At 39.1% G+C, this 72,089-nt stretch overlaps 1 protein-coding gene across 1 annotated transcript; it reads left to right on the forward strand.

The window, feature by feature from the left end:
* Positions 1–40,040: 40,040 nt before the first annotated feature.
* LOC142521161 (ubiquitin-fold modifier-conjugating enzyme 1) lies at positions 40,041–43,709 on the forward strand. The gene is made up of 3 exons (XM_075624388.1): positions 40,041–40,508; positions 41,183–41,244; positions 43,378–43,709. The coding sequence occupies exons 1-3, from the start codon at positions 40,176–40,178 to the stop codon at positions 43,511–43,513; spliced, it is 531 nt and encodes a 176-aa protein (XP_075480503.1). The 5' UTR covers positions 40,041–40,175; the 3' UTR covers positions 43,514–43,709.
* The last annotated feature ends 28,380 nt before the right edge of the window (positions 43,710–72,089 follow it).

Genomic DNA, 72,089 nt, shown 5'->3' on the forward strand with positions numbered 1-72,089 from the left:
ACAATAAGATCATTCCATTCAAAGCTTGTTTTTACTCTGCCAAAATTTTAGCTCACTCTTACTTGATTTGTTCGTAGCAGTCAAGGCTACAATTTGAGCTCACTAGCACTTTGTAATAATCGTTAAATTCGATAGTGTTAAGATCAGTTACTCACTGAGAACATTTTGTAATACTAAGAGTTTCAGCTTTTGGCAGTGATAAGTCCAAACTGAAGTGGGTCAGTACAAATCTTGTATTCGATCAAAGTCTTTTAGTGGAAATCCTATCCTTGAGATAGAAGGGGTGACATAGGAGTAATTGAAATCTCCGAACATCCAGAAACAAACATTGTGTATTTTATTTTTGTATTCTATCTTTCAGTCAGTTACTTTCCGCAACTACTTTAGTTTAACTGATTGTCATTGACCAGCAAGATTCCGAGAATCAGTTTGTCACCAAAATGAACTCAAAATTCGAAAAGATCAGTTTTAATTGTGAGTGTTTATTCAACCCCCCCCTTCTTAACTCTCTTGATACGTTAATCGATCCTATCAAGTGGTATCAGAGCGGTTGAATCTTGTTTTTGAATACTTTTGATCTATAAACTTGCTAGCATGACTTCATTCAACAAAATTCCTATGTTCTCCAGAGAAGAATTTGACGATTGGAAAATCAGAATGCAGGCTCATTTAGCTGCACAAGATGATGACATGTGGTATGTAATAACTGATGGACCCATGAAGATTCTAAAAACAAATACAGCAGTTGCCATAACAGAAGGGGCACCACAAAGAATAGAAAAGCCCAGAGATGAATGGACAACTGAAGACAAAAGAAAAGCAAATCTTGATAATGTGGCTAAAGACATTCTGTACAAAACGCTGGACAAAGTAACCTTCAGCAAAATAAAGATGTGTAAGACAGCCAAAGAAATTTTGGAGAAGCTGATCCAGCTGTATGAAGAAAATGATCAAACTAAAGAAAATAAACTTTCTGTTGCTGTTCAAAAGTTTGATAACATCAAAATGAAAGCAGGAGAATCAATGCACGAGTATGATGAAAGAGTAAGCAGTATCATCAATGAGTTAAATGCACTTGGAAAAGTGTATACCAACAAAGAGATTGCACTGAAGGTAATGAGAGGTCTTCCCAAGGAATGGGATGTCAAGACCATGGAAATGATGGAGTCCAAAGATCTGAACCAGATTGAACTTCATGATCTGTTTGCTGATTTAAAGGCTTATGAATTTGAGCTGCAGACCAGAGAAGGAGAACCATCTACCCCTGCAGCCACAACTGCTTTAGCTGCTGTCAGAACAGAACCAATCAGTTCAGTCGAGAAATCTGCTGATCAGTTGAGCAGTGATGCTATGTCATTGTTCATCAAAAAATTTGGATGGTTCATGAGAAAGAATCAAGGAAACTTCCAGAAGCCATACCAAAGAAACAGCTCCAAGGATGAATCAAAGGTCTGCTACAACTGTGGCAAATCAGGTCACTTTATTGCTGATTGTCCTAAACCCAAGAAGGACAGTCAAGGCTCAACTGATAGAAGAAAGAAATCGTATGAGCACAAAAGAAGACCCAAGGAAGATAAGAAGTCCTTCAGAAAGAAACATGAGGTACTCTTAGTTGAAGAAAACAAATCTAAATGGGCATAAACTGACAGTGAGGAGTCAGAACCAGAAAGCTCATGCAGCTCCAGTGATGATGAGGAAGTCAAGTGCTTGATGGCAATGATGCAGAAGAAGAATCATCTAGTCAACAGGTATTTGATTTCAGCTCAACTGATTTCACACGAGAAGAACTCATTCTAACATTACATGACATGGTAAATGAGTATCAAAAGATTGCATCATCATTTGAAAAACTCAAAGCGAAGCAAACTGATCCCACAGACAATAAAACCAAAACTGATGAATCAGTTGATGGGTTGAGTCTAAAAAGAAAAATTGCTGAGCTAAAAGCAGAAAGAGACAAAAATCAGTCATTAATCCAGAAGTTGATTCTTGAAAACTCAAAACAGACTGAGCTCATTCAGTCTTGGAACAAGTCATCTATCGCACTGAATGAGATGCAGAATTCACAAAAATCAGTTTCTGATAAAACTGGTTTAGGGTTCAACACTCAAGGAGAAATATATCCAAATGATACTCAACCAAAGCTAAAAATAGACAAAGGGAAATACATTCACTTTGTCAAATCAGCAGTGAGACAAGAACAAATTGAGCCCAGTAAACTGATTGAGCAACCTACTGAGAATATGAACAAGGCTAGAAGATATGGGATTGGTTATAGTCAAAAATTCTCAACTGATTCACAAAGTCAGTCATCAAAGAGGTTCACAAGAACTATTCGAATAGCTATTTCAATTACTATAACTGCAAGCCAGTTCAGAAGAGATATAGACTGAACAATCAGTTGAATAAAGCTAAAACACATATTGTACCATCTGTACACTACACACCAAGCACACAAAAGCCGAGAAAAACCATTTGGAATACAGCTACTGGAAAGTCTGTTAGACTAATCCAAGTGTGGGTTCCTAAGGGACTAATCAGTTCAGGACCCAAATATATATGGGTACCAAGTTATATTATGTGTGTGATTGCAGGTAACAGGTACAAACAAGAACTTAATATGGTATTTGGACACTGGATGTTCGCGACATATGACAGGAGATGCAAGTGTGTTATCTCAACTGATCAAATACAGTGGTCCAAACATCAGTTTCGGGGACAATTCCAAAGGTAGAACTGTGGGTAAGGGTAAGCTTATCCTAGTAACTTTACTTTTAAAGATGTTCTATTAGTAGAAAACCTGAAGTATAACTTGATTAGCATCAGTCAGTTATGCGACAGTGGATTCTCAGTACAATTTGACAAAAGTTCATGTTCAGTCAAAACTTCAACTGATAAAATCATACTAACTGGCAAACGTTGTGGAAACACATATAAAGTCAGTTGGAATGATCAAACTTATGCACCAGTTTGTTTTATTGCTTCCCAATCATCAAAAAACTGGTTGTGGCATAAGAGACTAAGTCATTTAAACTTTAAATCCATCGCCTATCTGAGTAAACATGAACTTGTAACTGGTCTGCCCAAAATAGACTTTTCAAAAGAAAAACTTTGCTCAGCATGTCAGTATGGTAAACAAGTACGATCCTCTTTTAAAAACAAGGGCTGTAAATCTTCATCCCGATGCTTAGAACTGTTGCACATGGATCTCTTTAGTCCTATACAAGTCATGAGCTTAGGGGGAATGAAATACACCTTGGTAGTCGTAGATGATTTTTCAAGATTTACTTGGGTTATTTTTCTCAAATCTAAAGACCATACTGCTTCACAACTAATAAAGCTCTTCAAAAGACTTTTAAATGAAAAATCAGTTGGAATTGATCGAATCAGATCTGATCGAGGAACTGAGTTCATCAATCAAAGTCTCTCAAATTTCCTAGAAAATGCTGGAATTAAGCATGAGCTCTCAGCAGCCAGAACTCCTCAGCAAAATGGTGTAGCTCAGAGGATAAATCGGACCCTTAAAGAAGCTGCTAGAACGATGCTTGCTGATTCTGGTATTTCTCAAAGATTTTGGGCAGAGACAGTAAACACTGTGTGTTACACTCAGAACAGATCAATGATTAATAAGAATCATATGAAAACACCATATGAGATCTGGCATGGAAGAAAAAGTATAATTACTTACTTCAAAATATTCGGCTGCAGATGTTTTATACTTGATAATGGTAAAAATTATTTAAAAGCTTTTGATGCTAAATCTGCAGAATGAATATTTCTTGGATACTCATCAGTTAGTATAGCTTATAGAGTCTTCAACAAGAAAACCCTAAATGTTGAAGAATCTGCTCATGTTGATTTCGATGAAACTGAACTAACTGATAAGCCAACTGATCAAGTTGAGCTAGTTGATCGATTTACAGATATCAGTTTGGAAGATGATGACAAAAATGAAAGTCATGGCAATCAAAACATACCTCAAACACCTGAACCAGAAGTACTGGACCAATCAGATGTGCAGGAAGTCGTTGCTGTTGATCAGTTGATAGAGCATAATGATAACATTCAAATACCAGTTGACGAAGCACCAACTGAGACTGAAAACTGTGTTCAGTTACCAACTGAAGAAATTGCTGATACAACAAATACTGAGTACAGATGGAGAAAATCATATCCACCTGAACTGGTAATAGGAAATCCATCTGATCCAGTAAGAACTCGCAATCAAATGCTAAATTTATTTATCTATTCAGCTTTTGTTTCACAACTAGAACCGAAGAAAACTGATGAAGCTCTTGCTGATTGTGGGGACCCGGACGCTAATCATAATCTTAATCATAATTTGGGACAATTTAATCACTAATAATAAACATGGTCTAAATTTTTTTTTTAAATACAATATGAAATGCGGAACGTAATGGAATTCAATCTAATATACATATCAGTATAAAGGTACAAGTCTTGTACTACATACAATCATTCAACTAAGGTTTAACATCTAAATGTCAAGTGTGTAAACCCTATCTTTAGTCAAGTCCGTAGTCTCCACTCTAATCACGATCTCTCTCTTCATCTCCTCGACCCTGAACCTGTCCCACCTGTTTTCATGCACACATACAAACACGACAACAGCCGGATAACTCCGGTGAGATAAATATCCCAGTATAAACAATGTAAACATGCAGTCATATAAAAGCATATATAAAAGCATGAAACACATATCAATAACATGTATGAAATCTGAACAACATGTATCAATACAAACTCTAAATCACACTATGTGACTCCTAGACTCTGACTCGACTCATCCTAATCTAGGGATCCCGATCTGAATAAGAACGCAACGTTCTCCCATCTACTTTACCCCAGCTAGATGGTGGTACGTTCTTAGTCCCAGACTTTGGCTGTCTATATCGAAGATCTGCAATAGGAGTCGGTCTTCTCCTCAGTCTATCGATATATATCCAAAAGTCCAGTGACTTGGCGGTTCTGCCATGGCGGTTCTACCAAAGACTAGGCGGGTCTGCCCAACTCTGACTCATGCTTTGCTATAATCAATAGAATAAGCATATCAATATAAAGTATTGCAAATATGAAATGCAATAATCATTCAGTATGTGATTTTGGGAAACTCAAGTCAAATTTAACTCGAGTTGTGCAATCCCGAATCAACATTTATTTATACATTTCTTTCTGTCTATCTGACTCTGTCGAAGTCTCGGATTCACAGCCTGTCAATATCAATCTGGCAATGACAATATCGAAGGAATACAATATCAATACCTTCCTCAATCAATACTGGATATAATCAGAACTCAATCAAATTCTGTTTCAACCGCATAACTGCACAATCTTAATATACCCAGCCATACAAATCGATACATATCAATTCCTGCAACTTATGGTCAATAACGATACACATCTGATATCATATCTCAACTCAATCAACTCTGAAATTCATAACAATTCTATAATCAGTATGTTTTTCAATCTGTCTTTGATTTTACGATGTCTAACATGTCAGAAACACCATATATGAATCATATCCGATTCCTTCAACATCATAATTTCCAAACATATCAAAACGTAACAAAACTTACGTCCAATTGTAGCCTGCGTCGATAGAAACACAGTACCAAAGTCGAATAGAAATTTGAACGTACCGATTTTGCGTAGCTTTCAATTCTAATTTACGAACTTAGCTTTTCCCTTAAGCTTCCTCTCGGTCCTCTCTCTCTGAACTGTGAAGAAAATGAACACATTCTATATATATCAATGCATGTGAAGGCTAGGTGGCTCATTCTTTGCCTTGCACGTCTCGCGCATATGCGCGACGGTCATCGGCGCATATGCGCGAGACCTACTGGTCTCGGCGTTTGGCTTCGCAACAGTTGGCGCATATGCACGACGCATCTCCGCGCATATGCGCCCAACTCTCTGGACTCGGCATTCTTGAATAACACCTGCTCGCGCATATGCGCCCAACTCTCTGGACTCGGCATTCTTGAATAACACCTGCTCGCGCATATGCGCGTCATGTCTCGCGCATATGCACGAGACTTACTGTCTCGGCAATGATTCCAAGTACTTGCCTCGCGCATATGCGCGTCCCTTCTCGCACATATACGCGAGGTGTTCTGTCCTTGCGAATGGTCTTTCGCGCATATGCGCGCCTTTCTCCGCGCATGTGCGTGATGCCTACTGGTTTTCAACCTTTGGTCATACTATCCCACGTCCTCTTCAATATCATGTCATCCTCAATTCATACTTCAATTTCCCTTTCGGATATCCCGGTCTGATCCATTTTGTCTATGATTACGTTACAATTACTCAATGAATCATTTTAGATTACAACGTCTCAAATCTCGGGCATTACACTGATCCTAACTGGGTAAATGCAATGCAAGAAGAGCTAAATCAGTTCACTTATAAAAAAGTCTGGAACTTAGTTCCAAGACCAATTTCAAAAACTATTATAGGTACAAAATGGGTATACAGAAATAAACTGAACAAGGATGTAAAAAGTGCATTCCTAAATGGCCAGTTGCAAGAGGAAGTATATCTTGAACAACCTCCAGGTTTTGTAAATCACAACTTTCCTGATCATGTATATCATTTGAACAAAGCCTTATATGGTCTTAAGCAAGCTCCCAGAGCTTGGTACGAAACTCTCTCAAAATTTCTAACTGATAATGATTTTTCTGTTGGATCAGTTGATAAGACCTTGTTCAAATTTGCTAAGAATAATCACATTTTATTAGTTCAAATTTATGTTGATGATATCATATTTGGGTCAACTAACCCCAAATTATGCGAGAAATTTGCTAAGTTGATGCAGGAAAAGTTCGAAATGAGCATGATGGGTGAACTGACATTCTTTCTTGGACTACAAGTGAAGCAACTGGAGACTGGTATATTTATCTGTCAGACTAAATATACAAAGGAGCTGCTGAAGAAATTTTGCATGGAATCATGTTCAGCTGCAAATACTCTCATGAGCTCATCAGTAAAATTGGACACTGATCAAGGGGGAATATCAGTTGAGGCGACATTATATCGAGGTTTAATAGGTTCATTGTTGTACCTAACTGCCAGTCGTCCTGATATTGTATTTGCTGTCTGAATGTGTGCTAGATTTCAAGCAAATCCTAAGCAATCACATTTCTCAGCTGCTAAAAGAATTTTGAGATATCTTAAGGGTACACAAAATGTTAGATTATGGTATTCTAAAGACTCTACTTTCAATTTAGTTGGATATTCAGATGCAGATTATGCAGGATGTAAGCTTGATTGTAAAAGTACAAGTGGATCTTATCAGTTTCTAGGAGACAGACTGATCTCTTGGTTCAGCAAAAAGCAGACATCCATAGCTACCTCAACAACTGAAGCAGAATATCTTGCTGCTGGTAGTTGTTGTGCACAACTGATCTGGATCCAGCAACAACTGAGAGACTATGGAGTAATTACAAATGAATCACCCATATTCTGTGACAATACGAGCACAATTGCCATCACCTATAATCCAGTTCTTCACTCAAGGACCAAGCATATAGATGTCAGGCACCACTTCATTAGAGATCATGCTTTGAAGAAGGACATTAGACTGGAGTATATTTCAACTGAGCAACAAGCAGCTGACATCTTCACCAAACCATTACCTGAGACTAAGTTTTCTCACTTTCGCAATATTCTTGGTTAAATTGACTTGTCTTAAAATTATTATTGATGCTGTTTTACTAATAAAATTATTTGCAGAAAATAAGAATCATAGCATTGCTTGTAACAGAACATTGTCATCAACCAGACAGATGATATTAAATGTTGAAGAAACCAAAGAGTCTCAAGTCAACCGAAGAATTTTTCTCATTTACCCAGGCTTCTTATTTATCAGTTGTTCATTATCAACTGATATCAGTTTGTCATTTATTACTTATTGCTTAACTCATTTCAGTTCATAGTAAAATTATATAAGTTAGTTTTTCACCAGTTCATCTGTTTAAGTTCGCAATTCATACATAACAACTGATGAAATTTATCATTTGCAGGAAAGAGAAAAAAAAAATTAAGCTTATATAAATACTTCATTCAACCATAAACGTTTGCACGGATTACATAATCATATTTTTCCTCTACATCAATTATCCACATTTTCAACCAAGTAGATAAAGGAGAGGTAGATGTCTTGACAAAGCTATGAGAAACAGCTATGCGATTGAGGATTTTCAGTTCCTTTCGAAGCATTAGCTGATAGATATGACCATCCTTAAAGATGTCCACCCACACAGCTATGTTCAAGTGCTCCCGCACCTTTCTCAACTCTGCCATCAGCTCGGGAGTGGTAGCCTCGCCAGTATTATACAGGAACTCAAGCTTCTATAACTTTTCCCAGTAGTGAAGACTCTCATAGAAGACTTCATCTTCTATCACAACCTTCCTAGTCTACAGAGCAAACGGCAAAGCACTCGAGCTACTCGTATCTGCCATTCTTTTTGTCTTGAATATTTTCACCAATATGACTGAAACTAACCGTGTTACTTCTATTTATAGCCGAATATCATGGAAGCTGAAGGTCCGTCAACGTTTCAGCAAACGATAATCTTTCTGACCTTTAAATTTATATTATATCGTCACTTTAATTATTCTATGCACTGATTAAGGGGGAATAATGGTTTCAAGAGGTTAACTGAGAAGACAAATGTTAGTAAATTCTCAACTGAAAGGACACAGTCTTACAACTGATCGTTCAGTTGGGTATTTCACTAATCTTCTCATATAAGTTAACTAATTAACCATAATATATTCCAAATCAAGTGACGTGACTGTCTGCTATCTAATGATGAATCTCATTTTGAAAACGTGGAAGCATTTGAACCGTTTAAATTGTACACACGCTTACAGCACACGTACACACATTTTTATTGAAAATTTTGAATGGACTGACACGTGTCCAGAATTTGAACAGTCACGAACAAATGTACTATGCCCGCTTCAATTCAATTTTTTTTACGAATACAATCAGTTCCTAAGAGCACACTAATTCCAGAGCTTATCTTTTACGAATTTCATATCTTTTTATCTTTCGAAATGGCAAATCAAATCCCAGCTCACGTGTTGAACGCTATGGCCATTGATTTTGACTCAGTTTTATCAGTTCAAGAAGAAAAAGTTAAGAACGTCTTTCTGAAGATTGAATCTGCTGGTCTCAGGATGTTTTTCGGACAATCTTCGTAGGAGATATACCCCAAGGAAGTAAATGAATTCTATCTGAAGGGGTTTGTCACTACTGATGGAAGTATCTCTGTAACTGTCAATAATCAGCTGTTGATCCTATCTGAAGAGGCCTTCGGAGAAATTTTCTCTTTGCCAACTGATGGGTACGTCAGCTTCTCTGAAGTCAAAACATCTGACATTGAGGAAATGCAATCTTTGCTGTCTGATGATAGGCGGAAAAACAAAGTTTCCGATCCAAAGAAAGAGCTAAAATCAGAAATTCAATTATTAGCAGACATTGTGGCGAAGGGCATATTAGCTAAGGCTGGCTCTTATGCTACCCTTACTCTTGAAAAATTCCAAGTGATGACCATCATCATGGGAGAAAAGAAAGCTAACTGGAGGCATATTATTTTCAATATTCTGAGGACTATGCTTCAATCTACCAAACAATCAAGAGGCTTTGCTATTCCAATCAGTTATCTTCTGAAACTAAAGGGATTGGTAGCTGACAATGCTGGAAAATCATCAAAGTTCAAAGTATTCACTGCCAAGAACATCTTGCCTCCAAAGACCAAACTGGACATTTCTCCCAAACAGTTTTTGAAAACCAAACAGGAGGTTGGGACGCAACCATCTGCTCCAACACCAACCAAGAAGACCAAAACTTTGGCCCAACTGAAGACTGCAAAACGAAAACTGATTATTAGTGAATCAGATTTGGAGAAAACTCCTTCTCCTAAGCTTGTCAAGAGACCGAGGACGCAAAGAACTAAACCAATAACAGCGGTGGAATTCATTCCAACTGAGAAATTGACTCAATCACCTGCCCAAAAGCCTATTCAGGCTATCCATTTGCAAGCTGTTTCACCTGATATTCAGTTACTGAAGAAAAGGCACCCGCTAAAGTAAGAGCTCCCTTGACTCATGTAAATCGCCCTACCATTCTGCCTCCGGCCAGATCTAAAGGCGTTATATTGAGGGAACAAGTGGACACCACTCACTCTGGTTTGGATATTCCTCACATTCTCACTACTGAAAAAGGAAAGGGCAAGCTAGTTGAAGAGCCAAGACCATCTAATGCCATCCAAACTCACATTGACCTGGTTTGGGAACAGGTAAATGCATTTGCCACATAAAAACTAAAATCTTTTGATAGTTGGAAGAGTTTTAGGACTGAGATTTTTGCCAAAGAGCTGAAGCACAAATCCCAACTGAAAAAGTTTATTAAACTTGAAGCGATTGTGTTGAATATAGTCAAAGCTGCTACTATTGCCCAGGCATTGGAGAGGCAGAAATATTTCTTTGATCAAATTCGAGCCAAAAAGCTGACTAGAATGGTTGAAAAGCTGAAATCCAACTACAATCCCATAGGTCCAACTGCCTATCATGATAGAGCTGTGTTCACCCAACTGGACTCAGATCTTAGTGGCCTACAAAGAGAAATCAGATTTTGGGAACAGGATCAGGAATTGGTTCTTCCTTAAAAATCATCCTGTTCAAAAACAGAAGAAGATACATTCTCCTCCCAGCAGAAAAAGCCATCTCCACAACCGGTTGCTGAAGAACCACAATCATTTGCTGATAAACAATTGTATTCCGAGGCTGAATTAACTTTTGCCAATATTGATGAAATCATTCAGACAGTAGCCCTGGAAGCTCAGCTAGAAGCAAAACATTCTGAATCAGTTGCTCCTTCAACTGAGAAACCAGAACAAGAGGTTCAAATATCATCTGAAGAACCAGTTGAGCCTCTTGTTGCTGAAAAATTAATTCAGCAACAAATATCTGCTGAAACTGAAGAACAATCTGAAGTGCCCATCCAAACTTCAAAAAAAAACTAACTGAATCGGAGGAAACTCAATTAATCATTGAAAATTTTCCACCTGAAGAGCAAGCCCCAGATTTGGAGCAAGAACAACAAGAAGCACAAATTTTTACAACTCAGACGGCAGAAAAAGTCATTGCATCAGAAGTTCCTGATCTTACAACTGCTGAAACTGAAGTCCAGAACATGATTTTAGTAATTTCTGATCAAGCTTCTAAAGATCAAACACAGGGAACATCTAATCAGTCACCTCCTCTTCAATCCACAGAAATGGATCTTGTCCTTGAAGAAATCCAGAATATGCAGCACAATATGCAGCAGATGATTACTGAAATCAAGAAAATTCAATCCACACAATTCTCTCATACTGTCAAATTGGATTCTTCAATTGAATCTGACTCAGCAAAACTGAAAGCCATTCAAACAAGCATGGATTCTCTTACCCGAACTGTGCTTGAGATGAAGAATAACAGAGGTCTAGCTCAAAGTATCTATACAACTCAGGATATAATCAGTCAACGAGTTGAGCGATTGGAAACTTCTGTTTCTAATAAAATGGAATTGCTACAGACTTGTTTACAAACTGCTGTCTCAAGTATCTCCTCAGATGTCAAAATTCTTTCCACTGACGTTCGAAGATTATCTGAGAAGATGGATTTGTTTGACAAAAAGGAAGAAAAAATCAAAGATCAAAGAGCATCTTGAGAAACAAAGCAATTAATCAGATTATTAGATTCAGCTGTTATTAAATCAAGACCTCTTTCAGTTCAAAAAATTCAATCTCTCTCTTATTTTATCTACAATGAGCTCAGACGTTCAGTTATTATCTACTTAGTTTTGTCAAACACCATAAAGGGGGAAATTGTTGGAAACTAAATTCCGGCGTTTGACAAAATATGAACCAACTGAAAATACGAACCAACTGATCGAGTAAACTGAACTCAGCAACTGGACTTAACAAATGAAATCAGCTGACCTAATAAAGAAAACTGATCAGTTGGAAACCGATCAGTTGATACATTCAACCGTAACTAAACATGTCTCGGGAAAGAACATTCAATCGACAAAGAGGCACAAAAGACTGCAACTGAATATGAAACGCCGCACTTCAATCAATACAGCTTAGAACAATGCATTTCGGCTAAAGTAGTTAAGACGCCGCATTACTATAACTGAAGGAATAATGAAGTGGCAATCAACGGATACAAATATTCAAATATATCTCAAGTTATCGTTGGAAGGGAAGCTTATAAATATGATAGAAGAACAGCTGAAGCACAATAAGATAATTCCTTTCAAAGCTTGCTGTTACTCTGCCAAAATCTTAGCTCACTCTTACTTGATTTATTCGTAGCAGTCAAGGCTACAATTTGAGCTCACTAACACTTTGTAATAATCGTTAAATTCGATAGTGCTAAGATCAATTACGCACTGAGAACATTTTATGATACTAAGAGTTTCAGCTTTTGGCAGTGATAAGTCCAAACTGAAGTGGGTCAGTACAAATCTTGTATTCGATCAAAGTCTTTTAGTGGAAATCCTATCCAAGGGTGACGTAGGAGTAATTGAAATCTCCGAACATCCAGAAACAAACTTTGTGTATTTTATTTTTGTATTCTATATTTCAGTCAGTCACTTTCCGCAACTACTTTAGTTTAACTGATTGTCATTGACCAACAAGATTCCGAGAATCAGTTTGTCACCAAACTGAACTCAAAATTCGAAAAGATCAGTTTTAATTGTGAGTGTTTATTCAACCCCCCCTTCTAAACAATCTTGATACGTTAATCGATCCTATCATACGGCCCTGAGCTCGTTCATGGCTGGCCTCCCCAAAATGATGTTACATGATGATGGGGAATCAACCGCAGTGAAAGTGTTCATCACTGTCTTTTTGAGTTCCCGAGATCCTAAAGTCAGTGGCATTACAATCTCCCCCTCCGGATAAACAACATGTCCGGCAAAGCCGAAAAGTTCAGTCTCCACGGTCTTCAGTTTATACCCCTGCAAATCCATTTGTATAAAGGCCTCCTTAAAAATAACATTAACAGAACTGCCCGAGTCTACGAAGACCCTTATAATATCATAGTTTGCCACCTGGGCTTGAATGACCAAGGCATCATTGTGGGGCAGATTGACATCCTTCAGATCCTTCGGGCCAAAACTAATCACTGCCTCCTTTCTCCCCACCGCCTCTACCTCCATGCAATCCCTCCTACTCCATGATTTCCTTGTCCGGTTGGAGTCACCATCAGTAGATCCTCAGGAAATCATTTTAATTACCCCCATGGTAGGAGGTGAAGATCTCTTTCTCTCGGGTTCCAGCTCTCTCTTTCTATCGGGGTCACTCTTCGAGACACTCCTTGCACTTCCCCTGGCACTTGGTCCTGGCTGCCGAGATGTCCAAGGTGGCAATCTCGGCCTCTTGTTGGATTGATTATGCCCTTGCACAGTGGGTGGGACATAATCTCTCTTCAGCATCTTGCAATCTTCGGTGTTGAGATAACATACCTCGTGTAAGGTACAATACCCCCTCTTATCCTCCCTGCTACATTCTTGAACATCCCTATCCCGGGTACTCTTCAAGGGCACATGATGGGAGAAATGCCCCTGATTACCCCTCCTCGGCCCCCTTTCCTCGGGTGTAGCTACCCGGTCTCCCTTCTCTCTCCTCACCGCCTTCCTCTTCTCCTTCTGCGCCTCCTCCATGTTAATATACTTCTCTGCCCGAGACAACAAATCCTCAAAGTCCCCGGGTGCCTTCTTGGTTATTGATTAGAAAAGTTCCCCCTCCCGCAGGCCCTGAGTAAATGCTAAAATTTTCTCTGGATGTAAGCCCCCTGAGTAAACGCTAAAAATTTCTCCGGATTATAAAAGTTCCCCCCTCCCGCGGGCCTCCAAGGCGACTCTGTTGAATCTCCGGATGTAAGCCCTAAAACTTTCTTCCGGGCTCTGCTTCACCTAAAAAAAACTAAAGGCAGTCTTTTTATATTTCTTACTACTACTGAAGTGATAGAGGAACACCTTCTGGAACTCCTCAAAAGAGTGTATACTCTGAGGGGCCAATCCTTCGAACCACCTCTAGGCCGAGTCAATCAGAGTGGTTAGGAATACCTTGCACTTAATTTTATCAGCATAACAGTGCAGCATGGCCATATTCTCAAACCGATTCAGATGCTCCTCTGGGTCAGTACTGCCATCATAATCTTTGATCTTAGCATACTTGAAATACCCGAGAAGAGGTTCATGGACAATAGAATCATCAAAGGGGCATCCTCTACTGATCGCACTACTTCTTCCACCAACATGTTCTTCTAGCACCCTCACCTTTTGCCTCAGCTCCTCCAACTCCTCAGCCACCGTAAGAGACTTAGAACCTGCACTAGACTCCCTCTCCTCCACCCTCACTTCCTCTTCCTCCCCCACTTCCTGCTCTTGCTCATGCTCCTGCTCTCTTCCCGGCGGGGTAATGCGATTAGAGTGGTCTCTCTGGGCCATAGCTTTTTTGACTGCCTCAGATACAATCCTAGCCATCTCTTCATGAGGCAGAGTAATGACATTTGGTGGAAGACCACCTTGTCCGGAGGTAAACGCATCATCTCCAGGAGCCTGGTAAGTATCCTGATTAGTTCTTCTTGTAGGAGCCATATCAACGCCTTAGTCTTAATTTCCCACAGACGGCGTTAATGATGCTATCCGTATGAATCGGGTTAGATATAAGTGGGCGATCCACCGGATATTGAGGATGATTTGTGTTTAGGAAAATGAGTGAAGATAATGGCTTCGACTGTAACCTGTAAAAAAAATAGAGGAACTCGTGAATGGGCATCGGAGGGGTGTCCGGCGTAGTCACTCTGATGCTTAAGTCAGCAAGTTGAAGATGAAGAAAACAAGCGATATATGCCAGAATATATGTGTATGCTTGAGAGTTTAAAAATCCAGAATCTGTAAATGATAAATGTAACTTCTATTTATAGTAGTAAATCTCTTCATTACCTTGTTTTTAGTGCCACATGCTAAGTATGGTAAGACAAATGCCCATACTTTCTGATGACTTTTCTCACACGCCAAACCCATGTTGTTCTGACAGATAAGATTGCCCATATCAATCACACTCGAGTGTGGTCAAATTCTCAAGGTAGTCCGGGTAGGAAGTTCCCAAGAGCATGTATGAGAGCCCGGGCTCTTGCTTGCTCGAAAAGAGAATATATGCCCGGATGACGAGGATAGTTTCCGGCAGATTGGATCTGATTTGGCCTATCCAATTAGTTTCTTGGGTCATTCTTGACCCGGGTCCTTATAGGGCTATCATCCCCGTAATTTACACATGTTAGCAGAGTTTATGAGATAGATGTTGTTGACAGTGTTGTCAACACGAGCACAAAACATAGAAACAAAAGAGAGTTTTATACCAACTGGAACCCAAGAAACAACTCAAACTTAACAGGGTGACAAGTTAAAGCAACAAGACCAAAACAAAAGAAGAAACAAATCAGGCTTGTCCATCAGTCTCCTTAGGATCCTCTGCAGCTTCTGCATCATCTTCATCAGATTTATCTTTATTTGCACCAGTTGTTGTTTTTGTTATTCCCCCTTTGTGTCCAGAATGTACTGCAACTTCCAGGAGCAATCTGTATTCAGCTATTTGACCTTTATAGTGCGCAAGAAACTGCTTAGCATTCTGAATTTGCTTCAATCCAAAGTCGATTTGTGCCTGCAAAACAGAAGTAGATACAAGAAGGTAATCCTGTGGTGTTGTAGTGGAGGAGGAGGCGATGTTTCCAGCATCAGCGGCAACACCAGTTGTAGAACAAGAAAGGTCTAATTTCCGATTTCCCTTGAAATATGATGGGGAAATTTTCAGAAACTCCCCGACGTTCATCAATTGTTCATCATCTTCCTTGATAAAACCTTGCGACTCTAGGATTCCTTAGATGAGAGAAGGGAACGGGAGTCGAGTTGACTTCAGCCCTCCTTCAGCAAATTGAAGGACAGTTCTAAACAACAACTGCCCAAAGTCGAAGGGGCGACCTGCACCAGTATCAAATAGAACAAAGGCCTACGACCTAGTTACCACCGTGGTCTTGGAAGAGGGAGTCCAATTTCGAATGACTTGTTTTTGCAGTATAGAATAGAAGGACGACAGATTTGCAGTAGACAATCATTGGGGTCGAACATGAAATTTGGTGATGATACCATTAGTTAGTGCGGCAGTGATATCATCAATATCAGCAGGAGGAAGGTCCTCTGCAACAGACGGAGTCCGTTGGTATTCGTTAATAATTTAGGGGCAGAACTGGTAAATAGCATCTCTCACAAACACATGTCCGTACCGGACAAAATTTGAATCTCCGACAGCAGCAGTGAGGTTGCAGTAAAATTCACGCAAGGGCCTCTTTGGATAGGGCATGACACAGGTCACCGTTGCGAGCAATCCTCGAGTTAGACGATTCTCCTCGAATTCTCTAGCCATCTCTTTAACGGGCTCATCATCAAACTCATGTACTGTTTCTTCTTTGTTTTTGGCTTCTTTTAGGCTATTTATGAAGTCAGCCAGGGGCTGTTCATCCTCAGAAGAAAAATCAACCTCTTGTGGTTGATCTGGAATGTTCTCAAGTAGTGCTGCAGAAGTAGAAGTGGATGGCTTCAGAGCAACAGCAGGTCGCGGGCGTGCAACCAGCTCAAATTCCTCATCGTTAGAATCATCTCCCGAAGAGGAATTGGGATCGAGGACATTTGTGAGGAAGGAGGAGACCCGTGGTTTCTTTGCTGGAGAAAATTCAGAGCCATAACCTGCTTGCCATTTGGAATGGATCCGCATGGGTTGAGGGCGAAATGCCCTCCGATAAGCCTCGTAATCTGGAGGAATGTCAATCTCAACTGGATTTCCCGGCTCACCAGGAGCAATTGTTTCCCGTGGGACAACCTCCGTAGCAGCAACGATCATCTGTAGTGGTTTCTCAATGGGGGGCATTGATGGTGATGTTGCGTGTGGTGTTGTCACAGCGGATGGAACACCACGGCTAGCAGCCATTGCACTGCGGATACCAATGGGTTGGATCGATGATCGGCCATGTAAGGTCTAGGAAATTTGATCTACGTAACCCGACTGACTGCATGCAATCTAGGGTTTTAATTAAAATATGTATTTAATGATTTTTATGCCTTCAATGCATGATTATTGCATGACTAGAGTTTATTTCAAGATTATTTTTAAGTTTCATGCATTAGGATTTTAAGTTGTATTTCGCGCTCGAACGAGTAACGAAGATCGGGGATAATCAGGAAAATATTTTTTTTATTGAATGATCATCTTTAATTATTTTATATCAGGGGTTTTTATGTATGATTTTTGAAAATGGGCTATGGTTGAATATTTTTACCCGTCGGGTTATATTTTTAACCGGTATGCAAATTTTAACGATTCAGAGGATTTTTTGAGGGTTCGAGCAATATTTTCAAAAACGTACCAAAACGAAATATTTTTCAAGAGTGTTATTGGGCTTGATGGGTTTGTTTTAATGCTTAGTGAGCTCAAAACCCTTTTAAATTTTAATTAAGGCCCATTAGTACATGTTTTATTAACCTAAACTACACTTAATCAAACCCTAACCATACTTAACACCCTTGGCCGCCCCCTCCCCTCATTCAGAAGCCTCCATACCTCCCTTTTATCAGCATCCTCCCTCGGTTTTGCAGCAGCAAGGTTCGACCTTCATATTTTCTCAAGAAAGCTTCCTCCCCACCTCTCCGGTTCTCATCCCGCGCGTAGTTCTTCAATTTTTTAATCATATAATTGTTAAGGCACACATGTATCTTTTATTTCTCTTCATTCACGACAATATTACGCTGAATTATATGTTAATTCATGAGAATATATTTATATATCTTGAGGTTTCGTTTATTCAAGGTTTTTGACATGTAAGTACATTGTTGGTCTTCATACTCCCGTTTTTCCTTGTGTTTGTGTAAGGGGCTGCCGAATAATGACCCTAGGAGGTTGAAAACATCAAGGTTTTAGGTAACTAAGGAATGGAGCCGAGGGTTGGTTGAGCCATGGTGAGGGCCGATCGAACCTAAGTTGTTTTGGGATGGTTGTGGCATGATCGAGAGTTTGGGGATGGCAGCCGTGCATGGCTCGATCCCAGCCATGAAGCGGACCCTCTTGGGTCCATGACAGGGCTAAGAGAGGGGTGGGAGTGACGGGTTGTGGTCCATAAGCTGTTCGAAGGGCTAGGTTGAAAGGCGGCTCGTTTGGTTGATGTTAGGACTTTTGGGTGTTTCACGTGAAGCTGAGTACAGGGGGATGTAGGCTTAGATGAGTGGTTCAGAGAACGAGTCCTATTCTCGGTCTTGGTCCTAAGGTACACTGGTTCTGGGCTGTTCCGGCTTCGAGTAGGCTAGAGTCGAAGGTTAGTGGCTCGGTGCTCTAAGGTTTGTAGGTGTCAACACGGTGGAATTTTCCAGCAGCTTCCAGGCATGATTCGGAAGTCCTAAGGGGTCTGAAAAGAGTGGTTTATGGGCTGGTGGTGTAGGTTTAAGTCATATTTCAAGTTGGGAAAGGTTTGGTTGAAATTCGGGTTGATTCATGTTAAAAAAGGGACCCCGATCTAAGTTTTAAAACGAATCATTTAAGTTTGGAGCGGGCTTGAGTTTACATCTATGAAATACTGAGAATTACATTTTGAGGTGTTTGGTTGGCTTCAAGTCGAAATTTTGAGGTCCAGGGGTAAAACGGTCATTTTGGGTTTTCAGGGGTAAAATGGTCATTTTGCTCCCGAGTTGAGTTTTTAGTCCTAGCAGCGCCCTGAGCACAATTTGACATATTATATCTAAATGTTTATGTATCACGAACATGATTTTATTAAATTATGAAAAAATACGTTGCATGCTTGATTTTAAGAAAAATTTACGTATATGCATGATTTTATTAAGTGATGAATACGATGACACGTTTTGAAGGATGAGAGTTGGTTGTGACTAATACAATTATATGAGATATTATGAGCTGAGGCCAAGGCTCATTGGACGGGTAATGCTGCCGCTGATGTCCCCGCCGCCGGGTACTGCTGTGATATTAGATGGATCCATCGAATAGAGCTGATAAGATATAGTTGATATGAAAGTCACAACTAATCAAACTGAATTCAATTAAAGAAAATGTATACGTATATGAGATTATGATGAGACATGTTATGATTTTATACGACATGTTTACGTCATGCTTTTAAGTTCAAGAAATGTATGTTGCTTACAATATTTTTCAATGTTGCATGTTATATATATGTAGTCGATATAACATTACTGGTGTGTTGAGTCTTTAGACTCACTAGGTGTGAATGATGCAGGTGAGCATGCTGATAAGGAGGCTGGAGGTGCCTAAGTCTGAGTCAGCAGGGCTGGATGTGCACAAATGAACCCGAGGACCACATTTTCTGCACATCATGTTTTTTTAGTTAGAAGTAGACATGATCATTTTTATATGCTTTGTTTTGACATGTTGATGATTACCAATATTTTTACTTGATTTATTGTTTACCTACATCTAGGATGGACGAGTTGACGATAATTTTTAAACTGCAATATTTTATCTGTTATATGATTACGATTATTTTTAAAATGCGTATTTTTCAGTAGTATTGCATGCATGCTTAATTTTAAGAATTTCGAAAAAATTAAGGTTGTAAAAAGAAATTGTAGCATTTTTATGTAGTAGATGTTTCAGTTAGTATCAGAGCAAAGGTCCTGTATAGGGTTGTACCACCGTCAGCTTCTGCATCTCAATCTTCAAGCCTCAAGTCTGTAAGCTTTTATGTTTTAAATATTTTAATGTTATTACCTGCATGATTGCATGATATACGTTTTACAGCAATTTACAGGACATGTTTAGCTGCTTTCATGATTAAATATTTTAAAAAACTAGATTAAATTTCATGATGGGTTACGTTTAGAATTTGGACTGTATTCAGATATTATGCCTCCCAGACGTGCTCTCCATACCGACCGACATGATGATACTCTAGGAGGTTATAGAGGCCTTCCCCCTCCACCACCACCGCCATTGGATGTAGCTACTCGAGTTCTCGAGGGCATGGCTAGACTTCTGGAGCAGGCACATCAGGTACCTTGACCTCAGACAGACATATATGAGCAGTTTAGACGGATCAACCCGAAGGACTTCGGGGGCACCACTGATCCATTCTTGGCAAAGGGTTGGATTCGATCCGTGGAGCTACATTTTCAGTACCTGGATATGAGGAATAGCGACCGGGTCAGATGCGCCACGTTTATGCTGAGAGATGGCGCGTCCCTTTGGTGGGGGGGAGCCATGCATGGGGTAGACTTGGCTACCCTTACTTGAGATTAGTATAAAGAGATTTTCTACAAAAAGTATTTCTCAACTGATATCAAGGGCCGCCTGACGAGGGAGTATATGAGTCTTCGCCAGGGGGACTCGACTGTGGCAGAGTTTATACGGAAGTTTGACAGCAATGTCACTTTGTGCCCCTTATTGCCAGGGGCGCCTAAGCCAGAGGACATGCAGCCTTGCAAAAAATGCAACATGTTCCACTTTGGCAAGTGCATGTGGGGGACCTTCAAGTGTTTCATTTGCGAGCATGAGAGTCACAAGGCGGCAAACTGCCCTAGGAAAAAAGGCCCTACTATTGACAGAGCATATGTGATTTATGCCGAGGATGCTGAGGTGGAGTCAGATTCTACGCTGATCACCAGTAACCCTTATATTTAAGATTTAAAATTATCGCTTGATTCCATGGGCTATATGTTTGTTATGAGAATTAATTTATGGGATTGATAACATAGAGTAAATTAGGGTGCATGCTCTACCTAGTAAGATTTAAGGATCGAATTGCATGATTGGAGAATTTTAAAGACCTAATTGTAATAACCGATAAAATTCGAGAATTTCAGGGGGTCAAGTTTGCAAATTCAAAAAAAATTGTAGGGCCAAATGTTATTTTCGAAAACTTTAAGGGCCAAATTGCAATTACCAAGATTTTTCTAGGATTTTTGGATAATTGCTGGTAGAATACTTCTTAAGTTTCAACACGAACAGATTTGATGGTATGTTTTTATCGCAGGAAGGATATATAATTCATGTGTAGCCACGCATGCATTGCTAGATTCCGGAGCTACACATTCATTTGTATCCGAGACGTTCATCCAGCGATTAGGAATCATACCTGTGGCGATGGATTCAAGATTCAGAGTATCGATTCCATACAGGATCAGATGTTCACTTCTCAGATAGTGAGGGGATTGGAGATTCGGTTACATAGGAATGCGGTACAGGCAGACTTAATTGTGTTACCGTTGCCCGAGTTCGACATCCTTTTGGGCTTGGACTTGCTTTCTTCTAATGGAGCTGTCATATATTTTAGACAGAGGTCGGTATCCATCAGACCGCCCAGCGGTAAGCCGTTTGTGTTTGAGGCATCCAGACATCAGCAGATGCCGCACATCATTTCTTGCATCTGTTCGAGGAAACTCATAAGGAAAGGCTGCCAGGCGTTTTAGGCCAGTATTGTGACAGTGTCAGAGCCAGACAGTCAGAGGCTAGAAGAGGTTGAAGTAGTCAGAGATTTCCCCAGTATTGTACGCACATGCTGAGAGACTTCCAAAAATTGGAGAATCTCTCAAAGTTTAAAGATTTCGTGAATATATCAGCCAGCTAGTTTTCATTCCTAACAAATTCCAGTCGAATTATGCTTTTTTCAAAAAAATCTCTAATAAAGTGATGTCTTATGTCTATGTATTTTGTTTGAGAGTGTTGAACAGGATTCTTAGAAATATTTATAGCACTGGAGTTGTCACAATATACCATCATGATATCATGGTGAAAACCATAATCCTCAATTATTTGATTCATCCAAACAAGTCGTGAGCAACTACTTGCAGCTGCTATATACTCATACTCACCGGTGAATAGGGACACACAATTTTACTTAAAACTGTACCAAGACACAAGGTTATTCCCTAGGTAAAAACAACCACCCAATGTGCTCTTCCTATCAACTAGGTCTCCGGCCTAGTCAGCATCATAAAAACCTACCAAATTTGTGTTTTTTCTTGTGTGTACCACAATCCTAACTCTAGTGTACCTGCAATATATCAAAGAATGCATTTCACAGCGTTTAGATATGATATTTTTGGATTTTCTTGGTACTTAGCACACAAACAGGCACTAAAAATATTATCGGGGCGTGTACCTATTAAGTACAAAAGACTACCGATGATGATGCGGTACATGGTGTTGTCAACACCATCGGCAACATCATCTTTAGACAGTTTTTCACTTGACCCCATGAGAGTTTTCATATGCTTAAAATTATCATTTGAGAACTTTTTAACCAGATTCTTTGCATACTTGGATTGACATAGAAATATATCATCATGAAATTGTTTAACTTGCAATCCAAGGGAGAAATTCAACTCTCCTACCATGCTCATTTCAAATTGTGATGACATGCACTCAAAAAAGTTATCAACAAGTTTTGTGATGAAGTGCCGAAGATAATATCATCTACATAAATTGGCAAATCAAAATATCATGCTTCAATTTTTGAATAAAGAGGGTTTTATCAATCTCACGTCGTTTAAAGCCCAAGTTGATCAAATAATCATCCAACCTACCATACCATGCTCGTGGATCCTGTTTCAGTCCATATAGAGCCTTCTTTAGTTTGTAGACATGGTCCATGTGATGTGGATCTTCAAATCCTTTCAGTTGGCTTACATAGACTTCCTCATTTAAAATTTCATTTAAGAAGGCACTTTTTATGTTCATTTGATACAATTTGATTTGCATATGGCATACTATGACAAGCAACAGTCGGACTGACTCAATTCGGGCTACAAGCGTGAATGTTTCATCAAAATCCTCCCCCTCAACCTTGTTCCGAACAATGTTACCGGATTCATCTATTTTATTTTCGAAAATCCATTTCGTTCCAATAACATTAGTATTCAATGGTCTAGGAACCAAATTCCATACATCATTGTGCACAAATTATCCAAGTTCTTTATGCATTGCATTGGCCCAGAATTCGTCTTTTAGTGTATCATTAATGTTTTTGGGTTCAATGTCAGACACGAAACATGAGTAACTTACCTGAGAAAATGTGGAGCTCATACAGACAGTCCAATCATTTTGCGGTAGTAAACTTTTTCTTTCTTCCTTGTTTGCACGTCATCATGTACTTCACAAATGATTTGAGATGATGTGTGATTTTTCTGAATCTTACTGAGAAATTATTTTCCTTCATTATTAACCTCATCATCATGGTCCTCATCTTCTAGTGTTTCTGTACGGTTCAGTGGTGGTGTTACCTCACTGGTCTCCACACTAGACTCAACACAATTTCTTGTCATTGATTCACCTACATCCAGCAGTCCTTCAGTATCATCCTCCTTGGTTTTTCCTGTTAGGTCTAAAAAATCATCAAATAAAACATTAATCGATTCAATAGTTGTCCTAGTTCTCAAATTAAACACATGATTGGCCCGATTATTCATTGAGTATCCAAGAAATAGGCTTTTATCACTTTTTGAATCAAATTTTGCAAGATGATCTCGATCATTTAAAACGTAACAAATACAACCAAAGGTATGAAAATATTTAAGGTTTGGTTTCTTTCCATTGATGATTTCATCGGATGTTATGGTAGATCAACTCCTTAAAAATATAGGGTTGAAAATGTGACATGCCGTATTTAAAGCTTCGGCCCAAAAACGTTTTGGCACATTCTTGGAACATAGCATGACCCGAGCTATTTCTTGGAGGGTTTGATTTTTCTCTTCAGCTATGCCGTTTTGTTGAGGGGTCTTCGGAGCTGAAAATTTATGACTGATACCTTTCTTATCACACAAAGACGTAAAGAGAGAATTTTCGAACTCCTTACCATGATCAGTTCTTATTTTGACCACCCTTACATCATAAAAATTTGTTATCCTAGCATTCAATTTCTTAAAAGCATCAAATGTATCAAATTTTTCTCTTAGGAAACTTACCCAAGTAAAACACAAAAAAGCATCAACACAAACAAACAAATATTTCTTACCACCCAAGGTCTCAACATCCATTGGACCCATTAGATCCATGTGCAAGAGTTCAAGACACCATGTTGTCCCAAATTGTTGCAACACTAGTGCACAACACGGGTTTGTTTATATTTCTGACACACTCCACAGACATATGCATTACATACACTTAAATTGGGCATACCTCTCACACCATCAAACTTACATAGATTCTTCAAGGTCTTGAAGCTCATGTGTCCCAATTTTTGATGCCATATGTAGAGCCCAAAATCAGTACACGTAAAACCCATGCATTTATTTAATTGTTAAATTATTTATTTAAGTTTAAAAATGATTTATAGCGATGCATGACCTATTTAAATTGCATTATTTTAATTATTTATGTTTATGTCATGCACGTTAAATGTTTTCTTGAGTTTCATGTTTCAAGCGATTATTCGATGCGAGATCGAGGAAAAGAGACCGGCGACAATTTTGGCGATTTTAAAAAATGTGGCACTTTATTTTAAGTTAAGGTTGGGGCATTTTGATTAATTTAGTGAGTTTTTAGCATTTTAAAGACTAAATTATTTATTTATTTATTTAAGATTTTAAAACCTTTAAAGTTTAACACTTGTGTATTTTATTTTAAATTTAGGGAGGTTAGTAATTTAAGGGGGGATTGGTATTTTAATTACTATGTAATTGCTCATCAATTATTAAATTAAGCTAATTATCCCCTAATTACCTTTATTTTAATTAAGGAACACACGCACACACATTCAGGGATTCTCTTCATTAGCAGTTCCACTCACTTTATTGACCAAGAAGAATGCTAAATTCGTATGGAGTGATTAATGTCGGAAGAGCTTTGACACTTTGAAGCAAGCTCTAATTTCAGTTTTCGTTGCTTGACCGAATCTGTGCAAGCCAGCCTTCCGATGAGCAGTTGCAAAAATGGAAACTGAAGGATGAAGTCAAGGGTAGTATACTCTACACAGTGTCTGATGGTATTGTGAGGTACAGAGGAAGGATGTGGGTGCCTAGTGTCGATTCGATCAGAGAGGATATTCTGACAGAGGCACATGCATCTCCGTACTCCATCCATCCCGGAGGTACCAAGATGTACAAGGATTTGCAGATTCTTTATTGTTGGCCAGGTATGAAGCGGGACATCCGCCGATTTGTGTCTGAATGCCTCACTTGTCAGCAGGTGAAAGAAGAGCATCAGAGGCCAGCAAGGATACTTAAGCCACTCCCTATCCCCGAGTGGAAATGGGAGAATATCACCATGGACTTCGTTGTCGGGTTGCCGAGGTTAGTCAGAGGATCCAATGCTATTTGGGTTATAGTGGATCAACTCACTAAGTTGGCACACTTCTTGCCAGTGAAGACGACTTTCTCCATGACGCAGTATGCGGAGCTCTATATCAGGGAGATATTTCGATTGCACGGGATCCTAGTTTCTATTGTGTCCGACAGGGACCCGAGATTTACATCGTCCTTCTGGAATAATTTGCACGCAGCCATGGGGACGAAGTTGCTATTCAGTACATCTTTCCACCCTCAGACAGATGGCCAGTCTGAGCGAGTGATTCAGATTGTGGAGGATTTATTGCGAGCCTGTATAATTGATTTCCATGGGACTTGAGAATCTAAGCTACCTCTAGTGGAGTTCACCTACAAAAACAATTTCCAATCATCTATTGGTATGGCTCCCTACGAGGCATTGCATGGGAGGAAGTGCAGATCGCCGATTCATTGGGATGAAGTCGGTGAGAGATCAGAACTTGGTCAGAGATGGTTCAACAGACTGCAAAGGTGGTGGTCAAGATCCGAGATAGGATGAAGACCGCCCAGAGTCATCAAAAGAGCTATGCTGACAAGAGGAGGAGGGATCTAGAGTTTGTCGTAGATGATCACGTTTTCGTGAAGATATCACCCATGAAGGGTGTTATGAGATTTGGGAAGAGAGGCAAGCTTAGTCCGAGGTTTATTGGACCGTTTGAGATTCTTGACAGAGTTGGGACACTAGCTTATCGTGTAGCCTTACCGCCGAATTTAGCTGGAGTACACAATGTGCTCCACGTCTCGATGTTAAGGAAGTACCTAGCAAATCCTACCCATGTTTTTAGCTATGAGCCGTTGTAGCTTGCTCCAGATCTGTCGTATGAGGGAAGACCTATTCAAATCCTAGACAGACAAGAACAGAGACTTTGGAACAAAGTAACCAAGTTGGTCAAAGTCCAGTGGCTGAATCAATACGTGGAGGAGGCCACTTGGGAGACCGAAGCAGATATGAGAAGCCGCTACCCGGAGTTGTTTGGTTTCGAGGAAGAAATTTATATAAGTGGGGGAGGAACTGTAGAGCCCAAAATCAGTACACGTAAAACCCATGCATTTATTCAATTCTTAAATTATTTATTTAAGTTTAAAAATGATTTATAGCGATGCATGACCTATTTAAATTGCATTATTTTAACTATTTATATTTATGTGATGCACGTTAAATATTTTCTTGAGTTTCATGTTTCAGGCGATTATTCGATTCGGGATCGAGAAAAAGAGACCGGCGACGATTTTGGCGATTTTTAAAAATGTGGCACTTTATTTTAAGTTAAGGTTGGGGCATTTTGATTAATTTAGTGAGTTTTTAGCATTTTAAAGACTAAATTATTTATTTAGTGATTTTAAGATTTTAAAACCTTTAAAGTTTAACACTTGTGTATTTTATTTTAAATTTACGGAGGTTAGTAATTTAAGAGGGGGATTGATATTTTAATTACTATGTAATTGCTCATAAATTATTAAATTAAGCTAATTAGCCCCTAATTACCTTCATTTTAATTAAGGCACACACGCACACACTTTTCACACACCAATAGCCGATCACTCACACACACACAATCACAATTCAGATTTTTATTTTCTTTGAGAGCAAGAAAAACCTAGGGTTCTAAGAACTAGAGCAGCCGCCCCTCTCCTTGGATTTTTCCAGCAAATTTCGTTGGTTTTCTTCAAGGAATTTAGTGCCACGTTCATCCCGGATCGTCTCTCGCATCACTCCCGCCTCGGTATCGCTGTTTCGGTATTTCAAATCATCAAAATACATGTATATTCTTTCGTTTCTGCATTGATCTTGTCATAGTAATAGCTTTGATGTTTATTGTATGAAAATCATGTGTATGTTATGTAGAAGTTTGAGCAAATATGGTTGGATCACTTTTGAAACTGTTTTTTGGATCTCAAAACTCGAATTTGCTGTCTTTTTAATTACTGCGACTTTTCGATCGATTTTCTGAAAAAACTTTCAACATATGAAACGTAGAACATTTTGATACCTTCGATTTGATATAAAATTCGAGATATTTGGATAAGAATTGAGTGAGTTATGATTGTTTTTGTGGGACTTCTCAAACTGCATTTTTCGAAAAATACGTCCTTGATGTGTTCTTGAAGTTTTATTGTTGCAGGCTTTGTTTAGGATTGACGGGTGATCGCTGCTGCGTTTAGGTATATCGAGAATGATGTTGGGATGATTGTTGGTGTTTCGTTTCGTGTCATTAGGCACTTGGTCGAATTAGAAGTCGTAGGAATGGTTTTAGCGCCAAGTGTCGTGTTAACGGATTTGTTGCGTTGCTTATGATGCGTCTCTTTGGAGACTTTGGGACGTTTCGTGTAGTCGAGTCAGTGCCAAAATGTCCTAGGATGAGTCTCGAGGCGTTGTTCACTGTCTGTGTAATCGAATTTGGGGAAAATAAGCTTCTAAGTCGCGGAGTCCAGTACACTCGGCGCCCGAGCGGTAATGTTTTACCGCCCGAGCGCCACTCTTTCTGTCCGAGTGTAGGTTTCCATAAGATCTGGCGCTTGAGCGGTAATATGTTACCGCCCGAGCGCGGGCCCAGCTGGAAGAACGTTTGGTTTCCACTTATTTTCAAGTTCAAATAGTGATTTCATGTCTTTTATTGTTGGGAAATGTTCACACATTATTTTAGATATTGTTCGGGGTTCGATGTCATGGGTTAGTACGATGATTTAACGATGTCAAGTACCGAGTGATCTAGATTGTCATAAGCTATTTATGTACTTCGGTGGTGAGCGCGATTACCTACCTCTATGTTATGAAAGTTAAGTGCTTGCAATGTGTTAGTATGTACAGCAGTGGCCCCAAGCGAGATCCAACGAATCCCTCAACGCCAAGTAAGTATGTTCGACGTGCAAAAGAAAATATTTTTTTTAAGTTTTTGAGGTATGCTAAATGTCTTGTGACCAAATTATATATGGGTTTGGAAGTCGATGAACGTGGCCGAGGGCCTCTCCACCCCGGTAAAGCATGATCGGATTTAGATCAGGATTGGAAAGCGGTAAAGCATGACCAAGGACCAATCCACCCGTTAAAGCATGAACGGGGATCTCATGTATGTGGTAGTGGACTTTCCCTGCCAGCCCAGTACTGTGGTTTAGTCTGATCAGGCGTGTTTATGTATGGGTCACTTGCTTTGAAACATATCTCTACGCAAAATGATGAAGTTCATGTATGTTATAGTATGTATGTCGAAAGCATGTTTCGGAAAAGTTTCACGTTATGGCACGTCTATGTTATGTATGTAAGTTCAAGCTTTTACACGCATGTTCAAGTTTCAAGTATGTACGCTCTATTTTAAAGATTGTATGTGATTTTACTACGCAATACTTGTTATGCCCAGTTATACATGTTGAGTCTTTAGACTCACTAGACTTGATCGATGCAGGTGAGGATAACTTTGAGGAGACGAGGGGTGCGGACCAGTGAGCTGGCTTGGACTGAGTGGGAGGCTAAACCCGAGGACCGCCCATGTTTTTAATTTTATGCAATGATCAAACTACTCTGATTTCATGTTCTGAGTTACGGTGTTTTAAACTAGTGTTTTTAGCAAACTTTATTCGTGATCTTTTTATTTCAATTATTTTTGGATGAAAGGTTTATTTTAAATAAAAATTTGAGAGTTTATTTATTATGTAAGAAAAATTTTATTTTTCCGCAAATTTTAAAGTCGTTAAAAAGTACGGTACGTTACACCATAAGTCCAAATCTCTCACATTGGCACTTCGGCAATCATCACATTCTCCCAATTGACAACAATTGTCAGCAGCCCGAGTGCCTGACATTACACAGACATTGACGTCATTAAAAACTTCACTATTATTTTTGTTGAACCAAACATGTAAATCATCATCACAAAGTTGACTTATACTTACTATGTTCGAATTAAGTCTTTCAACGTGTAGAAAATTATGAAGTCGGGAAGCCCGTCAACATTCAGGGTTCCTTGCCTACAATTCTTCCTTTGGCACCACCACCACAGATTACACGCCCACTTTTTACTTCAACATAATTCGTGATGTGTTCTTTGGATCCGGTCATGTGGCGTGAGCAGCCACTTTTAAAGTACCACGTTCTTGCAATGTTAGTTTTTAAAGAAATATAAATGACATTGCATCGAATAACAGTTTTGGGTACTTATATTTTCTCCGTGGAAGAATTTTGACTGTGGTGTTGTACAACACCTTGTGTAACACCCGATTTTATTGTCCATTCGGGTAATCATCACTTGGTTTATATCAAAAGGGTTTGATGTGCCAAGGATTATGGCATTAGTGGCAGATAAATTGTCGTTTTTTTGCTTTGGTTTAGAAGTTGACACTAGCTTCTTGGATTGTGACATATTCACTGGATGATCAACTTTCAAATGAGACGAGGAAACTCTGATTTGTTTCGAATTTTGTTCGAGACTAGCTTTGAGATTGACATAATCTTCAAAGGAGGGTTAACCATTAAAGGGATTGAATTGTCTTCACTTCTCTTTACAAACACAGTTGATTTTGATCCGGAAGTGGAAGATTCACCATGTTCATATATTCTTTCAATATATCCAAGACCAGTTCTACTATCATTTCCCATTGTTAGCATTGAGTCAAGTTTTGATGAACTTGAGTTGAATTTTGCAAGATTTTTTGAGGACTTCTCAAGATCATCCTTGAATTTGCACAGTTCAAAATCCTTTCTACTCAATAAGATTTCGAGTCAAGACAAACTGCTTTTTAACTCAACATTTTCTTTTGAAAGAATCGAATTTGTCTCGTTTTTTTTTAAGACAGTCATCATACAGTTCTTCATACATCATCGGGACAGTCTCTATGGTAAGCTCTTCTTGATCAAATTCCTGGATTTCGTCAAAGTCTGAGTTCTTGAGAGGTTTTGCATTGAAGCATAGTGACTTAGAGATGGTGTTGTTGTCCGGTGTTGCAACACTAGTGGCAACACCAAGCGGATTGACCTACAGTTTGCATGTATTATTCAAAATGACAGATAATGATGTAAAATCATCTCCTTTACTGGATTTAAGCTCTTCATCAGAATCTTCATCACTCAAGGAAACAACCATGCTTTTACTTCTGTGAAGTCGAATGCCACACTCATTTGCATAGTGGCAAAATCCGAAACACTCTCTACATTGGATTGTACTGAGTCCAATCTTTTAGTTTCTGGTTGAGCCATCACTTCATTTCTTGGTTTAAAATACCATTGAGCAGGTGTATGCAGTTTATTTCTGTCAGAAAGGCCAAAAGAAGGTTTCAGTGGTTGCATAATTTTCTTCTCGTCTCTCATTCTCTTCAAGTAATCACCAAACATCTTAGTAATCAAGAAGATTGACTCCTCACCGAGTTCAGCTGAATTAGATTGTTGAAGGAGTCATCAGAAGCTTGCAATGCAATGGTCTTCCCTTTATCTCTTCTCTTTATGTCGAGATTTATCTCAAAATTCCTTAGAAAGCTTATCAAATGTCCCATACTTCTTTAGCAAATGTGCAATTGGTAATAAGGCTGAACGTGTTGACATCGACCGATGTAAAGATGACATTGAGTGCCTTAGAGTTGAAATTTGAGGTCTGAAACTCATCATTAGTCCATGCATTCTCAGGCTTGATCGGCTGTCACCATCTACATCGAAAATTCTAGGTGGTGACCAACCATCTAGAACCTGTTGTCAAGCTCTTTTCTCGATGGAATTTATGTTCATCCTCATCTTGACTTTCCAAAACGCATAATTCGATCCATCCAAGACCGGTGGTCTAAAGGCAGTACTTGAAGCCAATGCGTTCATTGTGCTATAGTTGAATTTCCTGTAAAACAACAATAAACCAGAATCAATCACTTAGTATATCAAGCGTTGGCTCTGATACAACTTGAAAGGGCTATTGATCATGAACGTACAAGAAATAAATTATTATGTGTGTATCAGAAGTTAGTATTGTGCTCGGGTATTGTCAACACCGACTCACAACATGAAACAAAAATTAATTATTGAACATACAAATATAATTTATATAAATAGAAACCAGATTTAAATTATGTACGCCTCATGGCAAAAATTCACTAGGAAAATATGTAAATCATCTACACAAAACAATACTAGTGAAAATAACAAAACCAAATTCCTTGACACTCCAAGGAATTAAAATACATCAAAATAAACCAAAATAAAAACTAGATGCATAAACTGAAGTTGCTTAAAACAAATAACAGAATAACACTCTTAGATCAAAACTCTATTTCAGTGTTGTTCTTCACGGTCTTGAACATCAATCAGCAACACGGCATAAACGTGAATCAATAACTTAAATTCTTCAACATAAAAATCTTCAACTCTAAACTTCGGGTAGTTCAGAGCAAAATTTCAGCAGTTGCGTTAAAATCCCTCGAAGTCGTCATTGTTCTTCTCATAATATTCCGTATATATAGATCTTCATATTTTGATCTAATTATTTTTCTATAAGAGCAAAATCCTACAAACATGGAAATAAGAGTTTATTAAGAATAAGACTCGATTCAAATCTAAGATATTATATCTTAGAGATAAATAGCAAAAACAAATCATAAGAGATAAATACAAAGATTAGATTAGGTCAACCAAGTCTAGGAATAAATCTCATTATTAGATCAAGTTAAATTAGTTTAGAAATGCAAAACTCTTAATTTTTTCAATTTAAATAAAGGACAATGATTAATTAAGAAAAAAAATATTCCTTTCATCTTCAAGCCAAAATTGATAGCAACATTAAATTTAACATCCATTTCCAAGCCAAAAGATTAGCATACCAATATTATCTAAAGAATGAGTAGGTCTCTTGTGAGACGGTCTCACGAATCTTTATCTATGAGACGAGTCAATCCTACCGATATTAACAATAAAAAATAATACTCTTAACAATAGAGAACATGCAACTATGGTTTTTGTAAATAGTCATCCAACATTTTAGGTTTATATGTTCTTTCTTACATTTCATCGAGCATGTCGAGAGCAATTTTATGAGCAACTATGAAAAGAAAAATTGGAGGATTAAAACATAAATTTATGCAATAATACGATAAGTATACATCTTAGAGAGAAAACTAGAATGCAAAATTATTAGTTTATAAATTAAAAGAAACCATATTTAAAAGATTAAATATCGACGATCTCTGTCCCCGTTTTGGATTTTCTCCGCGAGATCACGAATTCGTGGAAAAAATAGTCATCCAAGACATTTTTTTATAGGACCCACTGTGGGGCCCTTAACTCCTAATCGTTATTACAACTCAATCTGATTAGGGTTAATTAATTACAGCGGAAAACGAGTTTAAATTTTCTTTACAATGAGCCCAAAACATGTCAACTGTAATTATAATACTAAAAATAGTATATAATATAGTCTCGTCTCAACATGTCACAATATAAAACAAGCCCACACATAATCCAGATCAAACTACAAACTAACAACTCATATCTTTGGGACATACCCCGGTATACAGATACATATACATATATATTGGGAAACAAAGCATTAAACCTCAACTCAACAGTGACTTCCTCCAGAAGTACCCTATCCGGCCTCCTGATATCCTGGGGTACCTACCATTGTCCACACACAAAGACAACAACAGCCCCCCATTGGGGGTGAGTAAAGCACCGTATGGAACAACCATCGTATATAGAACAGATATCTAAACAATGATATATGATATGCAATTCATGTATGTCGTGGAGGTATCGGGACAAATGCCCATCCACTGAGCATATGTCAGAATCAAACGAATCGCTATCAAATCAATGCTCGAGCTGGCACACCGGCCTCAATCAGGGATACTCGTATGATAGCGTCGACAAAGCGTCATCAAATCCCAAATCTCAATCAATCGTCGGGGCCACAAATGACTATGCTTTAAGGGTCATGTAATACCAAACATAGCATTGTGTTCACAAACCCCAGAATCCAATCAAATCATATCAGGGTATCCAAGGATCATAGCTCAACGTGCATGTCATGTATCGATATATGCATCAACCGATGTGTGTTAACAAAATATTTATTTTATACATCGATATTCCAATCACAATGTCATGTATGCCACATCAGGTCATCACATAAGGCATATAGACACATCTTCTCAATCAAATCAATAAAACATATATCATATGATACAGATACCTGTCTTATGTTATCCGATCGCAACATACATCAATTCTTCGTTCCAGTTGATATAGCTTGAAGATATCAGTATAATAATCTATCTACATCAATAACATATTCATTCCAATCAATAACATCATTCAAAATCATCAATATAAGTTTCAAATATATTTTGAAACTTTGAAAATTCATATCAAATCGAAATCATAACATAATTCAATTCCAACTTCGAATATGAGTTTCTTGTCGGTTATTCTACCACATATAGGAATCTCGACTTCAATTACATGCTATTCCAGCACTTTCATATTTAGAGCTGCTGAAACTAGAAGAAATTTGCCTCATAAGGAAGTTCTCAACACAAAGATTACGAATATATAATTTGTTTCGCGTTTGGATAACGTTTCGAAGTGATTTCGGACGATAGAAATCGATTTCCTTTCTCTTTCTCGAAGTTACTGAATAAGAAATGAAGAAGGAAAGAAAGAAAAAAAATTATTCTTATCTACACCGCATTCGCACCCGGGCGGTAGAATTCTCGCGCCCGCCCGAGCGCGAGACATTCTGTCCCCGAGTATCACTTGCACCGCGCTCAGGCGGTAGAATTCTCGCGCCCGAGCGCGAGATGTTCTGCCCCCGAGTGCTATTTGTGCTGCGCTCGGGCGGTAAAATATCGCGCTCGAGCGCCAACAGTTCTGTCCGAGCACTAATTTATTCTACACTGGCGCTCGGGCGGTCATTTTCTACCGCTCGGGCGCCATATGTTCTGTACAAAATATTGGTCTTGTATTGTATCGGCGTCCGGTTTCTCCACTCAAGCTCTTACAACTTCAATTCTGTTAATTAATTAATATCTATTACGATATTTCATTATCAACATTTATTTTCTCAATTTCATTATCATGATATACATAATCACATAAAAAGTCATGAATTATCGATAATCACCATAGGATTTACGACGATAATACGATACACGGTCCTTACATTTCTCCCCCACTTAAAAGATTTCGTCCTTGAAATCTCAAATGTCTTTATATACATAACATTGTCAAACATATATATGTCACCAGTTATAGTGTATATCAAAACTAAAATCAGTAAACGGATCAGTATACATTGAATACACTGGAACAGATGGAATAGAATCAAATAAATGCGGATATGCATCTCGCATTTTGCTTTCTAACTCCCACGTTGATTCTTCCACACCATGCCGTGTCCATTGTACTCGAACTAAAGGAATCGATTTATTACGTAATATCTTCTCCTTTCGATCCATAATACTAACAGGTTGTTCGACATAGGAAAGAGAAGGATCAAGTTCAACATCATCAGGTGCAAGTACATGTGATGGATCTGGTCCATACTTTCTCAACATAGAAACATGAAATACATCGTGAATGGCAGATAGAGCTGGTGGCAATGCTAACCGATAAGCAAGATCCCCAACTCGATCAAGGATCTCGTATGGACCAACATATCGAGGCGATAACTTACCTCGCATGCCAAATCGAACAGTGCCTCTAAAGGGAGATATTTTCAAAAACACTTTGTCACCTTTCTGGAATTCCAAGGGTCGTCTTCGTTTATTCGCATAACTCGTTTGACGATCCTGAGCAGCTTTCATCCGCTGTCGAATCAACTGAACCTTATCATTCATTTCCTGTATCATTTCAGGTCCAGTCATTTGTCTCTCACCAATTTCATCCCAGAATAACGGTGATCTACATCATCTCCCATATAGAGCTTCAAACGGTGCCATACCAATACTCGTTTGAAAGCTATTATTGTAAGAAAATTCAACCAATGGTAAGGCATCTTGTCATCCCATTCTGAAATCCATCACAATAGCACGTAACATATCTTCTAACGTTTGAATTGTACGCTCAGTCTGGCCATTAGTTTGAGGATGATAAGCAGTACTCATGGCCAAAAGCGTACCCATAGCTTCTTGGAAACTACCCTAGAATTTAGAAGCAAATCTGGGATCACGATCAGATACAATCGAATTGGAACACCGTGCAGTCTCACAATATTCTCGATGTATAAACGGGCCATTATTTTATAAAGATAAGTTCGCTCATACGGAATGAAATGTGCAGATTTCGAAAGCCGGTCAATAATAACCAAAATAGCATCACAGCCCTTGGGCGAACGAGGTAAATGAGTCACAAAATCCATAGCAATATGTTCCCAATTCCATTTCGAGATTTCGAGTAATCCTCCAGGTTTCATTCTCTCGACTTTCACTTGCTGACAGACAAGACATTTCGAAATAAATTCAGCGATGTCCTTCTTCATACTTCTCCAACAGAATTGAGGTGTTAATGTCAAATACATCTTTCGACCTCCAAGGTGAATACTGTATTTGCTACAATGTGCTTCTCGAAGAAGGGCAGATTTCAAGTCAGAATTATCAGGAACTACCAACCGACCATTAAGTTGTAAAGAACCATCATAAGAAATCTGAAATCCAGACTGATGTCCTGCAGATACAAGTTCTTTCGACTTTTGAATCTGAGCATCACTTCGTTGGGCCTTTCGTATTTTCGATATCAAATTCGGCTCAATTTGCAATGCTTAGACAGTGACAGAATTCCAATTCGAGTGAAAAGTCAAACCAGAAGTACATATATCCTCATGTACTTTGGCGACACAAACAAAAGCTAAAACAGAATCATGCATCTTACGACTAAGGGCATCCGCAGTAACATTCACCGATCCAGAGTGATACTGAATCTCACAATCAAAGTCCTTCAGGAGATCCATCCATCTGCGTTGCCTCATATTCAAATCAGATTGAGAAAAGAGATACTTCAGACTCTTATGATCTGAATAGATAACAAACTTTTCTCCGTACAAGTAATGGCGCCAAATCTTTAGTGCAAACACAATGGCGACCAATTCAAGATCATGAACAGGATAACGAGTTTCATGAGATTTCAATTGACGAGACGCATAAGCGACCACTTTGCCATGTTGCATCAGGACACAGCCCAAGCCTTTACCAGACGCATCTGTACACACTACAAATCCTCCGATACCTGAGGGAATAGTAAGCACAGGTGTTGTGGTCAATCTCGTCTTCAATTCAAGGAAACTAGCTTCACATTCATCTGACCAAATGAATCGCTGATTCTTCTGTGTCAGTTGAGTAATAGGTTTAGCTATCTTTGAAAACCCTTCAATAAAGCGACGATAATATCCAGCTAAACCCATGAAGCTACGGATTTCAGGAACATTCGTAGCTCTCGCCCAATTCAATACAGCTTCGACCTTAGCAGGATCAACAGATATGCCATGTCTCGAAATGACGTGGCCTAAAAATACTACTTTGTCCATCCAGAATTCACATTTGGACAATTTAGCATATAAATGACTAGTACGAAGAGTTTGAAGTACCAGTCTCGAATGTTCAGCATGCTCCTTTTTCGATTTCGAATATACAAGAATATCATCAATAAAGACGATAACGAATCGATCAAGATAATATCGAAAGACACGATTCATTAAATCCATAAAAACAATAGGAGCATTCGTGAGACCGAAAGGCATAACCAAGAACTCATAATGGCCATACCTCGTACGAAAAGCAGTTTTAGGCACATCTTCATCTCAAACTCGTACTTGGTGATATCTAGAACGAAGATCAATCTTAGAGTAAACAGAAGTACCCTGAAGCTGATCAAATAAATCACCAATACGAGGAAGTGGGTACTTATTTTTCACAGTAGCCCGATTCAATTGCCTATAATCGATATACATTCGCATAGTACCATCTTTCTTTCGAACAAATAAAACTGGAGCTCCCCAAGGTGACACACTCGGTCGAATATATCCCTTATCAAGAAGATCCTGTAATTGTTCATTCAATTCTTTCAATTCCAATGGTGCCATGCGATAAGGAGCTTTAGAATAAGGCGCAGTTACCGGTACAAGTTTAATACTAAACTCAACTTCTCGATGAGGAGGAAAATCAGGAATCTCATCGGGAAATACATCCGGGAATTCTTTCGCAACAGGAATATCAGATAAAGAAAGCTCCTTCTTCGAAACATCAATAGCGTAGACAAGATAACCCTCATCCCCGCTAGTCAAAAGTCGAGACATTTCCAAGGAAGATACCAATGAAATTTTGGCTTGGGAACCCTTGCCATAAAAGTTCCACTTGGGTCCATCAATAGGTCTAAATCGAACTACTCCATGAAAACAATCAACAGTAGCTCGATTTGTCGTCAAGATATCCATGCCAACAATACAATCAAAGTCGTGCATTGGGAGGACAATCAAATTTAGGAATATCACATTATCCTCATATATCAATACACAATTATGCACAACTTGCTCAGACAAAATAATCTTCCCCGTCGGCGTGGCTATCGACAAGGTATCATACAACGGGGTACACATAATATCATGCGATGCAACAAATGCATGAGAAATGAATGAGTGGGATGCTCCTGTATCAAATAAAACACGTGGAGGATAATCGCAAAGCATGCAAATACCTGCAATCACACCACCAGGAGCTTCTTTCCCCTGATCCTCGGTCATAGCATACACTCGAACTTGAGGAGGGACTTGAGCAGTCTGACCACTCGGTCCTCGATATCGTGGAACACTCGACTGCTGGAAAGAGGGAACAGGAACGGCAAGTCTCATCATACTGGGACCACCTCTAAATCCTGGCTGGGGTTGAGAAGAAGTCGTACCCCTGTTCGGACATACTCGAGAGAAATGACCTTCCTGTCCACATTGATAACAAGTACCAAACATACCTCGACACTGCTCGATAGTATGTTTTCCTCCACAATGACTACAATAAGGAGCAATCACGGGATTCCATCTCTGGGATCCACTAGAACTCGAAGAAGACGAAGAAGCAGAACCAGTCTTCTTGAATGTTTTACCTCTTGGACGCAATGAAGGCTGCTGAGCTGACATTGGAGGTGGAGGAGTATACTGTGGACCTCCTCGCCTAAGTCCAGCCTCTGCTGCCTTGGCTCGTTCAACTGCCTCTGCGTAGCTGGTAGACAAACCACAAACAACAAAAGTATATAAATCAGGATGCAATCCATTCACAAACCTGTTATATTTTGTTTTTGCATTCGCAGCTACGTGAGGTGCATACTTCAACAGAGTCGAAAACTTCGAAGCATACTCTGCAACAGTCATCGTTCCCTGCTGCAGACTGTTAAATTCATTCTCTTGGGCAGTATAATAAGGAGGAGGGGAATACTGCTCCAAAAACTGGGCCTTGAATATATCTCATGTGACTTCAATCCCGGCCTCTTTCAGTCCAATCTCAGCGGATTCCCACTAAGATTTTGCTCGGTCTTTCAATTGATAAAGAGCAAGTTTCAGTCTCCGAGCCTTAGAATATTCAACAATATTAAATAAGTGCTCAATATCCTTCAACCAGGCCTCTGCTCTTTCAGCACTCTCAGTGCCAAAGAACCTTGGTGGTTTCAGATCCTGGAATCGAGCCATCACTACATCTATGGACAATCCTTCAAACTGTCCAACTATCCTCTCAGTACTGCTATATCAAATCGAAATCATAACATAATTCAATTCCGACTTCGAATATGAGTTTCTTGTCGGTTATTCGACCACATATAGGAATCTCGACTTCAATTACATGTTATTCCAGCACTTTCATATTTAGAGCTGCTGAAACTAGAAGAAATTTACCTCAAAAGGAAGTTCTCAACGCAAAGATTCCGAATATATAATTTGTTTCGCATTTGGATAACGTTTCGAAGTGATTTCGGACGATAGAAATCGATTTCCTTTCTCTTTCTCGAAGTTACTGAATAAGAAATGAAGAAGGAAAGAAAGAAGAAAACTTATTCTTATCTCCACCGCATTCGCGCTCGGGCGGTAGAATTCTCGCGCCCAAGCGCGAGACATTCTGTCCCCGAGTATCACTTGCACCGCACTCGGGCGGTAGAATTCTCGCGCCCGAGCGCGAGATGTTCTGCTTCCGAGTGCTATTTGTGCTGCGCTCGAGCGGTAAAATATCGCGCTCGAGCGCCAATAGTTCTGTCCGAGCACTAATTTATTCTACACTGGCACTCGGGCGGTCATTTTCTACCGCTCGGGCGCCATACGTTCTGTACAAAATATTGGTCTTGTATTGTATCGACGTCCGGTTTCTCCACTCAAGCTCTTACAACTTCAATTCTGTTAATTAATCAATATCTATTACGATATTTCATTATCAACATTTATTTTCTCACTTTCATTATCATGATATACATAATCACATAACAAATTCATGAATTATCGATAATCACCATAGGATTTACGATAATACGATACACGGTCCTTACACCCACCGTCCAATCTAAAAAATTAGCTCTAAGACCTAACCAAAAATCCATTTAATATGTCCAAATCCGTCTCATATGAGTTGTGGTAACGAGTAAAACCCGAACCCATGGACATGTTAGCCATAGGCTGTCCAATTGCCTCCTACTAGCTGAATTCACCCAACTTTTCACATATCACAACTCAAGAGCGAACCAGCCTTGGTATATCAACTATCAAGGCTGCATTCGTAAAACAAACGCAATTCTTCCAAGCTTCGACCTTGGGGGGAAATGGAGGGATGGGACCCAACAACGAAATCGACACTGACTCAGATCCCTCTACTCTCCGTTAAAGCGGGCCCACGCGACGGCGGCGCTTGGACGCAGCGGCTGAAGGAGGAGTACAAGGCGCTCATTGCGTACACCTCGATGAACAAATCCAAAGACAACGATTGGTTCCGGATCTCCGCCGCCAATCCCGAAGGAACACGTTGGACGGGGAAATGTTGGTACATCCACAATCTTCTAAAATATGAGTTCGACTTGCAGTTCGATATTCCCGTCACGTATCCTGCTACCGCGCCTGAACTCGAATTGCCTCAGCTCGATGGAAAAACGCAGAAGGTTTTTGTTTTTATTATTTTCCGGAATTCAATTTCGTTCTTTGATTGATTCCTAGAGTTTGTTTTGCACAGAATTAGAACTTAATTCCATGTAAATCGCATGATGATGATATATTACAATTCCTTCATGCTCAATTCTGTTTTGAGTCCCTGTTTCTTGATTTTTGTTTTATGATTTTTTCTTGTTCTAACAAGCAATTCTTGAATATCTGACTCAAGTTTTATTGTTTACTGTTGATTATGGACTTTATTTCATCATCAATATGCAAGTAATAAAAAATTAAATGCATCAGATAGCAGGGAGTAAATATCCCAAATTAGTTGCAGAAATACTTGTACAGTCACTCCAGAAGATGGACATGTTATATCACAGTATCATTCATGTTGGCTTTACTAGTAATCGTTTCGTGGTATCTATCTATCTATGAAAAGGTTCCTCACCTTATAGACCGGGCTCTTCTACTGCGCTTGTTTCTTATCATATTTTTTTTCTCATCGTCTTTTTCTCCTATTATGAATTATGGATAATGTAGTGCAATATCCAGGTTTAGTTTTTTTTTCTTTTCGGTTGATCTTCCTGTTTTGGTTTTTGACTTTTTGTTAACCATTTTCTTTCCAAAATAAAAGCTGTGATAGTTGAAACTCTGATTTCGTTTTCTTGTGTGTATTATGTAGATGTATAGAGGAGGGAAAATATGTCTTACAGTGCATTTCAAGCCGCTTTGGGCCAAAAATTGGTAATTCGACTCAGTTTCTCTGTTTTTCTTTATTTGTGTTTGGGTTTATTTAATTTATGGAAATTTATTTTTATTAAATTGGGTAGCTTTGTGGATGATGATTTTGTTTGAGAGGTCATGGTTACTTTATACAGCATTAGATTCTAACTAGTTTGTTTTTTCTTGGAAATTCTGTTGATCCGCCAGGGTTGTGTTTCTTATGGTAATTTAGATGTTTTGTGCAGCCCTTTTATTAGAAAAGAAATGCTGAAATTGGTGACTGCCAAAAATGTTTATAGAGAGTAGAACTTGAAATGGAATGATATGTGGTAGTTAATATGCGATTGGGGCATAGGGAAGTGATTACGCAATGTCTCAACTCTTTTGTAATTTTCTTCTGCTTATTTACGTTCACCATTATAAAAATGTTCAATAATGTCATCGTAATATTTGGCACTGGCATTAGTTACCACGAAATTTAATTGAGTGGTGAACCAGGTGTATCTGGTTCATGATCCGGTCACACGCCGTAGTTGTGGTTGGTTTTTTCTTGGTATGGTGGTAAATTGGAGGTTTGGCGTCTCATTATCTGTTGCTTTGATAGCCAAATTAATTATTGGGTTTAATAATAGGTTGTTAGGTTCCTTCTTGAGGATGATTGGGAACAGGAACTACTTTTTTTATTTATAAGAAACTATTTTATTAATATTAAATAGTAAAAGTTTACAAAGCGTAGCGGACGAGCGATCCACGATCCACGACGAGAAATCTAAACTAGGATCAAATCAAGAACAAATAAAGCACCAATCCCTAACAAGATCTGTTAATAGTAAATGCTGAAACGATGGTATGGTTAGCATCAGGAACTACTTTTGAAAGCTAGGGCAAGTTAAGTTGGGACAGATTTGTTCCTTCTGGGCCCTAAATTTTGAAGTTCTAATCCTGAAAAATAGGATCCGTCCAGCTATCAGTAATATTTGTAGCCCCTAGAACTGATTTGTAACAACATAAATTCAAAATTGAAAATGTTCTACTTCGTCATTAACTGGAATCACAACCAAATGGCTGTATGAAAGCATTGATTTCAATCGTTTAACCTAGCTCCTCGACAATTTAAAATCGATGTTGGTTCTAGGGACATACACTTCTTTACCTCCTCAGTCTCTGTTGCAACCACCAATTATATAACAATAAATTAAGAAACAGATCAAGTTTAATGTAAGGGAAAATCTGACTACCCTAACAACCTTGCCCAGTCACATGTTATTCCCCTCCCCAACATGTGTTGAGTGTTCCCTTCCTATTTCTTCTAGAATAAACATGTTTTATCATTAGCTTTTTGATTTTGTTTCTCAATCTCGACCTCTGTTCTCTTAGCCCATAACAAATACCCTCATAACCTAGAACACTCTTGTCCTCAAGACTGAATTTAGGAAACTGGGTTGACACAACAGTAGCTTCCTCCCATGTGACTTCTTCAACTGAACAACCTTACCATCGGACCAACAATTTTAGAATTTCCTCCTTACGCTGCAACTTGAACCTTTTAGCTATGTTTTGGATAGGTTTATACTCACTGGATGATTCATCTTCAAGTTCCTTGGGTAACTTCTATTCCCATAGTGAACCATAGTTATTTATGGTGCAAGGCGGTAAAGCGCTAGGGTACCTTGGAGATGAGACGCATGACAAAGTGCACGCTTTATCGAAGTAAAGCGCATTTAATATAAATTTTAAAATTCAATATATATAAAGTGATTTATACTATAATATTACATAAATTAAATATTTTTCACAAAGATAGCAAATATTATAAATAAAAATTAATTACTGACTGAAATTCTTAGTTTTCTTTGCTTTACTTCATTGCAAGTTGGGTATTTATATCTGTTATGGGAAAAAACATAATTAATTTTATTTGTTGACAATGTCGTGGCTGGCTTTCACTTAGTAAGTTCTATTTGGCCATGCCCACTTTGGTTCTCATTCACCCTTGAGTTTGGTGCTTTGAAGGTGGATTTTGTGCTAATTTTTTTTATGTATTATAGCTGAAAGCTATAGGAATCAGCCATTTAAAAGTCCATCGTCGATTAAAAGCACCGAATAATTATCTCTCGAGTTGCGAATCTAACTCCATTTCTTGTGTTTTGGTAGTCCTAGGTTTGGCATAGCACATGCACTTTGTCTGGGTCTTGCTCCCTGGTTGGCTGCAGAAATTCCAATTCTTGTCGATTCTGGAATGATCAAGCACAAAGACGATGCAGCATCATCATCCAACGAAACTTCGTGACCAATGCGATATAATAACACCAAGATTTTATAATATTTTGCTTATAATAGAAATTTAATCTAGGCTACATTGTGTAAGCATTTGTAAACAAATGTCTTAGTTGCATGCTTCCGGTCGGGGGATCATTGTTTACCCAGTTTCAGTAGCCAGTTTAACTAATATTTCAACCATTTAACTTACTTTTGTTTTTGATTTACCCTACATATTTTACTAATATTTCAACCATTTAACATACTTTTTTATGGCTCAATTTTTTTTAAAAAATAATGATCGTTTGCACTATTTTAACGATCTAGCAAGTCAGTTTCTTTTTCTTTTTTTTTTTTTTTATGGATCATTTTCCAACTAGTTACTTGCACCATATCCTATGAAATTTACTTCTCCTTTTCCCAATTTTTTGGTTGAAATGAAATTTTTTCTGGCCTTGTTATTTTTCATTTACCCCTAGCATTTAAGCACCTCTTTATTGGAAGAGTCTCACTAATCATGTTAAAAAAAATTACACTGATCATCAAAAATAGATTTAATCACATTGAAATGTACACAAAAACTTGTGTGAAATCGTCTCACGGATCAATTTTGTGAGACGGGTCTCCGAGTCGACTCGACCTATGAAAATTATTATTTTTTATGTTCAAAGTTTTATCAATTATGTCATGAAGAAATATTGAATAATATATGTTGATTTAAGTGGAAATTATTATATTTTATGTTAAAAGTATATCGTGTAATATATGTTGATTCAAATGACAAATATTACTATTAATGTGAAAAATATTATTTTTTATTGCAGATATGGACCGAGTTGACCTGTATAAATTCATGAGATTGTGGGAAACCTACTCAAAATAATAATAGTCCCACTATTAAAATAAATATTAAAATTCAGAAATCAGTCTTTTATTCATAATACTGAATATTCATTGTCTGATACAAAGTCAAATAATAATATTTTACATCGGAAATGTAAAACCTATCAGAATAACGTCTTAACAAATGCAGTGGAAAACATAAAATAAAACTGAAAATACATTCTTCTTCCCCAGCCCCAGAATTGAGTCTGCTCTTCCTCTTCTAGCAATTCTTCCTCGTCTTATCTGATATGGGTTTGGTGGGTGAGTGATATAGTTGTCACTCAGTAAGCGGGGGCGGGAATAACTCCCAGTTTTCGAAACAATTTTCAACAGAAACAGTAATACAAATAATATACAGAAACTCTTATTTTCAGAATAGGAATCAGTATTCAGAAATCAGTTTCAGAACAGGAATCAGAAATTTAAGAAGTAAGCACTGGGCACGTTTGTGAATTTCATGGCTAAACTGATATCAGTCCCCTATATGTTCTCTCCTCTAAGGGGTGAGGCCAGTAATCAGTAATCAAAATTCAGTAATGTTCAGAATACATATTCGTACCATTAGTTCACTAGGTTTCAGTGCTTCTTCTTTTCAGAGATCAGAAATACATAAAACATGAATTAACAAACTGATTTCAAGATATTTATACATAAGCCAACTTACCGTAATTTGCTATAAAGTTTCGGTTGAAGTCTGGAATCTGCTTGTTCTTACTACTGGTTTCTACTACTAGAAAATTCGCACTCTCTTAGCTCGAAAATTCAAGTGATAATCTCAAGATTTGTGTAACACCAATTCAGAGGTTTGAGGATGTTATTTATAGGTAAAATTCTGACTGTTAGCCTTGCACTTAATGGCCATAATCTGACATTAACAGCCTTTATTCAATGTTAAATTCTTCAGTTACAAGTCATAAGTTGAATCAGTAACTGTCTGCTGGAATCTCATTCTTCTGCTGCTGGATTTTACCTGTTGTCTGCTGCTGGATTCTAATCTGCTGGAAAAATACCAGCTTCTGAAATATTAAAATCTGCTGGAAATTTTGCATTGCTGCTGAAATGCTGGAAATTCGGGTTCTCACATCCCTCCCTCCTTATGAAAAGTTCCGTCCTCGAAACTTGGCTATACATGATCCTCAAAGAGATAAGGGTATTGTCCTCGCATCTTTTCTTCCAACTCCCAAGTAGCTTCTCTTTCGGTGTGATTGGACCATTGTATTTTGACATATGGAATAATTTGTCGCCTCAGTACTTGGTCTTTGTTATCCACAATCCGAATCGGAATTTCTTCATACTTTAGTTCTTCGTTTAAATTGCTTTCGACCAACAGGGGTCCAGCTTCAAGAATATGACTCGGATCGGAAATATATTTCCTCAGCTGTGAAACGTGGAATACATTGTGAATTCTTGACATGTCGGGTGGAAGTGCTAATTTATAAGCAAGTGTTCCCACTTTCTCAAGAATTTCAAAGGGTCCGACGTTTCTAGGATTCAATTTCCCAGCCTTATTGAATCGGATTACACCTTTCATGGGTGACACTTTCACATATGCTTTTTCTCCAACTTCGAATTCCACGGGTCTTCTTTTCAAGTCAGCCCAGCTTTTCTGTCGATCTTGTGCAGCTTTTAATCTCTCCTTGATCAAAGCGACTTTATCCACTGTTTTTGGATCATTTCGGGTCCAACAATGGCTTTTTCCCTACCTCATCCCAATACAGTGGTGATCGATACTTTCGTCCATACAGAGCTTCGTATGGTGCCATTCAAGTACTGCTGTGGTAACTATTATTGTACGCGAACTCAATTAAGGGCAGATGTTCGCTCCAATTACCACTGAAGTCTAGAGCACATGCTCTCAGCATATCTTTTAGAATTTGTATTGTCCTCTCAGTTTGACCATCAGTTTGAGGGTGATACGCCGTACTAAGAGTAACTTTTGTCCCCATAGCTTGTTGAAAGCTCTTCCAAAATCGGGATGTAAACCTTGGATCTCTGTCTGATAGTATGCTAGCTGGAACTCCATATAGTCGTACGATCTCATTCATGTACAATGTGGCTAACTTGTCCAAATTATAGTTCATGCGGACAGGTAAGAAATGCGCAGATTTCGTGAGTCTATCTACGATTACTCAGATGCCATCATGACCTTGTCTCGACTTGGGTAAACCAACTACAAAATCCATGGAAATATGTTCTCATTTCCATTCTGGGATTTCTAATGGTTGAAGAAGTCCACTAGGTCTTTAGTGTTCTGCTTTGATTTGTTGGCACACGTGACACTTAGAAACAAACATTGCCACGTCCTTCTTCATCCCACTCCACCAGAAATTTTTCTTCAAATCTCTGCACATCTTGGTACTGCCTGGATGAACTGAAAATTTCAACTTATGTGCTTCAGACATTACTTCTTGTCGAAGGTTATCGATGTCTGGAACCCACAATCATCCTTTCATCCACAAGATTCCTTTATTATCCGTCTCAAAATCTGGTGATCTTCCTTCTTTAGCTTGCTCTTTTAGTTTCACCAAAGCAGAATCTCTTTCTTGACTTATTTTGATTGTCTCTCGAAGGCATGGCTGTGCTGAAAGTGACGCCAGAGTCACCTTACTCGTATTCTTTCGACTTAAAGCATCTGCTACCTTGTTGCCTTTGCCTGGGTGGTAGCTTATCGTTAATTCGTAATCTTTCAAGATTTCAATCCACCGTCTCTGCCTCATGTTTAACTCTTTCTGAGTGAACAAGTACTTGAGGCTTTGATGATCAGTGAATATTTCACATCTAACACCATATAAATAGTGTCTCCAAGTCTTTAGTGCAAATACCACTGCTGCTAGCTCGAGGTTATGTGTTGGGTAATTCTGTTCATACGTTTTCAACTGCCTCGACGCGTATGCAATCACCATTCCCTCTTGCATGAGTACATATCCTAAACCTCCTTTAGATGCATCACTGTAGACGGTGAAGTCTTTGCCTTCCATAGGTAATACCAACACTGGCGTGGAGGTAAGCTTCTTCTTCAAAGTCTCGAAGCTTAAATCACATTCTTCATTCCATTGAAATTTAGAGTTCTTCTGTGTGAGTTTGGTGAGAGGTATGGCTATTGAAGAAAATCCTTCAACAAATTTTCGGTAATAGCCCGCTAATCCCAAGAAGCTTTGAATTTCGGTCACATTCTTTGGTCTAGTCCAATCTGAGATTGCCTCTACTTTCTTATGGTCCACAAATATTCCTGCTGCTGATATTATGTGTCCCAAAAATGTGACGCTCTCTAGCCAGAATTCTCATTTTTTGAACTTGGCGTACAATTCTTTTTCTCTCAGCGTCTGGAGGGTGAGACGAAGGTGGTCTTTGTGGTCTTCCTCAATTGATGAATATACTAGAATATCGTCGATGAATACCACGACAAACTTGTCAAGAAATGGCTTGAACACCCTGTTCATGAGATCCATGAATACTGCCAAAGTGTTTGTTAACCCGAACGGCATTACCATGAACTCATAGTGTCCATACCTTGTTCTGAAGGCTGGCTTCGGAATATCGTCTGTCTTGACCTTCAGTTGGTGGTAGCCTGACCTTAAGTCGAGCTTGGAAAAGACTGTAGCTCCCTTGAGTTGATCAAACATGTCATCTATCCTTGGAAGCGGATACTTATTCTTGATTGTGATCTTATTCAGTTCCGTGTAATCAATACACAATCTCATGCTTCCGTCCTACTTCTTTACAAATAGGACAGGAGCTCCCCACGGAGATGCACTTGGTCGGATTTTCTTCTTATCCAACAATTCTTGAATTTGCTCTTTGAGTTCTTTCAACTCTGTCGAAGCCATTCAATATGTTGCTTTAGAGATTGGTGTAGAATTGGACACTAAATTAATCTCAAATTCCACTTCGCGGTCGGGAATTTCGCCAGGGAGTTCTTCAAAAAAGACATCTGGAAACTCTTGTACTACCGGAATCTCTTCTAGTGCAAGAGTGGTTTCTTCCTTTACCTTGCTTAAAATAGCTAGGTAAACTTCGTCTCCACTCTTCATGGCTTTCCAAGTTTGAGAAGCAGAAAGAATGGTCTTTCGTTATTTTTTCTTACCATGAAATAAAAGTTTCTATTGGTGTGGAGCTTGGATGGTTACCGTCTTTCCATGACAATCTACTAAAGCATGATTCTTGGCTAACCAATCGATTCCAAGAATTACATCGAATTCCGCCATGTTTAGTTGGATTAGGTTTGCTTTGAAACTCTGATTTTCTATTAGTACACTAATATCTCGATATAGAGTGCGAGTTTGTAAAATTCAATTTGCAGGAGTTGCTACTCTATATGGTTCTTCTAAGTTATCAGGCTTAGCTCCTAACTTCTTGGCAAATCTCTTAGACATGAATGAATGCGTAGCACCACAATCAAATAACACATAAGCAGGTATATTATTGATTAGAGTGGTACCGGCTACGACATCGTTTGAGTATCAGCCTCTTCTTGAGTGATAGCATAGATCCGAGCATTTGGCTTGTTCTCCTTAGGCTTGTTTGGAGTTGTTCTTCCTGCTGGACCATTCATTGGATCTGGAAAAAGGCATTGAGCAATGCGATGACCCATCTTTCCACAACGGAAACAAGCTCCAGAATTCTTACGGCATTCACCAGTGTGAGTGAATCGACAATTTTGACACTTGACTCCTTCTTCTCTGCTTGATTGGGAAGAAGTGGTTCCTTTGGCTGGAGTACTGGGGAATTGATTGCTTGAGAACCTAGGCTTCTTGAATTTTTGGCCCTGTTGGTACTGGCTTGACTGAGGACATTTGAGTTTGTTCTCACCTTCACGCCTCTTGATGTCATTCTCAGCCTTGGTGGCGGCTCCCATCAATTCATCAAAACTATTGGGCTCGATAACGGAAAGGGAAAATTGAATACGGCTGTTCAATCCCTTCTTGAAGCGATGCATCTTCAAGGCCTCGTCTCCCATGATGGTTGGGGAGTAAGTTCCCAATGAGTGGAACTTAGATGAATACTCTACCACTGTCATGTTTGGTTCTTGAACCAAGCTTCAAATTCTGACAGCTTCTGCACTCGAATTGCTGTCGGGAAATATTGCTTCAGAAATGTCTCTCGGAACCTTTGCCACGTGATAGGTCCCGTCCCTAACATAGCTGGTGAGACTCTTTCCCACCATTTGGCTGCTCTATTCACAAGAAAATGTGTAATCACATCTACCTTGATCCCTTGTGGAACCTCAAGTAGTCGAAGATGATTCTCCACCTCCTTCATCCAATTCTGTCCAACCTCAGGATCGGAGCTTCCATCGAAGTTAGGGACTTGCTCTTCAGAGGGACTCATAATGCTGCTTAGTCCCATTCCGAGAAATCCATAATGATAGATAGCATATGAAGTGATAGGGGAATTTAATTTACAAATAAAATATTCTCATCCTATCTTGATGACCAGGAATCAAGAATGAGTTTTCAACTGCTAGGCAGCCATAGCATTGAAGAATTGGAAGTTCATATCAAAGGAATTCTAGGAAAAGAACCAGATCGATTGGTTCTTGGGCTAGGTTTCTTGAGGAACATAAACCTTGGAAATGTCTAGAATATGAAATGGAGTTTATGATTGAGGATAAGATGTGGAAAATTCAATGATCACAATCCCATTCTTGGGCTAGAGTTTCTTGAGGAACATAAACCTTGGAAATGTCTAGAATATGGAATGAAGTTTATGACTGAGGATAAAATATGGAAAATTCAATGACCACAAGCCCATTCTCAATATACATTCCAATAGGAATGTTATATAAAAAATATAAGGCATAATATTTTGATGCTTATATTGATTCAGGAGCTGAAATCTGTACAACAAAAAGAGGTGTTTTTCCAAATGATTTCGAAGAATATTTACCTAAGATTGCTGGAAGAGATTTCTCTAAAAGGATTTTAATCTTATGTAAAGGGATTAAAATGACAGAAATTGTGATTGGAGGTGATGGACAAACACCTTCGTATAAGGTGAAAACACCGCCAATTTATTTTCATTATATATGAGGTGACATTCTGTTTGGAAAATAATTTCCTACAAATGTTTAAGTACTACACGCAAGAAAATGAGACTAGACGCTAGTGTTCACAATACCTTGTGATCACAAAATCATAGTCATAGGACTAAGAGAGACATTTTACAGAAAATTTCCAATTCAGTTTTGCGGCAAGCGTGGTGATGAAGGAAAACTTCTGAACCCAAAAATGAAGAATTCTAGACGGTTTGGAGAAACAATGCTCCAATTAATAGCATATAAGCAGCTCCACCCAGAACAAATAGAATGTCTTAAGATAGCTCTACACCAGAATGAGGTAGAGTTTGGATCAAAGGTAATATTAGAAGATTTCAAGAAGAAGGTCAAAGAAAATTACAATGAGGATCCTTTGGCATGGTGGGATAAAAATCAACTCAAAGCCTGCCTTAAACTCAAGGAAGGTAAAGAGTATGAATTTGTCCGATGCAAGCCTATCTTAATGAATACAATTGATCAAAAGGATATGCAGGTTATAATCAAGGAACATCTGGACCTTGGTTTAATCAAAGCATGAATTTCACCATACATCAGTCCATGATTTCTTAAAAAGAAGCAAACCCAGACTAGTTATTAATTATCAAGAAATTAATAAGATTCTGGAGTTTGATGGGTATTTCATACCTAGTAGAGAACATCTAATTAGTTGCATACGCAATTTGATTGTAAGTCTGGTTTTTATCAGATTCGGATGGAGGAGGAAAGCAAGAAATTCGTAGCTTTCTCTACACCACAAGGACACTATATTTGGGAAGTATTGCCAATGAGATTGACTAATTCACCCTAGATATTACAAAGAAAAAGGATAATCTATTTAAAAATTATTTCAAATTAATGTTTGTCTATATTTGTGGTGACCCGGACGCTAACTCGTTCTTTTCAATCATCATTGGGATTAAATGGATTAATTAAATAAACTGGGTCGCAAATTTTTTTTAATGTTGAACACTTTATAAACAAGTGTACAATTTCTACAACAAGTTAGGTCCCATTATATTCCAATTACAAGATCAAGTTCAATATTTACACATGATCAAAAGTACAAGTCTTGTACAAAATAAAATCATAACAAACTATTGTTTATCAACTACATGACATGTGTTGAACAACAGCTTTACTTCTAAGCCCGGATCACCACTCTAATCTCGATCTATCAAGCTCTTCTCGACCCTGATGCTGTCCCACCTGTTGTCATGCACACATACAAACACAACAACAGCCGGATAAATCCGGTGAGAAATATATTTCCCAGTATAAACAACGTATACATGCATTTCATACAAACATATACAGAAGCATATAACATTTGTAAAACAACAAATATCATAATCTAATAAAACATAAAGCGATATCAAGCTTTACATCAAACTCTTAAACTCTTAGTCTTGACTCGACTCTTATCTAGGGATCCCGATTTGAATAAGAACGTAACAAGTCTCCTACCTACTCTTCCCAGCTAGGCGGTGGTACATTCTTATTCCCAGACTTTGGCCCTCTATATCGAATCTCTACAATAGGAGTCGATCTTCTCCTAAGCACATCGATATAAACCAAAAGTCCAGTGACTTGGCAGCTCTGCCAAAGACTCATAACACATGCTTTGCTATAACTCAATAGACTAAGCATATTAATCTCAAGAATTGCCAACACATCAAGCAATAACAATATAGTACGTGGTTTTGGGAAACTCAAGCTATCTCCTACTCGAGTTATCTCTCCCGGTTTAACATTGATTTATACCTTTATTTTCGAAGTTCTTGGTTGATAATATCAATCTGGCTTTGTTCGTTCTTTGAAGCCTTCAATACCAAATCTGGAATGACATTTCGAGAGGCATAATATCAACTTTAAATTCAAAACAAGACTCGATTGATCAATACTCAATCTAGTTACGTTTCGACGGCATAACGGCGTAATCTCGAGATACCGGCAATACAAACAACAAACGGCCAATCTCAACAACTCATAATCAATCAACAAACACAATTCCAATACCAAATCTGTACAACCCCATTCGAATATAACCGAAAAATGATAAAAATTACATAGGTTGTCCGTTCTTCAATCCGATGTCGGTTATACGATTACCACAATGTTAGGAACACATAATATAAATCAAGTTATGATTCCCCCAGCATTAAATTTTCGAACAATGCTGAAAAGTCATCAAACTTACATTTTTTTGAAGCCCTTGACGAAAGGAGCACGGTACTAAACTCGGATTGAAAATCAGATGGCCGGATATCGCACAATCAAATTTCTAAAATGAACAACTTGAGAATTCTCCCATGGAAGTTCCTCGGTTCTTGTTGTGGATAATGAGGGAAAATGAAGAAACTTACATGTTGATATGCATGTATATACATGTGGCTCATCCTTTCTTCAGCACGTCTCGCGCATATGCTCGTCCATCACCGGCGCATATGCACGAGACCTACTGTCTCGGCACACAGAAAGTCTTCTGCTCGCGTATATGCGTGCCTAGTCTTGCGCATATGCACGAGACCTACTATCTCAGCGCTTGGCCAATCCATCTGCTCGCGCATATGCGCGAGACTTATTGTCTCGGCAATAATGACATTCACCAGCTCGGGCATATGCGCGCCCCGTCTCACGCATATGCGCGAGGTTTTCTACCTCGGCCTTGGTTGCTCGCGCATATGCGTGAGGCCTTCTGTCCTCACACATGAATCATATGTTTTCCCCACGTCGTCCTCGGCTTTTCCTTCTATAATCACGTCAATTCGTCAATTAATTAATCTCGGGTTATAATGATCAAATCTCAGGCCTTACAATTCTCCCCTTCTGAGACACGATTTCGTCCCCGAAATCACAGGCAATCAAAGCATATAGGATAAGAACATATAACAGAAGCTAAATAAGAAACTCACATCAATGAAATAACTTTGGAAATTTCTGTCTCATGTCTGATTCAATTTCCCAGATAGCTTCTTCAATGCCATGACGACTCCACTGAACTTTTACTAGCGGAATAGTCTTCGTTCTGAGCTGCTTTTCTTTACGATCTATAATCTGGATCGGTTTCTCAAAATAACTCAGAGTTTCATCAAGTTCGGCCTCGTCAGGCTGAAGAACATGAGAAGCATTAGGAAGATATTTCCGCAGCATAGATACATGAAAGACGTCATGTATACCAGATAGAGAAGGAGGAATAGAGAGTCAATAGGCACGAGTACCTATCTTCTCCAGAATCTCATAAGGACCAATATATCGTGGAGATAACTTTCCTCGTTTGCCAAATGTGACGCCGCCTCTGAAAGGAGAAATCTTCAGAAATACTCTGTCTCCTTGTTCAAATTCCAAAGGTCGACGTCAAATATCTGCATATTTGGTATGTCTATCCTGAGCTGTCTTCATTCTTTGCTGAATCAGCTTCACTTTCTCATTCATATCTCGAATCATATCAGGCCCATGTTCAGGTACCTCGGATATCTCATCCCAATAGAGAGGGGATCTGCACTTCTTGCCAGACAAAGCTTCAAACGGAGCCATCTCTATAATCGTCTGATAGCTATTGTTGTACAAAAATTCACAAAGTGGTAAGGAATCTTGCCAAGTAGTGCCAAAGTCTAGCACTACAGCTCTAAGCATATCTTCCAATGTCCGGATAGTCCTCTCTGACTGTCCGTCTGTCTGAGTATGATATGCAGTACACAAGTATAATTTCGTACCTAGAGCTTGTTGCAAACTGTGCCAAAAGTGCGAAGTAAATCGAGGATCACGATCTGATACAATGAACTTTGGCACACCATGAAATCTGACCACTTCTCTGACATAAATCTCTGCTATCTGGTCGTGTCTGTACGTCATTCTGTAAGGAATAAAACATGCTGATTTGGTCAATCTGTCAATAACGACCCAAATCGTATCACAACCTCTGGAGGATCGTGGTAGCTTCGTAACAAAATCAATGGAAATGTGATTCCATTTCCATTCTGGAATAGATAAGCTATGCAACAGACCTCCTGGTTTCTTCCTTTCTGCTTTCACCTGTTGGCAATTTAAACATCTAGACACAAAATCTGCAATGTCTGATTTCATCTGTTTCCACCAAAACTGTTTCTTTAGATCATTGTACATTTTTCTGCCACCAAGATGAATACTCAAACGACTACAGTGTGCTTCTGTCAAAATCTGTTGTTTCAAGTTTGAAACATCTGGCACAACAAGACGATTATTCACATATAACACATCATCACGAACTTGATATTCTGATTGATGCCCTGATCTGACCATCATAATCGAATTCTGAATATTCTGATCAATTTTTTGTGCTTCTTTAATTCGAAAAATCAATTCTGGTTCAACTTCAATAGCATAGAGTCTCAGAGGTTGACAATCTGTCTCAAATACTAATCTAGAAAGACAACAATCTTCAATCAAATTCGAAACATTAATCGTCGATAAGGATAAAGAACATACCTTTTGACTCAGTGCATCAGCTGCTGCATTTGATTTTCCGAGGTAGTATTTGATTTCACAATCAAAATCTTTCAATAAATCAAGCCATCTACGTTGCCTCATGTTCAGTTCTGACTGTGAAAATAGATATTTCAAACTCTTATGATCAGAATAGATTTCAAATTTCTCACCATATAGGTAGTGTTGCCAGATCTTCAATGCAAACACGATGGCAGCCAATTCAAGATCATGAATCGGGTAACGAGTCTCATGTGGTTTCAATTGTCTCGAGGCATAAGTAATAACATGTCTTCGTTGCATCAAAACACAACTTATTCCTCTGTGAGAAGCACCACAATAAACAACAAAATCACCAGTACCTGACGGAATAGTTAACACTGGAGCACTGGTTAATCACTTCTTCAACTCTAGAAAACTGGATTCACACGCCTCTGACAAAACAAAAGGGGCATTCTTCTGAGTCAACTGAGTAATCGGCTTAGCAATACTAGAGAAATCTTTGATAAATCGACAATAGTAGCCTGCTAAACCCATAAAACTGCGTATCTCTGGCACTGATGTCGGTCTAGGCCAACTGATCACATCCTCAACTTTGCTAGGATCAACAGAAATACCATTTCCAGATATAATGTGTCCCAAAATACAACTTGTCTCAGCCAAAATTCACATTTTGATAACTTGGCATACAATTTCTCAGCCCTCAGAATATTCAATACAATTCTCAAATGCTCAGCATGATCAATCAAATTCTTAGAATAAATCAGAATATCATCAATAAAGATAATCACAAAGTCATCAAGATATTTCTGAAATATACGGTTCATCAAACCCATAAATACAGCTGGAGCATTCGTTAAACCAAACGGCATGACTATAAATTCATAGTGGTCATACCTGGTTCTGAAAGCTGTCTTCGATATATCAGAATCTCTGACTCTCAGCTGATGATATCCAGATCTCAGATCGATCTTGGAATAAACAGAAGAACCCTGCAACTGATCAAATAGATCGTCAATACGAGGCAAATGATATTATTTCTTTATCGTAACCTTGTTTGATTGCCGATAATCAATGCAGAGTCTCATTGAACCGTCTTTCTTTCTGAAAAATAGTAATGGAGCGCCCCAAGGAGAAAAACTAGGTCTGATGTAACCCTTGGCTAGCAAATCTTCTAGCTGATCTTTCAATTCAATCGGTACCATTCTGTATGGAGTTTTAGAAATAGGTACTGTACCTGGTATCAATTCAATGCTGAAGTCTATTTCTCGGATTGGAGGCAAACCCGGAATCTCATCTGGAAAGACGTCAGCAAACTCACATAATACTGGCAAATCTGCCAATGAAGGGCTTGATTTTAGTACATCTACTGAATATACAAGTAATCCCTCTGCTCCTTTCTGTAATAATCGAGTCATAGACAAAACAGATATCAAAGGAATTCGAGCTCTGGAACCCTTATCTCGTAAAATTTCCATTCGTCAGTCATCTCAGGTCTGAATCTTACAATTTTCTGGAAACAATCTACGGTAAATCTGTACATGGTCAGCATATCGATACCGATAATGTAGTCAAAATCAGACAAACCGAGTACAATACAATCTAACTCAATCTCATTACCATCATACTGCAGCATACAATGTTTAACAGACTTCACTGATATAAAACCTCTCCCCAAAGGTGAAGAGACAGATACTACAGCAGATAATGACTCAACAGGAAAATCATGCACCAATGCAAATCGCTCAGATATAAAAGTATGGGATGCACCCGTATCTATCAATACATAAGCAGAGTAACCATAAAGAGAACAGTTACCTGCAACAACATCATCAGGTGCTTCCTGGGCCTGTTCCTCAGTCAATGCAAACTGGCCTGCTATCTCGGAGGCTGACTAACAGTCTGGCTTCCTCCTGGCCTTGGCTGTGACTGAGTAGTAGGTGGCTAGAAGGAGTGAACAGCAGATGATCGTCTATCAGCCTGAGCCACTGATCCAGATGATTTTGCTCCCGGGGATCGTTGAGAATCTCGCTGTGGACAGACTCTGGAAAAATGCCCTTGCTGTCGACAGATATTGCAACTACCAAACACTCCTTGGCATTGCTCTGTTGGATGTCTTCCTCCACATGTTCTGCAATAGACCCCTGTATAACTCTGGTTCAGTCGTGAACCACTTGAGCTAGATGAACTACTACCAGACTTCTTAAACTGTTTCCCTCGGGCTTTCAAATTATCTTTCTTCCCACTGCTACTACCACCACTATCAAATCTGGGAGGTGGTTGGTGGAACTGGGCTGAAGGTTGTGGCTGTTTCGATGTTGGAGCAACATATGAAGTTCCTCGCTGTCTAATCAAGCCTGCTTCAGCTCCTTTTACTCTATTCAAGGCATCAGAAAAATTATTTGGTCGCCCTGCATTTACCAGTGTAAAAATATCTGGATTCAATCCATTGATGAACTTATCAGCCACGACTTCATCATTCTCAGCAACATGAGGAGCAAATCGTAGCAAGGTAGAGAATTTAGCCACATATTCTTCAATATTCAAATGACCATGTTTCAAGTTGGCAAACTCTGCACCCTTGTCTTTTCTGTACGATACTGGGAAGAATCGTTGATAGAACTCAGCTTTAAAGATCTTCCAAGTAATAACTGTACCTCGATGCTCCAACGCTCTCTTAGTCGTGAGCCACCAGCTTTTTGCAACATCGTGTAACTGGTGCCCAATCAGTCTGACTCTACGCTCATCTGTGTAGTCAAGGGAATCAAACAACATCTCAATATCATCAAACCAGCTTTCACACTAAATAGAATTCTCAGTGCTTTTCAAAGTCGGCGGTTTGAATGACTGAAATTTCTTCAGCAGTGTTTCCATAGGTGTCGCTGTAACATCCATTGGACTGTTTGAAGTACTACCCTGTTCTGGGATTCTTTGAGGAGGCATATCTGATTATCAAAAGGGTTAGTAACCAAATATAACAAATCTGTCTCAGTCCTCCTCTGATAATCATACCTTTGATCAAGAATCATTTCTGATTCATTCTCTCATAATACACGTTTCCAATCCAATCAAATAATCAGGTAAACATGTATTTTCAAAGCAGTAAAACATGCTAGCATTACAAAAGAAGGAAAGAAAACTCATTGTACCCCGCTAACTCGCTTCTATTCCAGTCTAAGGAACATACAGCTACAACTCTGATACCACCTGGTGTGGGGACCCGGACGCTAACTCATTCTTTTTAATCATCATTGGGATTAAATGGATTAATTAAATAAACTGGGTCGCAAAATTTTTTTTAATGTTGAACACTTTATAAACAAGTGTACAATTTCTACAACAAGTTAGGTCCCATTATATTCCAATTACAAGATCAAGTTCAATATTTACACATGATCAAAAGTACAAGTCTTGTACAAAATAAAATCATAACAAACTATTGTTTATCAACTACATGACATGTGTTGAACAACAGCTTTACTTCTAAGCCCGGATCACCACTCTAATCTCGATCTATCAAGCTCTTCTCGACCTTGATGCTGTCCCACCTGTTGTCATGCACACATACAAACACAACAACAGCCGGATAAATCCAGTGAGAAATATATTTCCCAGTATAAACAACGTATACATGCATTTCATACAAACATATACAGAAGCATATAACATTTGTAAAACAACAAATATCATAATCTAATAAAACATAAAGCGATATCAAGCTTTACATCAAACTCTTAAACTCTTAGTCTTGACTCGACTCTTATCTAGGGATCCCGATTTGAATAAGAACGTAACAAGTCTCCCACCTACTCTTCCCAGCTAGGCGGTGGTACATTCTTATTCCCAGACTTTGGCTCTCTATATCGAATCTCTACAATAGGAGTCGATCTTCTCCTAAGCACATCGATATAAACCAAAAGTCCAGTGACTTGGCACCTCTTCCAAAGACTCATAACACATGTTTTGCTATAACTCAATAAACTAAGCATATTAATCTCACGAATTGCCAACACATCAAGCAATAACAATATAGTATGTGGTTTTGGGAAACTCAAGCTATCTCTTACTCGAAATTGTAATGCCCAATATTATAGTTGATATTTTTGAGTCATCTCATATTATGAATAAGGGAATGGAAGAACAGACATGGAGAGGCGACGTTGCAATTCGAGTTTTGGTGATACAGTAGAGTCAGTGCACCCGCGCCATAAAAGTGACCGCACCTGCGGTGTTGGGACAGAGAGGGCAACGCACCCGCGGTCAAAAATGCACCGCACCCGCGGTCGTGTATTCTGAATTTGTGGAAGTATTACAGTACGCTCAGCGCACCCGCGGTGCAGAATGAGCGAACCCGCGGTGTGACGTGCGGGATAAAGAATGAAACCATGTGTCCCTTGCCATGCAATATAGATGCTGAGTCTTCATTCTTCCTTTGCAACTACAGAAACGAGGCAAAACTCCCATGAAAGGTTCAAAGTTCCTTCTATCTTAGAATTTAGCTTGTGCAAGATCCGGCCAACCGAATTTGAATCCGAGTCTATATTTGTGCTCCTCTCATCACCGGCTACAAAAGGATGTAAGTTTTACCCCATTTCAGCATGTTTCGAAATTGATATATGGAAGGAAGTATAATTTGAACTCTAAAATATGTTTTTGAGATTACGAGATACTTATATTCGAAACCGGATCGAAGAAATATTACTGTATATGATTATTATGATGTTTCAGCATATATATGTATGAGATTATGCATATTTCAGCATAGTAGATGTATTATGATGAGAATTAGGAGCTAGTGTTATTGATTATTAATGTTTGAGTTGACCAGTATCGCGAGATTACGCCGTTATGCCGTCGAAATATACCGAGATTGAATATTGATCCGTAGGTGTATTCCTTTGGGTTGGAGATTGATATTGTACATGTCATAAATATCATTTTAGATTGTATTGACAGAGTTGATATCGAGATTGCAAGACTTCGACTTGTTCAAACCGAGACTTCGACGAGAAAGGTATAATTCAATGTTTGATTGGGGAGGAGACAGTGTACCCGCGGTTCAAAAGACAGTGCACCCGCGGTGGTTCTTCTGAAATTTGGAAGAGATACAGTATGCTCACCGCACCCGCACCATAAAATCTACCGCACCCGCGGTGTTGGTACAGTAGAGGCACCGCACCCGCGTTACAAAATGCACCGCACCTGTGGTCGAGTCTTCCGAATTGTTGGAAGTGATCCAGTACGCTCAACGCACCCGCGGTAAAGAATGAGCGCACCCGCGGTGAGACGTGCTAAATGGAAAATACGACACTTGCCCTTAGACATGCAATATATATGTGAAGTGTCTTCATTTCCTTCATTTTCTGCAGCTGAGGACCGAGAACAACATTCAGCAATCCTCCAAACTTCATTCCATCTTAGAGATTTGATTATGAAGCATCTAACCATCCGATTTTCGATCCAAGTTCATATTTGTGCTCCTCGTAGTACCAGCTACGAAAGGATGTAAGTTTTACTCCATTTCATCATGTTTCAAAATTGATATATGGAAGGAAGTATAATTTGAACTCTAAAACATGTTTTTTGAGATTACGAGATACGTATATTCGCAATCGGATCGAAGAAATGTTACCGTATATTATTATTACTTTGTTTCAGCATATATGTGTATGAGATTATGCAGATTTCAGCATAGTAGATGTATTATGATGAGAATTAGGAGCTATTGTTATTGATTATAAATGTTTGAGTTGACCGGTATCGCGAGATTACGCCGTTATGCCGTCGAAATATACCGAGATTGAATATTGATCCGTAGGTGTATTCCTTTGGGTTGGAGATTGATATGGTACATGTCATAAATATCATTTCAGATTGTATTGACAGAGTTGATATCGAGATTGCAAGACTTTGACTTGTTCAAACCGAGACTTCGACGAGAAAGGTATAATTCAATGTTTGATCGGGGAGATATAACTCGAATCAGATCCGGTTTGAGTTTCACACAAATCACATACTAGACTTCTATACCTTGTTATGTTGTGCTTTATATTGATTTATATACAAGCATTGAGATAGGAGAGTCATTGTCAGATATGCAAAGTTTCTAGATGTTTGGTGGTATCGAGGCATAGGAGAAGATCGACTCCGATTGTAGATATTCGATACAGACAGGTCCGAAGTCTAGGAATAAGACGTACCGCCACCACGATTGGGGGAGTAGGTGGGAGACTTGTTACGTCTTATTCACACCGGGATCCCTAGATTTAGATATGAGTCGAGTTAAAGAGTAAGAGTTGAATTGTTTTATCTGTATTCACTAATGTGTCATAATTACTGAATTATGTGTTATGATTTTGTATGAAATTGCATGACATGCAGGTATACATGTTTTATACTGGGATTTATTCTCACCGGAGTTTTCGGCTGTTGTTGTGTCTGTATGTGTGCATGACAACAGATGATACAGGATCAGGATGGAGACAAAGATGAGAGATCGAGATAGTGTGGTGATTACGGGCGTAGAAGATGGACTAGTAGTTTTACATTTGATATGTAAAGTCTTTCAAATACTAGTTTGTTTAAGAATGAAATGGAACAAGGCATGTATTTATGTTGGTTGAAATAAAATAGAGTTATCATGTGTGTATGATTTATATACACTGGTTTGTGTTGTTAAAAGAAATTTTTTTTATGACCCACATTTTCTAGCAAATATCCAATTAATCCCAAAGACAATTGAGTTAGATATCTCAATTAGATATCATGTGTGTATGATTTATATACCGGGATTAACTCTATTGTCTTTGGGATTAATTGGATATTTGCTAGAAAATGTGGGTCATAAAAAAAATTTCTTTTAACAACAAAAACCAGTGTATATAAATCATACACACATGATAACTCTATTTTATTTCACCAACATAAATAGCTGTCTTGTTGCATTTCATTCTTAAACAAACTAGTATTTGAAACACATTACATATCAAATGTAAAAACTACTAGTCCATCTTCTACGCCCGTAATCACCACGCTATCTCGATCTCTCATCTTTGTCTCGACCCTGATCCTGTATCACCTGTTGTCATGCACACATACAGACACAACAACAGCCGGAAACTCCGGTGAGAATAAATCCAAGTATAAAACATGTATACATGCATGTCATGCAATTTCATACAAAATCATAACACATAATTCAGTAATTATGACACATTAGTGAATACAGATAAAACAATTCGACTCTTACTCTTTAACTCGACTCATATCTAAATCTAGGGATCCCGGTGTGAATAAGACGTAACAAGTCTCCCACCTACTCCCCAATCGTGGTAGCGGTACGTCTTATTCCTAGACTTCGGCCCTGTGTGTATCGAATATCTACAATCGGAGTCGATCTTCTCCTATGCCTCGATACCACCGAACGTCCAGAAACTTGGCATATCTGCCAATGACTCTCCTATCTCAATGCTTGAATATAAATCAATATAAAGCACAACATAACAAGGTATAGAAGTCTAATATGTGATTTGTGGGAAACTCAAACCGGATCTGATTCGAGTTATATCTCCCCAATCAAACATTGAATTATACCTTTCTCGTCGAAGTCTCGGTTTGAACAAGTCGAAGTCTTGCAATCTCGATATCAACTCTGTCAATACAATCTGAAATGATATTTATGACATGTACCATATCAATCTCCAACCCAAAGGAATACTCCTACGGATCAATATTCAATCTCGGTATATTTCGACGGCATAACGGCGTAATCTCGCGATACCGGTCAACTCAAACATTAATAATCAATAACACTAGCTCCTAATTCTCATCATAATACATCTACTATGCTGAAATCTGCATAATCTCATACATATATATGCTGAAACATCATAATAATCATATACGGTAACATTTCTTCGATCCGGTTTCGAATATACGTATCTCGTAATCTCAAAAACATATTTTAGAGTTCAAATTATACTTCCTTCCATATATCAATTTCGAAACATGCTGAAATGGGGTAAAACTTACATCCTTTCGTAGCCGGTGATGAGAGGAGCACAAATATAGACTCGGATTCAAATTCGGTTGGCCGGATCTTGCACAAGCTAAAGTCTAAGATATAAGGAACTTTGAACCTTTCATGGGAGTTTTGCCTCGTTTCTGTAGTTGCAAAGGTGAAGAATGAAGACTCAGCATCTATATTGCATGGCAAGGGACACATGGTTTCATTCTTTATCCCGCACGTCACACCGCGGGTGCGCTCATTCTGCACCGCGGGTGCGCTGAGCGTACTGTAATACTTCCACAAATTCAGAAGACACGACCGCGGGTGTGGTGCATTTTTGACCGCGGGTGCGTTGCCCTCTCTGTCCCAACACCGCAGGTGCGGTCACTTTTATGGCGCGGGTGCACTGACTCTACTGTACCACCAAAACTTGAATTGCAACGTCGCCTCTCCATGTCTGTTCTTCCATTCCCTTATTCATAATATGAGATAACTCAAAAATATCAACTATAATCTTGGGCATTACAATTCTCCCCCTCTTAGATATGAGTTCGTCCTCGAACTTGTTTTGCAATCACTCAAAGCTGGTAAAAGAAGCAATATAATCAAAAGCTAAATAAATACTCACATAAGAAAAATAACTCTGGATATCTCTGTCTCATCTCTGATTCTGTCTCCCAAGTTGCTTCTTCAGTGCCATGATGACTCCACTGGACTTTCACTAGCGGAATGATCTTCATTCTGAGTTGTTTTTCTTTCCAATCAAGAATCTGGATTGGATGTTCAATATAACTCAAAGGGTCGTCAAGCTCGGCTTCATCAGGCTGAATGACATGAGAAACATCAGGCATATATCTATGCAGCATCGATACATGGAAGACATCATGTATCCCCGATAGAGAAGGGGGAATGGCGAGTCGATAGGCACGATCGCCAATCTTCTCAAGAATCTCGTATGGACCGATGTATCTAGGAGACAACTTCCCACGTTTGCCAAATCTGACAACGCCTTTGAATGGAGAAATCTTCAAAAACACTCTGTCTCCTTGTTCAAATGCTAACGGTCTACGACGTACATTCGCATACTTGGCTTGCCTATCTTGCGCTGTCTTCATTCTTTTCTGGATCAATTTTACTTTCTCTGTCATCTCACGAATCATATCAGGCCCCAGTTTTGGTACCTCTGAGATGTCATCCCAATACAGCGGAGATCTGCACTTGTTTCCGTATAAAGCTTCAAACGGTGCCATCCCGATGCTCATCTGATAGCTGTTGTTGTACGAGAATTCACAAAGAGGTAGTGAATCTTGCCAACTAGTGCCAAAATCTAGCACTACAGCTCTCAGCATATCCTCTAAGGTCTGAATAGTCCGCTCTGACTGTCCGTCTGTATGAGGATGATATGCAGTACTCAGGTGCAATGTCGTACCTAGAGCCTGCTGCAAACTGTGCCAGAAATGTGAAGTGAATCAAGGATCACGATCTGATACAATAGATTTCAGCACACCATGCAATCTTACCACTTCTCTGACATATATCTCTGCCATCTGATCATGTCGGTACGTCATTCGGTACGGAATAAAGCATGCTGATTTGGTCAGTCTGTCAATTACGACCCAAATCGCATCACAGCCCCGGGATGATCGTGGTAACTTCCTAACAAAATCCATGGAAACGTGATCCCATTTCCATTCAGGAATAGATAAACTCTGAAGTAAACCTCCGAGTTTCTTCCGCTCAGCTTTCACCTGTTGGCAATTCAGGCACTTAGATACAAACTCTGCAATGTCTGATTTCATCTTTTTCCACCAAAAATGAATCTTCAGATCATTTTACATCTTTCTGCCACCAGGATGAATACTAAACCGACTACAGTGCGCTTCTGATAAAATCTGTTGTCTCAAATCTGAAACATCTGTCACTACGAGACGGTTATTTACATGCAATACATGATCATGTACCTGATATTCTGACTGATGTCCGGTTCTGATCATCTCAATCGACTTCTGAACATTCTGATCATTTTTCTGTGCTTCTTTAATGCGAACAATCAAATCTGGTTCCATTCGAATCGTAGCAAGTCGCAATGGTCGACTATCTGTATCAAATGCTAACCCAGACAAACAGCAATCTTCAATCATATTCGAAATACCTATCGTCGATAAGGATAGAGCACATACCTTTCGACTCAAGGCATCCGCTGCTGCATTAGACTTCCCTGGATAGTACTTGATTTCACAATCGAAATCCTTCAACAAATCGATCCATCTACGCTGTCTCATATTCAACTCTGACTGAGAAAACATGTATTTCAAGCTCTTGTGATCAGAATAGATTTCAAACTTCTCGACATAAAGATAGTGTCACCATATCTTCAGTGCAAACACAATGGCTACCAATTCAAGATCATGAATTGGGTAACGAATCTCGTGAGGCTTCAACTGTCTCGAGGCATATGCAATCACATGTCCTCGCTGCATAAGAATACATCCTAGCCCTCTATGGGATGCATCACAATATACAACGAAATCACCCGTACCTGAAGGTATCGTCAACACCGGAGCACTGGTCAGTCGTTTCTTTAACTCCAAGAAGCTAGACTCACAGGCTTCAGACCATACAAATGGCGCATTTTTCTGTGTTAACTGGGTAATCGGCTTCGCAATACTGGAAAAATCTTTAATAAATCGTCGATAGTACCCTGCCAAACCCATGAAACTGCGTATTTCTTGTACTGATGTCGGTCTAGGCCAACTAATCACAGCTTCAACTTTACTTGGATCGACAGAAATACCGTCTCCAGATATGATATGCCCCAAAAAGACAACCTGTCTCAGCCAGAACTCACACTTTGACAGTTTAGCATATAATTTCTCATTTCTCAACGTTTGCAACACATTTCTTAAATGTCCGGCATGCTCAATCATATTCTTGGAATAAACCAAAATATCATCAATAAAAACAATCACAAACTCATCCAGATATTTCTGAAAGACACGATTCATCAATCCCATAAACACCGCTGGAGCATTCGTTAAACCGAAAGGCATGACGATAAACTCATAATGTCCATACCTGGTTCGGAATGCTGTCTTCGGTATATCAACATCTCGAACTCTCAGCTGGTGATATCCAGATCTCAAATCGATCTTGGAATAGACAGAGGATCCCTGCAATTGATCCAATAAATCGTCGATACGAGGCAATGGATATTTGTTCTTTACTGTCGCGTTATTCAATTGTCGATAATCAATACACAATCTCATTGAACCGTCTTTCTTCCGAACAAAAAGTACCGGAGCACCCCAAGGAGATACACTCGGTCTAATATAACCCTTGGCCAATAAATCTTCGAGCTGTTCTTTCAATTCTTTCAACTCAATAGGTGCCATTCTATAGGGAGCTCAAGATATAGGAACGGTACCTAGTATGAGATCAATACTGAAATCTACCTCTCAGACTGGAGGTAACCCTGGAATCTCATCTAGGAATACATCCGCAAACTCACATACTACTGGCAGGTCTGCCATTGTTGGGCTCGATTTCAGTAGATCTACTGAATATACAAGGAACCCCTCTGCTCCTTTCTGCAACAATCGACTCATAGACAACACAGATATCAAGGGAATCCGAGCTCTGGAACCCTTACCGTAGAATTTCCACTCATCAGCCATCTCTGGTCTGAATCTGACAATCTTCTGGAAACAATCTAGAGTGGCCCTGTACTTGGTTAACATATTGATACCGACAATACAATCAAAATCAGCCAATCCAAGTACAATGCAATCTAAGTCAATCTCGTGATCCTCGAACTGTAGCATGCAATGTCTAACCGATGTCACTGATATCAAACCACTTCCCAAAGGAGAAGAAATCGATACTACAGCAGATAATGACTCGACAGGTAAAGCATGTATCAATGCAAAGCGCTCAGAAATGAATGTATGAGATGCACCTGTATCTATCAATACATAAGCAGGATAGCCGCAAAGTAAACAGTTACCTGCGATCACATCGTCTGGTGCATCTTGGGCTCGCTCTTCTGTCAGTGCAAATACTCGAGCCTGCTATCTGGGAGGTTGGCTCACTGTCTGGCTACCTCTGGCTCTGGGCTGGGTCTGTGTAGGGGTTGGCTGAAAGGAATGAACAGATGAAGCTTGCCTCTCAGGCTGGGTTACTGAATCAGATGCTCCTACACTCTGAGCTTGCTGTACCCCTTTCTGTGGACAGACTCTGGCGAAATATCCTTGCTGTTTGCAGATATTGCAGCATCCCATCACACCTCGACACTGCTCTGTGGCATGTCGGCCTCCACAAGAACTGCAATACACACCTGTATACTCTGTACTCTGACCAGGACCTCTCTGTCGTGATCCACTGAAGCTCGACGAACTGATCCCTGATCTCTTGAACTGTTTTCCCTTTGCTTTCAGCTGGTCTTTCCTCCCGCTGCTTCTACCACCGCTCTCAAATCTGGGAGGGGGTTGAATTGAGGATTGTGGCGGTCTAGGAGTCGGAGTGACATAGGAAGTGCTTCGTTTCCTAAGCAATCCAGATTCTGCCCCCTTAGCACGGTTCAACGCATCAGCAAAGTTGTTGGGTCTACCGGTATTCACCAAGGTAAAGTTATCCGGATTCAGGCCATTGATAAACTGATCTGCAATAGCCTCGTCATTCTCTGCCACGTGAGGAGCAAATCGGAGAAATATAGAGAACTTTGCCACATATTCTTCGATGTTTAACGGTCCCTGTTTCAAATTTGCAAATTCAGCACCTTTGTCTTTTCGGTAGGACACGGGAAAGAAGCGTTGATAAAACTCTGCTTTAAAAACTTTCCATGTGATCTCTGTGCCACGATGCTCCAATGCTTTCTTCGTGGTAAGCCACCAGTTCTTTGTAACTTCTTGCAGTTGATGCCCAATAAGTTTAACTCGTCGCTCGTCAGTGTAGTCAAGAGACTCAAATAGCATCTCGATATCATCGAGCCAACTTTCACACTCAATTGAATTTTCTGTGCCCTTCAGTGTCGGTGGTCGAAACGACTGAAACCTCTTTAGCAAAGTCTCCATCGGTGTAGCGGTCACATCCATCGGATCATTGGAGGTACTGCCCTGTTCTGGTGCCCGACCTGCTACTGGTTGTGGTACTCATCGAGGAGGCATATCTGATTATCAAACAGATTAGTACACAATCTATACAATCTGTCTCAGTCTTCCTCAGATCATATACCTCTGAGCCAGAATCGGTTCTGATTCAGTCTTTTCAATTACATGCTGTAATCAACTCAGATAACAATATAACATGTAATAGTGAAAGCAATAAATCATGATAGCACAATAAAAGCAAGGAAGAAAATTCAATCTACCCCCACTCCCCCACCCCCCCCACCCCCGCCCCCGCTCATTCTATTTTATCTCAATCTAAAGGATCTATCTGTAAGGTCCAAAATTAAGACGACGTAATCCAACTGCATGCGAATCTAGGAAATTATGAAAAATTGAGTAATTAATTGATTTTAGCTGCTAATTAATTATGTGACGTACTTGTTTATATGCTAAATGAGATTTATTTGTCATCATGCATAAAAAAATGTATTTTTAGGAATATTCAAGTGACGATCGAGGAACGGGGACCGAGGGCTGAAGAAAACGTAAAATATTTATATTAAATAATTATTTTTAATTATTTAAAAGATGGTCGATGCTTTTTAGTATTTTTATGAAATTAAGGGTTTTGAGGTGATTTTATACGCCGGGGCGTAAATTTTATCGGTGTTGGTTTTTCAACTAAAATACGAGCTTTTTGGCAACCCGGCTAATAAATTCACAAATTTATTTAAACAAAAACCTTGTTAATATTTTATTTAATTCTAATTAAAGGCTAATGGGCTTAATTGTTGGCTTAATGGGCCTAAAGCCATGTTAGCAAATAATTAGTATATAATACATGATTTAGTCTCCCCAAAACCCTACACTTTTTGCATCAAGGGATCGGCCACACACTTTTTAAAATCTGAAAACACTCCCATACACACACGGCACTCACCACACCAAGCTAGAAGAGGTTTTCGAAGGCATCAAGCCAAGAGCAAGCCATCGTCGCGTCCCGTTCTTCGTCGTCAACGGTTTTTCGTGCGTATAAAACGCAAAGGCACACCTTAATCTCCCTTTTCTCATCCATTACATCATATTATTGTTTAAAGTATGTGTGCATGAAAAGCTTGAAGTCATACATGTATATATTCAGAATTTTCGAAAAAAAAAAAGGAGACCATCTTGTACATGCATTGGATTTGTGATTATATGCAATTTGTTTGATGCCATGACTCACGTTTTTTTTATACTAAGGGGCTGCCATGATGTCTAGGCATGGATAGGTAAGTATTACATGGGTTTTGGAGTCCCACACACCACACATGAATCGACTAAAACCAAGAAAGAGAGACGAAACCAGAACTCGTGCAGGAACCGGTTGTTGCTGTCAAGTTTGGGGTTCGGTTTTGTTGTGCAGGGACGGAGGGCTTGGTTGGCTCGTTCCAGGGGCTAGCCAGGGTCATGAGAGAGTCAGGAAGGGAGTCCTAGCCACGCTAGGACTCGCGCACTAAGGCAGGGAAGGAGTCCTAGCAAGCTAGGAATCCCACCCGAGAATCAAGGGGATCGCGTGCAGGGTTCTGTGCTTCGCACAAGCTTGGGCGCGCGGTTCAGGGGGTCTGGGCTGGGTCAGGTCTAGTCCTTAGGGTCCTTAGGGGGTGAAAATCAGGTTGGTTTGGTGGCTGGGTTCGTGGTTAGGGGCTAGGCAGTGCGTGCAAGAGACCTTGTCCAACAAGGTTTCTCGGCCAGCTTTTGTTCAGGAAGTAGAGGGCTCGTTTTTGGCATTAGAAGGGTTTCCTTGATAAAGTTAGGGTCCAGTAAGTTAATTTATTATGTTGGGCACCTTTTGGCTCGACATAGTTCGGGGGTAACTCGTGAAAATCGAGAGTTGGCTCGGGGGTGAAATTTAGGTGTCAAATAGGGTTTTAAGTAAAGAAAAATTGGAAAACGGCTCACGGGGGTCGAGTCGGGTTCCATAAGGGCTAAAATAATATAAAAAGACTAAATTTAGAATTTAATAATTTTATATTAAAGTTTGGTATTTTTCGGGATTAAAACACTGTTAAAACAATTAAGTAAAGATAATTGAAAAAGTCTAACATTTAAGCCAAATAAAATTATGGAAAAAATTCACGTAAGCTTAAATAATTATTTGGGACATGTTAGAGTCGTGAAATCAAGGAAAAAGTCGAAAACGTAAAATGTTGAGTCCAGGGGTAAAACGGTCTTTTTACACCTAGAAATTAGTTAAGGTCATGGCAGTGCCCTAAATGCTATTTTATGAAAATATGATTATTTTTAAATGTTTATGAATGGTTCATGATTGAATGATGATTTTTAAATGTCTATTTGATTTTTATGATTGAGGGAAGACATTTAAAATACATGTTGCATGCTTGGTTTCAAAAATGAAAAACGTAATGATATTCATGATTTTTCTAAAGTGATGTGAATGAAAAATGTTGAAGGATGTGAAATAATTGTGACTAATTCGTTAATGTTGGCGACGTCGTGAGGGTTATGGTCCCAGTGGGAGCCCGACGATCGTGTTTCCATCATTGCGAATATGTGGTAACGGATATGTGGTAACGGATATGTGATAACGGTTTTGTGGTAACGGAAGAATGGGAATATCGTGAGGGGAAAAGGCCCCAGAGGGAGCCCATTTATGGGAAAAGGCCCCAGAGGGAGCCCCGACGAGCGTATTTCTACTCGAATCATGATAGGCCAGGGCCCAGTTGACCGGTGAGAGTGTTGCTGGTGTCCCCCGCCGCCCAGTACTGTGGTTTTATGTAGATGGATCCATCGACCCTCATGAGCATGATCAGGAAAGTCACAATTAACGATCTGAATTCAACAAAAGGAAAAGGAAAAGGAAAAATGTTTATGATCATGAAAAATGTTTTATGTCATGTCATGTTGAGGAAAAAGGGAAAAGGTTAAGGTTTATGGTTGCATGTCATGAAAAAGTATTTTATGAAAATTTTTATGTTTAAAGTTTATGCATCATGAAAATATTTATGAAAATGTTTATGTTTATGCATCTTCATAAAAACGATATTTTAAGTACACATATTTTTCACCGTTATATGTTGACTGTATTACGTATTACTCGTTATCAAGATTATGGTGTGTTGAGTCTTTAGACTCACTAGGTTTGATGGATGCAGGTGGTATTGAGGGAGGACTTGATGAGTGATTTGACTGGACTGAAGGCGCACACAACCCGAGGACCAGCGCTTCTACTTTTTCCGCATTATGACTTTTGACTCATGCTTTATGATTAAAGATTTTTAAGATTACTTATGTATGCTTTTGAGAGATTTTTGAGAGGTTTAGTATGGGCTTTACTTTTCAAATTATTGCTTTTTAGGTTTAGTAAAATGTTTGACGATTTTATGCTTTGTCAAAAATATTTTATGGTTCGGCCGATGCTAAGTGAGGAAAAAAAAATTTCTAGTACTTTTAAAGCAATAAAAAGAGCAGGACGTCTCAGTTGGTATCAGAGCAAAGGTCCTGCAAAGGGTTGTGCCACCATCAGCGCCGGGAATATCAGTCGTCAAGCCTCAAGTTGTAAGATTTACTTGCTTTATGTGATTTTATATGATTTAACCTGCATGACGTTATGGATATTATGTTTATGATACATGTTTAATAGCTTTTTGAGTAGTATTTCCTTGCATGCTTAAAATGCTAATTAAGTCAGGATGTGTTACATGATTAGAGAACTTAGATTTAAATGTATGTTGGTTACGTTAGAATTTGGAAAACATTCAGATAAAATGCCTCCTAGACGCGTACCCGTTATCGAGAATCAGGCAGAGAACAGTGTTAATCGCAGAGGGAATAGTCAAAGAAATGCACCACCACCTCCTCCAGGGGATCCTGCTACTCGTGCATTAGAGGGTATGGCTCGTCTCTTCGAGCAACAGTTACAGCAGCAGCAGATACAGCAGCAACAGCTACAGCTGCAGTTACAGCAGATGCAGCAGCAGCAGCCACAGCAGCCACCTAGGCCACAGCATGATATTTATGAGCAGTTCCGGAGGCTAGGGCCGAAGGAATTTTCTGGCACCACCGATCCACTTGCTGCAGAGAGTTGGATCCGATCACTCGAGGTACATTTTCG

The sequence above is a fragment of the Primulina tabacum genome, chromosome 12 (genome assembly GCF_025594145.1).
Source record: "Primulina tabacum isolate GXHZ01 chromosome 12, ASM2559414v2, whole genome shotgun sequence".
NCBI lineage: Eukaryota > Viridiplantae > Streptophyta > Magnoliopsida > Lamiales > Gesneriaceae > Primulina > Primulina tabacum.

Bases quoted from the DNA above. Each gene is read 5' to 3' on its own strand.
- LOC142521161 (XM_075624388.1), top strand. From the start codon at position 40,176: ATGGAGGGATGGGACCCAACAACGAAATCGACACTGACTCAGATCCCT. The intron at 40,509-41,182 runs GTTTTTGTTTTT...TGTATTATGTAG, and splicing joins TCGATGGAAAAACGCAGAAG to ATGTATAGAGGAGGGAAAAT. The intron at 41,245-43,377 runs GTAATTCGACTC...GTGTTTTGGTAG, and splicing joins CCGCTTTGGGCCAAAAATTG to TCCTAGGTTTGGCATAGCAC.